Raw genomic sequence first — 70655 nt, 5'->3', positions numbered from 1 at the left:
TCTATTATGCTGGCAGCTGCAAAAGTGCTATTATCACCTCCTTTCATTTGGGCCACAAGGTTGGGATTTGAATCCATGACTTAGTGTCTGAAAGGCTCTCTGCCCTGTAATTAAGCATAAGCACCGTGGCATCCACATTTTCAGTCTCCCTTAAACTCCTCTTATATTAGGAATGAGCACCTCTTTGCTAATGCCAGACTCCTATACTCTAGCCCTCCATTTGAACCTTTCCAGAACTTTTATTTCAAAATTAAACTACGAATTAACCACAGCAGTCATGATCTCTGCCATTTCTTACTAAATCTTCCCGTTGTATTAAATGTCACTCCCTGAAACTGGTAGGGAATGTAACGACCCAAACCCAATGCAAATGTATGTGCACCAGGGATTTAAGGAGAACGTATCTGAGTATGCCTGCCGATTCTATGACACCCAGCGCAGCTTCTTGATTGACTTGGTGATGCTGTAAAAATTCACATAAAAAAGGAGGAGCATGTGTGCTTGTGTGGCCTCGCTGGAAGAGCTTCATATCAGAAGTCAAAACTCCTGGGTTCTGCTTCTCCGGCCCAGCAGGCCGTCTCTGCAGAAAGTGGTAGCGTGACCCGATTAGGTCTCGGTTTAGGCCTGAATTGTAGTAGTACTCACAGTACCCTAGTTGTGGTATTAGTCACCAACCTCCCAAACATGTTGTTTCAGTAGTTCGCGTTGGTAATATGCTTTCAGATTCTCCAAAGGTGATGAGGAGTCCTCGTCGAATACCAGGACAGGACTCCCATTGATTTCACTGGACATAGCATCCGAGCGCAAGCAAATTCTGAGTAAACTTTCTGGCTGCCTCTTGGAGTCCTTCAGTAAAGACACAGGACCGGTGTTTGGTGTTACCTTGATTATGAAGTGGAAGAAAGGAAATAACGGAGACGTTTGGAAGAGTGGTAAGGGGCTCGGCTGTGGGTTGGGTTACAGGAAGTGAGGTGCTTCTGTGCAGCGCGCTCCCAATGCACTTGGGTTTTTAGGAGAACTGATCTAGAGGGGAACATGGAAGACCAAACTACCTGTGTTACATAGGATCCTGTAGGGGCTTTTTAAAACCCCTGTCCTTCATGTCTAAGCTTTTCCTCTTTATAATAATACTGATTTTTCTCCCACACTTTATCTACTTACATAATGAAGACTTGAAGGCGGGAACTGCCTCTCATTATGGGACCTGTTCTTGTCTTCTTACTTTTATTGAGTAATATCAGGATCTGCAATAGTCTCACTGATATCTTACGGCACACAGGAATATTCAGTGTAAAAAAACAAATATCAGCATCTTATGCTACGCTTCTATATAGCTGCTACCATGCTGGGGGCTGATCCTGCTCGCGGGCGCTCACTGCTAGTGTAATGCAACTGGTGACCGTAGAATCACAGACAACGAGGGTGGGAAGGGACCTCAGGAGGTCACGTCTAGTCCAACCCCCTGCTCCAAGTAGGACTGTCCGCAACTAGATCATCCCAGCCAAGACTTTGTTGAGCTGGGTCTTAAAAAGCAACAAGGATGGAGATCCCACCACCTCTCTGGGTAACCTGTTCCACTGCAACTTGAGCCCATTGCTCCTCGTCCTGTCGTCTGCCCCCACTGAGACCAGCCCAGCTCCACCCTCTTTGCAGCCCCCCCGCAGAGAGTTGAAGACTGCTATCAAATCCCCCCTCCGTCTTCTCTTCTGCAGACAAGGGTACCATATATATACTTTCTTTGGGGTATGCCTCATAAGCCAAAGTCAGAACAATGTTACAGGGACAGCAAAGACCATTGCAGCAATAAAGTCTATGACTCCATCTCACTTTGTTCGAATGTTGTTTGTATAAAATAGAGGAGCGATTACTTGGTTCATAGTTCTGGTTTCAAACTTTTATTATTACAAGTTATTTGTGTCACGGTGCCGATCAGGGACTCTCACCGAGGGTAGCTTTGTTGTACCAGATGCTGCACGAACACAAAGCGTGGGAAGATCTCTGAAAACATGGCAATCTGGACATGACAGACTGAAAGGGATGCGACACAGGAGCAGAGTGAACCCTGTGAGGGGCTGCAAATGGGATGGTATCGCAGCCAACTGTTGGTGGCTTGTTTCTTTCCCTGATTGATTTTTCAGCTGGGTTCGGCTGAGAGAACTGGCAAATGAGAGAGGCAGATGGAGGGAGCGGCGATACGGACCAGAGGGGGATGGAGGAGGAAGAGCAAAAAGGGAAAGTGGAGGAGTAGATGCACACCGGTCCTGGCATCTCTGGGTAAAGGACCGTCCTGTCTCTCGGCACCTTCTCTATGCATTATTTGTACGCAGAGGGGGCATTGCAGTGACACCCCCCTGCATAGTTTGGGGGAGGCAGGGGAAGGCAGGAGAGGCTCCCCAGCTTTCTTCGTACCCTCCTGAGAATTGAACACAAGCTAAGTGCTTGCTCTTTGGAGCTGTTATTGGTAACCAGTGCAAAGCAGCCTCTTCATCACAAGTTAATGGACCTGGAAAGTACTAGCTGTCAACATTCAAGCCATGTTTTCTGCTCTGCTAATCGGCTGCTTGACAAGGACTTCACCTGCCAGGCCTCTCTCAAGGGAAATGGGAGTAGCTACCTGAGCCAGTATCTGCATGTTCCCCTCCCGCACCCCTTCCCAGCGTGAGGTTACTAGGTTAGATCACAACCACAGCCCATCTTCAGGATCCGCTGTAAATGGACTGAGCAGACCACAAGCAGGCAGGGTCCCCATGTGTCTCCATCAGACCCCGAGTGGCCCTGCTAAAATGTAGATCTGCTCCCAGCTCCTGCCTGGATTCGTATTAAGCCTTCTCTGCGCAGCCAACCCGTCATGGCAGAGCCAGAAAATGTTAAAGGATTTGTAAGAATCACTAAGAGACTGAAAAGGAAACCAGAAATTTTCCACGGGAGAAAACGTACCATGCAGATTCCCTTTGCATCTGGCTTCATGAGCCAGATGCAAAGGGGCACAGACATTTGACCCCAGTTGTCTTTCCTGCCTAGTGCAGGGGGGCTGGACCCCACGATCTTGCAAGGTCCCTTGCAGCCCCTGACAATCTGAGTGGTCAGGCAGAGGAGGAAATGATGCCACTGATACCAGGACTAGGAGACAGACCAATAGTGATGAGGTTTGCGTGCAACGTAAATCCAACACCTACCGCTGTCAACAAAAGGCTTTTCATAGACCACTAGAGTCATTGGGCCCAGCTTTTTGTTCAACAGCAGACCGTGGCTGTAGAGGTGAGGCACAAGGGACCCTTGGGAAGCCAAAAGAAGCATGCATGGCAAGGGTCCCATAGAAAGGTAGGTTTGCTAATCAGCTGTGAATGCAGTCCTTTCTCAATGCTCTTCTATAGGACTTCCACAAGGAGGATGGAGCGGGTGACAGGACAGAGGTTGCACACCCCTGAAGGGGGTCTGTGATCCAATTCTGCCATCTTCATGCTGGCAAAGCTCCCTGTTAGGCTGCTGAGAGTATATCTCATGTAAAGAGTTTTGCCCCCGATAGGAAAAAGAGTAAAACCTCATGCCAAAGCAGCAGTGGGGCAAGGTAAGATGCATAGGAACCATAGCCCAGTTGTCACTGGTGGTCCTTCCCATGGGTTCATTGGGTCGCTGGGGCTTAACCTGATTATTGGGCTTGCGTACAGGTAGTGCGCTATGTTTGGAGGGAATCAAGATGGCTACAGAAGACATTTCTCTGATGTGCCTTGACAGACTTTGCAGGTAAATGCACGTGCCTCTTCATTACACCTGCACTTCCAGGCTCAGGACCCAGCAAACCCTGTCAAATCACTCATGCTGGGGCTGGCTGTGGGTCTCGTTTAATCTGTCCCTGCTTTGGTCTGTGCTTGTGCCCGGCACAGCCAAGCAGCACTTAGCCCTGCTTCCTTCCCAGATGCAGAGGATGTCACGGCGCTGCGCTGCTAGATGCCCCTGCCTTCAGGGGGCTGCATGATCAGCTTGGTTTCTGGAGTGCCTGCCTGGAAGTGACTGCCCAAATTCATAGATTTTTAAAGCCAGAAGGGACCATTATGATAATCTGCTCTGATCTCCTGCATACACAGGACATAGCACTTCATCCAGCTGTTATTTATAGCTCTGTCGGGCACACAGCAGACTGCAACAGGTGAATAACAGGGTCCCAGCCCTATTAAAGGGAGGTTGATATGCATCACAGGCTCAATTGCTCTGTTCAGGTGGTGCTTTTAACGCATGGGCTGGGGCAGCTGTGCTGCCTTAGGGACACCTCTGGAGTGTCCTCAGAGCTCCCAGCCTGGCATATGAGCCGGCAGTGTGGCCTTGTTGCCAAAAAAGGCTAACGGCATCCTGGGCTGCATTGGTAGGAGCATTGCCATCTGGTCAAGGGAAGTGATCATTCCCCTCTATTCAGCACTGATGAGGCCACACCTGGTGTCCTGTGTCCAGTTTTGGGCCCCCCACTACAGAAAGGATGTGGACACATTGGGGAGAGTCCAGTGGAGGGCAACAAAAATGGTTGTGGGGCTGGGGGACATGACTTGGGAGGATAGGCTGAAGGAATTGGGATTATTTAGTCTGAAGAAGAGAAGACGGAGGGGGATTGAATAGCCTTCACCTCTCTGCAGAGGGGGTTCGAAAGAGGATGGAGCTGGATTGGTCTCAGTGGGGGCAGATGACAGGACAAGGAGCAATGGGCTCAGGTTGCAGCAAGGGAAGTTAAGGTTGGATATTAGGGAAAATTTTCTCACTAGGAAGGTAGTAAAACACTGAAACGGGTTACCAAGAGAGGTGGTGTAGTCTCCCTCCTTGGAGGTTTTTAATTCCCAGCTAGACAAAGCCTTGGCTGGACTGATTTAGTGGGGCTGGTCCTGCTTGGAGCAGGGGGTTGGACTAGGTGTGACCTCCACCCTCATTTTCTATGATTCTGTGATTTTACAATAGGTTGCATTGTGCCTTCCCTTGAGGAGTCACAGCTGGTCACCTTAAGGTGGCTCACACCAGGCCGGGTGCTTAAGGGAGCATTGCCTGCACTCGGGAGCGTACAGGGAAGGGAAATACAAGTGGCCTTTGAGCAGGGGGTATGAGAGAAGTGGTGAAAGCTGCTTGCAGCTTAGCATGGACTGCGACACCCGTGCAAAGCCCATTCACAATCCACCCCTGTTTGGGTAACTGTTCCAAGTGCAAAGGGTTGCATAAAAAAGGCCCACAAAGCCCCGAGCGTAGGCGAAGCAAGATAAAGATGCATCAGCTAAGATGTTTGGGTGCAGCCCTGAGCCCAGCCAGCCCTAGACAGAGCTGCCAGGCTGCTCTCTGCTGCTGCTATGCCAGCTCTCCCCACCGTAACATTTCTGCGTTTCCCTCCTCCTGGAACCGTTACACAAAATAAAGTTTTTGGCTACTAGATTTGAAGTTTAAACTCGATTCTCCAATGGCTTTTTCAAAGCAAGACTCAAAAACCTAACATCTGGCCTAGGTATTTCTGTAAATCCCTAACATTCAAATCAACTGAACGACATTTAATTTCCCCTGTGCCTCTCCCAATGTCAGCGTTACTTTTTTCATTTTATTTGACGGGTGCCTAACTTGCTTCCATACATAGATGCCCTTTGGCTCTCTCCTGATAGGCAGCGGTGGCGGATTCAAAGCCAGCCCACTGTAACGAGATTAGTCAAATTTGTTTCCTGTTTCTAGCCAGTTTCCCTTGCGTTCGCACAATACAGTTGGGCTTGGATTGCCAGCGCAGCAGGAAAAAGGTAATGAAAAATCTCTCTCTCCGAATATGTACAAAACTGTCTTAGCAGAAGTTGAATGTGGGGCATCCTCTGTTTTTGCAGTGTCTCTTCAGATTTAAATCCAAGTGTTTTTTTCTCCCGTGCGTATCTGTAAAATGAACTTTTCGCTCTCTGCCCTGTCCCTTGTTGCTCCAAATTCCTGAGGCAGATTTTATGCTGAATCCTTCGCGCTCAGAAACGCTGAACTCGGACAGAAGTGATTCCTCACTAGTTCAGTGAAGCTGTCATTAAGATTTCTTGCATGGCAGCAGCACAACCACAGAGACCCTTGCAGCTACATGCCACCCAGTCACGCTCCTAAGTGAAATAGCTGCGGTCCTTTTTAATCTGTTCCATCTCTCCACGTGCGGCTCATTGCATAGAGCGTGAACAAGCTGCCTGGAAATGTCATCAATCGGCTTCATCTGGCATTATCTCCTGTGCTCCCCAGGGCATTGATTTCCTCGTCTCCTTTGCCTTAAACCCACCTCGTCTATTAATGCACGACTCCTCGGTGCTGTGCACTCTGTGACGACCTGAAGCAGATCCGTTGTGCTCTCGGTGCTCAACCCTGGGAGTTTCCAGCTGCTGCGGTGGCCTTTATTGCTGCTCGCATGAAGACCTCCTGGATGCATCTCAAGTGTCCTCACCGGCCGCCTAAATAGCAGCACTCGCTCTGCCAGCTTTTGTTTCATCATGAGAAAGAGCACAGCCCTCTTCTGCTTCTGGAAGTTGGGCAAGAGTCAATCTCCTTCCTACAATGACTCAGACTGCTAGCAAAATTGGCTGCAGATTTCTGTGCACAATGATAGCAGCTTATAAAGCCGCAGCAAAACGGTGCCTGCTTTTACGGAGGAGCAGATCCCATTCTGGAGCGCTTTCGCTCACCAAAGCACTCTGGACACTTCAGACCATTGTCTTGCGATTGCTAAATCGTTGGCTGGAACGGCCCGAGACACGCCGGCTTGCAGCAGACCCACCTCGAAAAGCTCTCTGCCAGCACGTCTTTCCGAAAGCCACCTCCATGCTCCACCCACCATTTCAGCTGTTATGCCCTCTTCTGCCTTTCGTTTGCTCATAAGTTTGGGGCCTTTTTTGTGCTGCTTTCTGAATGTGGAACAGCCACTTCTGTCCATGGGCTTACCCTTGTCAAAGTGTTACCGTTGTCGGGGCTTCCCAGATCAGGCCTTCAAAGAGAAATCCTACCTTGTGCCTATTACAGGGTGGAATAAGATTGCGCCTAAACAATGGTGGTTTTTGCATGCGGTGGACAACGGTACCTCAGTCCATGCATACGCCAAATAGGTGAGACAGAATCAGTCCTGTAGTTACCATGCTCCATTTTCCCCCATTTGTGTAATAGAAATGATCCTGCCTAAAGTGAGTCTGTTGTTTGGAAAGAAAGAAGCCCAAATCAGGCTAATGTCAAAAAGACACAAAAGATCCCCGTTGGGTTAATCTTCATGAGTGCCTACTTCCAGGCATCTTGCTGTTAAAATGCAAGCAAGGGTGTTGGCCAGCAGTATCACTTCAAAAGAGCATGATCTGCCCCTCTTCCCCGCCAGGGCACGAAGGACTATTGACTAAAGGGGTATTTAATAACTGCTTCTCCAGGCTTTGCATCGAGTTTGATCCTTCAATTCGTTACCAAAATCAGTCCCTTGGGGCATCCTTCCTGACCTTGGAAGGGTCCTGCTGGAGCATCTTGTCCTAACCCTTTGCAAATGGTGCCGTTTAACCTCTTGTGCGCCAGTGCTCCTATTGCATCTCTTTACCAGCCATGTGTAAGCTCCTCTACACAAGCGCAGTTCCAGCTGAACGTCGGTAGGTGTCCTTTATCCCCAGCCAGCCCCACAGCTGTGCCAGGCACCGAACACCAGTTTTTATCAAGATGAGACCGTTCGAGCTGTCCTTTTTATAGCTCAGCTTCATCGTTCCCATGCTACCTAAACAATGATAGCTTTTACGTGCTATGGACAAGGGACCATCTATTAGCCGGAAGGCAAACTCTTTTTGCACGGATAATGCTCACGGTGTCAGCCAAGGCATTTCACTGACTTGGTGCAGATTCTGGTGTGGCCGACTTCAGCCTTTCGCTTTCTTTTTCTTTCAATTAAAATAACGTAGGTTGTTTTCAAAGCACTGCTCAGTCACGTCAAGGCAGATATGTCTCTGGGCTTTGTTCCTTAGTGCTATTCTCAAGGCAGTTCATGCTTAATAATGCTGGGCTTTATTCTCCACTGGGGCAAAGCACTGCTCGGCACAGGGCGCTGCATGTATGGAGGTGGGGGGAGATACACCAGGGAGTCTGCCACAGTTCCCTCTTTTTGTACAACCCAGCTGGCCCCAAGGGAAGGATGCTGATAAAGGACTAAGCACTATCACATGCCGTCATGACCCCTGCCTCACCTCTGTCCTCTTCCGAAATACTCTGTCTTGCAGTGGAGACCTGAACGAAAGCATGCAAGAAGTTGTCTGGCTAGAAACTACCCATTGTCCTAATGAGCAGAAGACTATCCTATTATATAACTAACCTACCCACAGCACACTTCAGAGGCAATCCCAAACACCTACCCTCCCTCCCATACACGTGGAAGAGGTAATGCCAGTTTAATAGGCCGTAGGCAATAGGGGGGCATGCACACCTATAAGGCAACTTAACTAAGTCAACTTAAGTTAAGCCACATCAGCATGTACACATGTAAAACTCCTTGACACGGCAGCAGCCATCTTGTGATACTTGGCAATATTAACAAACACAATTCAAGATAATATACCTCGGAGCTGTTTTATCTTGCGCTGCATTTAAGTTGACTCTGTACATACACCTGTACGCTCTGACCATTAAGTTGACTTTAAAAAGTTAAATCGGCTTAACTGCCAGAAGGTTAGTATATGTGTACACACTCAGGAGTCTCTCCAACAGTTAGAAAATCGACTGACTTACTTGATAACTAAACAGACGGAACATCAAGCAGAATCTAAGTGTCATCTTGGGCTAACACTTCGCAACATGACCCACATTATTATATGGCCCCATTGGGAGTCCTCAAAAGGCTGCAGGGCTAAAGTCAGTCCCCAAGTGAATGAGGACAGTGGGAGGTTTGTCTGAATGCAAATGTCACTGTTTGGCCCACTGTTGCATTTTTTTAAGTGATTTTTTGATTGATCCAATTAACCACTCAGAACCAAAATGCCATTTTCATAGTGAAACTTTTTCCAGTTTCTTCTTATTGTGATTAGCTATGGTACAGGCACTAGTTTAATAGGACTGGGAAACAGTCACAGCTGTTGAGTGGTTTATGTGAGCTGAGTTGATGAGTCTCTGAGCAGTAGGTTAGATGCAACTGGTGTCCAAGAAGTTACTCTTTCTGTAGTCTCTCTCTAGCCTCAAGCCCTGTAGCCACATTCGAAACACCTTGCTGATATTACATGCAGACAGTTAGCTTGGGCAATAGACTGAGGTCTGTATGTGGCCACCAATAGATACGGGGCCACTGGATATCCTTCACAACAACATTCATATGGTCCTAATAGTGGAAGAATGTGCTATGCAGGTAATGTACCCCATGGCTATAGAATATCTGTTTGATAAGCAACCCCCAAATTATGAAATTTTCTTGCCACTTTTATCCACCCCATGCCCCCATGAAAGTCCATTGTTAGAACTGGGTGAATGAGAGAAAACAAACATTTCACAAAAAGTGCCCTCCAAACTTTTCCTTTCATTTTTGTTATTGTATTGCAGCAGTCAACTTTTTATAAAAAATGTGAAATTTCACCCAGTTTTATCCAGGCCTCCACTAGCTGGAGAGCGAGCGAGCAATGGGGTTCTCTTGTTAATACAATGCTTGTCGTTGACTAGAGCATCTTCAGGTACATTTGACCGTGAATAAATCAGATTTTGGAGAGTACTCAAAATAGGGGTCATTCAGTCTTTGAAAATATCTCTTTGTAGCCCATTCTTTAGCTGATATTTCTTATAAATAGTCTGCTACTGCTCCAGGCAGAAATTCGAGAAAGCTGGAGTTGTCAGCTTTCATAGTTTCCTGCTTACATTTATTTTTACTTTATGTGGGTGATGTGACTCGAGAGAGGTGTGTATTCTGATCAGAAGTGCAGCTAACATGTAGGAGTTAAGAAAGAACTTGCATTTCTTGACTCTTGCATTAGCTGGTGTGTCATTTGAAGCCAACCTTTTCAAATTGACCTGTGAAATGGAAGCAGCTAGATTTTCAGAGCAAAGAGACAGCTAGCGTCTGCGAAGGTCCCAAGTCCTCAGCGACTCTGAGCATCAGGCTTCGCTCGGTGCTGACATCTGAATGCAGGTGCCTCGATTCGTGAGTCGGCCTGCCCTCTTTGCACGGTTGTTTCCTCGCCTTAAAGGGGGATCATCATTTCCTGCCTTGGCAGAGCTAAATGTTTGCAACGTGCTTTGAGCGCTTCAGATACTGGCATACACCTCAAGGCAACCGGTCTGACGTGTGCATTTTGTACCATGAGAGTTCAGGTCGTTTCCATGCTAGGAAATTTCATCGTTAAAACTTTTGTCGGTTTATTGCTGGTGACATTGTTATGTCACTAGGGCGTGTGCATGCGCCCCTTTAGCCCGCGCCATGCAGCTCGCTGCAAGAGGCTGTGTCAGCGGAAAACAGGCTGCGCTGTGCGCAGGTCCCCACCGCTCGCAGCAGCCAGCAGTGCCGCTGCTGGAGCACAGCCACGTTGGCGTGTTGCCAGCGGCTGTAAATCAGCGGAGGCCTTGGGTCATTCGGAGGGGTGATTTTCTTCAGGCGACAGACAGGCTGGGCTTTGCTTGCCTTTACATTAATTTTTTGGGCAGACGCGTGCAAACCTGTTGCAGCAGGAGTGAGTGCTGCATTGTGTCATCCATGCCTCAGGCCTGCGTGTGGAGAAATGTCGAGTGGTCAAAAGCACAGGATGGGGGTGACAAAAATCTGGACTCGTCTCCTCGCTCTGTGGGACAGGTGCAGTAAAATGGAGACAGTAATGGCTGGTTTCTCCCTCTGCGTGCCCAGACAATAAACACTGGATGTGGGCCAGCTCTTATGTGCATGTACAACACACCCCGATGGATCCCCATATCGGCTAAGCCACCCGGGGAGCACTGGGGTATATTAACCTGGGAGGGGAAGGGGTTGGCAGCATTAGCTTTCCTGCATCATCCCAGCAATGTCTGCACCAGTAATTCTCAACCAAGGGGCTCGAGACACTTCGGGGGCGTTGCAGGATGTCACACAACATGAGACACACAAACATGATTTCCAAGCTATCCCCGGTTTTCAAGCAGGAGTCCACAGTGTTAAAAGCTGACTGCTTGCGGGCTTTGACTTCTTTGCAACAACAGAATTGCTCTATTACATTTCTGTAGTCAAAAATCAAACGGAAACCAGGCCACCTTTCTGAACCTAAAGTGGTGTAGCACCGGGTGCTCAGTGCTGCCGGTTGGCTAATTAGCCGGGCAGGGTAGTTACAGGCAGGCCCCATTAGCCTGTGGATGCTGAAGCATGGCTTCAAGTTAGGCTCCTGCAGCACGGTGAGCCTGAGCACAGCACTGCCAGGCATGGCGTGTTCACACTGCAGACTCAAACACTTAACACGCATCCACTTCACGAAGTACAGCCTCCACGAGATGCTCAACATCCAGTCGAAGGGACAACGCTCAGGCTGGAAGCCAGGCGCAGGGCCGCACGGACTCGCCTCATGCAGAGGAGCTGTCGCCAGGCCTGATCCTGCAACCCCTCCATCACACACAGCGTCTTTGCTGGGACGAGCCGTGTTAAAAGCACTGGACCAGGGAGAAGGGGGTTTACTGGGCTACGATTTTGGCTCCTCTCCGCAGCTGGGGGAGCTGGCACGGGTGCGAAACACCACGGAGAGGTAACTAGCCATGTTCGTCTGAAGTCAGGATAAAAAAGGGCTGACACATGCATGGACTCAAATTTCTCTAATAAAAGATAGCACATTTACCCAAAAAACCTTGCCTGTGTCTTTAGGCCAACACGGCTACAACCTGCACCTGTGACACACGTGACCCTTATGACGCGATGGGTGAACTGCTTCATCACCCTTTAAGTCAGGGGTCAGCCGCCGGTCTCCAGGAGGGCTGGCTGCTGGACCGGCTGGCTGCTGGACCGGAAGTGACCGCGGTCCGGCAACCCGCGGACTGGAAGTGACCGGCGTGTTGCGGACTGGCAGCCAGCCCTTTGCTCATGCTGCGCTCGGTACAGTATTCAGTACGGGCGGTCCTTGGACTTACGACACAACCGGTTCCTGAAAGCCACGTCTTAAGTCGAAACGTAACTCGGAACCGGTTTTCCCATACGAAACAACGTTTTAAGTGGGGGATGGGTTCCTGATACCCTGTTCTCACCAAAAATAACCCAGAATTTTGTACTGACTCAATTATAGATGAGTACTATAGCTACATGAATGTATTTATATTGTCAATAGCAATCGTATTGATTTGGAAGGACTTCTTTGCGGTGACTTTGCTGGACTTTCTGAAAGGCTCTAGGTGCAGTTTTTGAAGGGCTCTTGGCTGCAGGCGTCTCGGGAGCCCTGGCCCCAGGTCTGTCTGGAGCCTCCACGGCTTTCTTGAAGAAAGCGCCGGGAAAAGTTTGGACAGACGCTCTCCAGGGAGACGGGCCACGCAGCCCACGCGTTCGCCGGCGCGGCGTCGCATCAAGCGCCGTCGAGTTGTCCGAAAGCGGAAGCCGGGCCTCAATTTAAAAACGTTGTTAAGTGCGAAGTGTCTAACTCGAAACGCTGGAAGCTGAGGACGGCCGGCATAAAAAAGGGTTGGCTGCCCGCCTGTCGCTGCTGCGCCGGAGTTCGCCGGCCGTGGCGAGGTCCAGCCGGTCCGGGGCACCCCGGGGCTGAAACCCCCCGCTTGCCGCACCGCCCCGGCCTCGTGCTGGGTGGAGACGCCCGGGCAGCAGTTACACCGCGCAAAAGACGCGTGATAACTCTGTCCCGGGTTGCGAACGTGTGTCCGCGCGGGACGCGCCCAATGCGGGCGGGGGGAGGGGGCAATCCCGCCCCCCCGCCTGTGGGCGGTCCGCAGCGCGCCCGGCCCCGCCCCCCAGCCGAGCCGCGCTATTAATAGCACCGCCGCGGCCATATAAAGCGGGCGCAGCGCGGGCGCCGGCAGAGGGGCGGCTCTGCTCCGCCTTGGAGGGCCTTAAAGGGGCCGCGCGCCGCGGGGTGAGTGCAGCGCGGGGCGGGGGGCCGGTGGCATTTCCACCCGTGCTAGAGCCTGGCTGGGGTGGGGCTGCCCCATGCCCCCCCAGCCGGGCGGGGGGGTCTCGGCGGCATCGTAGGGGTGGGGCTGCGGGGAGCGAGGAGCGCATCCCTCGGGGCAGGGGTTGGACCCCACCCTCGGGTACACAGCGGTGAAGGTGGCGGGCTGGGACGGTGCCCGCTGGCCCTCCGAGGGCACGGGGCGCTGCCCCGGGAAACGCTGCTCGGAGCCGGGGCGGCCCCCCAGCCCAGTCCGGGGGAGCCCCGCTGGAGGAGGCTGAGCCGCGGCCCCGGGATGTGGCGGACCTGGGTCTGGCCCGGGATTGTGTCGGGAGGGTTTAACGCGCGGCTAGCTGGCGAAGCAAAAGTCGGCAGGGGTCGTGCGATCCACTCTCTCGCCGGGCGAGGACTGGGGGTCACGCCGTGAAACCAGCGGGCAGCGGTTGGAAAAAATGAACCCGAGGAAGTTTTTTCACTCGGGGTCGTTTCCAGTGAAGGGCTGCTGAGAGTTTAGCCAGATCCCCAGAGGGTTTGGACGTATTCGTGGAAGAAAGGAGCGTCCGTAGCAATTGAGCCCGGGAGTGGGGGGCGCTGACGCGAGTCGAGTTTTTGAGACCTGCGAGGCTGGAGGCTGCAAGGGAGAGGGGAACGGTGGAAATAAACCTTGGTCGCGTCCTGCTCGCTCTTCTCTCCCAGCATCCGCTCTCTGCCCCCGCGTGACGCAGCGCACCGGGCTGGATGGGCTTACAGCCCCACTCAGTAAATGCAGTTCTTATATTTGTACGCTGCTGCTGCACCCCGGGGTGCCTTGAGATCCTTTCGAGGGTGCCACAGGATGCCAGGCAGCGTTAGGGCGGTTCGGTGCAGGAGCGTGCCTCGCAAGGTAAACCCAGAGACTTCACAGCGTTTAAAAGCCGCCCTTCCCTCCCACGGGCTTCCTGAGATCTTTGCAGCACAAGAATTGCTCTGTTTTCTTTCTGGAGTTAAAAAATCGAGGGGAAACTAAGAGCTGATGTTTTCCAGTCTGAAAAGGTTGAGACCCGTTGTCCTCAAGCCTGATAGTAAAGAGTCTGTTTCTCTGTAGCAAGACCAAACTATTAGTCCCAAGCATTGATTTCTTTTTTTTCAGCAGGTCTGGCTGTCCAGAGATCATTAACTCTAATAGCCTGTGGGTGTCCTGGGCTCTGAATTCGCAGCTTCAGTGCTGTGCGTTTCAGCTGGCATTTGGACGATGGCAGACTTTGGGAAGCTGCTTGCTTTACGGGGCCTTTCATGCAATTGCTCTAAAGCCCAGCGTGGTTTGCCAGGCTGCAAGGGAGCTGGAGAGAGAGAAAAGGTTTTGTCTTGGAGGGAGTGGAAAGTGTTCTTATCCAAGAGCTCGGCTTTATTTAATAGTACAGTTAATTGGCTTCAATTCCTGTTTGCCTTGTGACAAAAGTACAAGAAACCTGAGATGGAGCGGAAAATTCCTCTGGTCCTTTGGGTGATTTTTCCTGAGCCCTTCATGTTTGTGAGCTAGCTGTGCTGCTTTCTGTTTAGAGGTCTTAAAGCACTTCAGGGAAGATTGCAAGCCATAACAGCCGCCACACAACACATAGGGAAATCGAGGCACTGAGAAGCTAAAGTGACCAGCATACGGTGAGGCAGGAAGGGTTAGAGATGGAGCTAGACACTAAGCCAGCCCCCTGACCCCACTGGGTGCCATCAGATCATACCGTGCAATGTAGTGATCCCCACCCCCCCATAACCATCAGATCATACTGTGCAATGTAGTGATCCCCACCCCCCCATAACCAGCGGATCATACTGTGCAATGTAGTGATCCCCCCGCTGTAACCAGCAGATCATACCGTGCAATGTAGTGATCCCCACCCCCCACAACCAGCGGATCATACCGTGCAATGTAGTGATCCCCACCCCCCCATAACCATCAGATCTGTGCAATGTAGTGATCCCCCCGCTGTAACCATCAGATCATACTGTGCAATAAAACAAGCCTGTTGTATTAACGGTGGTGATTTCTCGACATATGTCTGATAGTTGCAGGAAAACTTAGTCTGTGACCTCCTCGGGGCACAGACTGCCTCCTACCTGGACACAGGGCCTGAGAGGCAAGTCTCTGGTTCAGCTCAGAAGGCCTGGCCTCGATACAAATAATATCCTAAGATCATCACTCTAGGCAAAGTCAGCTGGCCGCGATAGTCGCCTCTTTTGTTTTGTTTTGTTACTGTACCAACTCTCATTTCGAGTTAGGATTATTGCATCCTTCCATGGATACCATCCGCTAGAAAATCCCATGTCTGTCACCTGGAAAACATTCAGGCAGTATTTGCAAGGAACAACTGCTGCACCAAACCCAGGGCCTCAGTCACTTTCTCCCTTGAGATGCAGATCCTCTGGAAGATGCAAACCAGATAGAGGAAATGTAAAAGGACTCGTAAAAACAATTTGGGCCCTGCCGTTTAACCAGTAATTGTGTTTCTTCTGTTACTCGGTTCCCAAAACTGAAAGTTGTCGGCGTCCCTTTCAGTTGTGGTGTGAAGTGGGGCCTCCTTCACACCAGATATTAATAGCCCTCTTCCTGATATTACTTTAATTTTCTTCCTCCGTTCAAGTGAATCCCACCGAATACAGCGCAGAGCCTGGTGGTGCAGAAGGGGCCGAGTTCATCTCTGGTGTGAGAGATGTCACGTGAGAGAGATGCCAGTGTAGCCCAAGTATTTACAGCTGGGGTGAAGTTGGCCCAGCGTCTGTTTTCTAGAACTATGTGAAAGGCAGTTTCTATTGAAGTCTTTGTGGGTGTTTTCACAAGGTCAAGATTTCTTTTTTTTTTTTTTTTGCAGAGGAGCTGAATATTGCAGAAACAAAGCCTTCCTTTTCCAGCAGGGGTTGTTGAACAGGGGCTGAGCCTTGCAAAAGGAGGTGGGGAGAAAAACTGGATCGTTCAGCATGGAGACAAAAGGACTTTTCTCCTGTTGGCACAAAGACGCGTTGGCACATTGGGGCTGGCAGGAAGAGGGGCCTATACCTGTGCTTTTGCTGCAGTTGGCAGAGCAGCATTGGATGCAAGTGTAAATGGATGCAGGGTAATGAATCACTATGATAACTAGCAGTGTGTCGGAAAGTCCCTGCCTTTCTCTATGGCATTTAGGAACCAGAGACTGTTTCCCCTTCACTTGAGAATATGGTGCAATTTGGGAACGACGGCTAGACCTGGCGGTATCACCTCCAAAGACGAACCTCTAAACTGGCAGTTCTCAGCTGGTGTACCGCAGCATCCTGGGCTGTCTTGAGATCCTTCCTGACACAAGGTGTTAGCACTGTTAGGTGTGCAAACCTGATGCCCAAGAGACCCCCAAAGATTTCAAATAGGAATCCATAGCGTCAAAAGCATTGTGACCTGTTGTGATCTAAGTTATTTGCAACAGAAGCATTGCTATATTATTTTTCTGCAGTCAAAAAAGTGAAAATGAAGAGCCCGCATGTCCTGAGGGGGCCTCAAGGAATGGCTAAAGCCTAAAAAGATTGAGAAGCACTGCTCCAAGCTTTCAGAGCAAGTCCACTGAAGAGAGGCCAGTTCCAGGCTTGGTACGAAGCCTCAGGCTGCAATATTTGTTCTCAGGGGACTTAATTGGCCCAGCCTGATTCTTGGCCTGCTAGTGCGATTCTGTCATTCCTCCTTGCACCTCTTCTCCAGTCTGTCCCGGTACCTCGTATGCAAGGCCTCTGCCATCCTCAGGGAGGGCAGGGTGCAGGAAGGTTAATGTTGTGGATTATGACTCTGGTGCCCTGGGTCACCTTTTCCATCTGCCACCAGCTTCCTCTGGGATGTTGATGAAGTCCCTTGCTTCCTCTGGGCCTTGACCCAAGCCTAGGGTCAGGGAGGATCTAGTCAGGGATCTTCTGGTGGGGCTGGATGTGTTTAAATCAGCTGGTCCGGACGATCTCCACCCTAGAGTACTGAGGGAATTAGCTGCGGTCATTGCGGGACCCCTGGCACGGCTTTACAAGCACTCGTGGTGCTCTGGTGTGGTGCCGGAGGACTGGAAGGGCCAACGTGGTTCCCGTCTTCAAAAAGGGGAGGAAGGAGGACCCGGAAACTACAGGCCAGTTAGTCCATAGTCTTTTTGAGAGAGTTATCCTGGCGCATGTCCACGAGGGGCCAGCGGGGGAGATGATGCTCAGGGGCAACCGACACGGGTTCATTAGCGGCAGGTCCTGTCAGACCGACCTGGTGCCTCCTACGACCAGGTCACCAAATCCTTAGACACAGGGGGAGCAGTGGACATTGTCTTCCTGGACTTTTGGGAGGCCTTCGACACTGTCTCTCACCCCGTTCTCATTAAGAAACTGGGGGCTGCGGTGTCGACACCCGCACAGTCAGATGGGTCACCAACCGGCTGGAGGGCCGCACCCAGAGAGCGGTGGCAGACGGGTCATGTTTGACCTGGAGGGACGTGGGCAGTGGGGTCCCCCAGGGCTCGGTCCTCAGGCCCGCACTGTTCAACATCTTCATCAGCGACTTGGACGAGGGGGTAAAAAGCACCCTGTTCAAATTGCTGATGACACTAAGATGTGGGGGGATGTGGGCACGCTAGAAGGGAGGAATAGGCTGCAATCAGACCTGGACAGGTTACAGGGGTGGGCAGATGAGAACCAGATGGGATTCAACACCAACAAGTGCAAGGTGCTGCACCCGGGGAGGAAGAGCCAGCACCATACCTACAGGCTGGGGAACTTCCTTCTCGTCAGTGCAGAGGCAGAAAAGGATCTGGGAGGCATCGTTGACTCCAAGATGAACATGGGCCGGCAGTGTGGGGAGGCAGTCAGGAAGGCCAACCGCACTTTGGCATGCATGCACAGATGCATCTCGAGCAGGTCCAGGGGGGTGATCCTCCCCCTCTGTGCGGCACTGGTCAGGCCGCAGCTGGAGTACTGTGTCCAGTTCTGGGCGCCGCACTTCAAGAGGGATGTGGACAGCATGGAGAGGGTCCAGAGGAGGCCACTCCCATGGTCAGGGGCAGCAGGGCAGGCCCTACAAGGAGAGGCGACGGGACCTGAACCTGTTCAGCCTCCACAAGAGAAGGCGGAGGGGGGATCTTGTGGCCTGTTATAAACTAGTCAGAGGGGACCAGCAGGCATTGGGGGAGTCCCTGTTCCCCCGAGCACCGCCAGGAGTGACCAGGAATAACGGTCACAAGCTGGCAGAGGGTAGGCTTAGGCTAGACATCAGGAGGCGCGACTTCACGGTCAGGGCGGCTAGGAGCTGGAACCAGCTTCCAAGCAAAGTGGTGCTGGCCCCTGCCCTGGGGTCTTTAAGAGGAGGCTGGCTGAACACCTTGCTGAGGTCGTTTGACCCCAGTACTTTTTCCTGCCATGGCAGGGGGTCGATCTGCTCAGGTCCCTTCTGACCCTACTAACTATGAAACTATGACTTATGCTTGGTCCCAGTTTCTTCATGAATCCTGTTTCTCCCTGTAAGTGGAAGGGATTGTCTCTTGCTCTGGATATGTGCAGCCCCTAGCACAGTGATGATTCTAGCTCTATTGCAAGGCAGAGGAGCCTGCACTATAGCAGGGACTTAACTGAGACTGAGGTTGTTGGAACCCAGCCTGTAATAATGAAGTGAGGAGGGGAATAAGGGAGAAAATCAAAGGGATTCCCTTTCAAGTCTCCACGGTGGTGCTAAAAACAGCGCTGAAGTAGAGGAATGATATCCCTAAGTCACAAAGGGGTACCTCGAAAGGGACCTTTCAAAAATCAAAGACCTTCTTTGGTGTCTCAGATACCAAAAAGTTAAGGAAACGCGGATTGTGAGGAATTCAATCTAAGTAAAACCAGAAGTGGGAAGGAATCAGCCACGGGAGAGGGATAGCGGCCCCTGGGTTCAGGGGCGATGGCACTTCTCGTAACTGAGGCTATTGAGAAAGGAGAGAGATCAGAGATGATCTTGGGATGGAGAGCAGGGAACCGAACTGGTCTGCCTGCCCCGAATACCCCCATAACAGCCTGGTTGGAGAGAGCTGCAGCCGAGGGGGAAATTAAAGCAACCAGCAGCTCAGTGGATCCAGTTCTGCTCTGTTGTACTAGCGCTTGCACGGAGTCGCTCCCCTTGGATTCAGCAGCTTTTGCAGCAAGCGTGGCTGTGGGGCTCTTTCAGACCAGACAGGAGCAATCATAGGCATAACTACAGGTGATGGATGCATTGGCCTGCCTGGTTTTTAATGATTTATGGCTCCCTAATTAGCTGTTTCAGATGCCAGTGAAGTGGTCACTCAGCTGTGTGCGTCTGTGTGAGCGAGTGCTGCTGAGAGAGTCGACAGAGGCTCCGCGCGGGGATACGACCGTCGGTCTGCAGGCAGACAGCGGTGAGGTAATGATGATGGGGGCAGCATTATCCAGTGAGGTCATGCTGGAGAGGGATGGGAGCTGCATTTGCAAGGGAAGCTGGGGAAGGGGGGGGCGGTTGTTGACCCTGTTTTACAGTTTCTGAAACGGTCTGAAGCTTTATAGCTGGTCTTCAGTAAGTGCTGGTTAGCCACGTCGTGAACTGGCAGCTCTCCACTGAGAAGGCCGATTGCCCAGTGGTCACCCATGCTGCACCGCAAACTTTCTGGGTGAATTCACCAATATCCTGATACCTTTGTGGATCCGGCCCCTAGACGTACTCTGTGCCTTGGTTTCCCCCAGCTATCAAATGTGAATTACAGAATTTCCCTCTCTTTCAGGGTTTCCAAAAATAAATATACTTCAGTTGTATGAGACCCTCGGATATTGCAGTTAAGGCCGTACTAGCAAAGGAAAACCTTACCCTGATCCCGGGCAATTTAAATGTAGCTCCCGAAGAAAGTCATTTAAAGCCATATCGTCCTTTGTGCATGCGTTACGGACTCTGGGGCGCGCGCATCTTGAAGGCTTTGTGCCCTGGAGCTGTTGGTCATGTTGGGATTTGAGTGGGTGGAAGGCACCTGGGAATTGAGCTGGAGCCCTGCGTGGTGGGGCAGGAGTCACCTGGCTGCAGCTTGGCCCCTCTGCTCAGGGGGCGGCGGGGGGAGCCGAGCAGTGCCACGGTGCAGCCCTGCCGGGAAGCCGGGTGAGCTGCCAGGGCTGGGGCGGTGCCATCGGCAGGTGTGGGGCAGGAGCAGGTGGGGCTCAGCACCGTGCAGACCGCTGTAAGCTGGATGGAGGGGGGGCAGACCACCTGCACCACCTGGGTGAGCTCTGCTGCACATGCCCGCTGTCCTCCCCTCCACCCTTGCCAGCTCCCAGGACTTAGCACCCGGGCAGCACCCCCCCCACGCCCACATATCCTCTGAAAGATTTTTGTGTGTGGCCCTCGAAGCTCACCAAAACTCATTTAAGGGCCCTCCAGCTGCAATAATTGCACCCGTTCCAGAGGCTGTTATCCTGCAAGATAACCGTAGCTGCACTCCCTACCCTCCCGTCCCCTCTGTGCTGAATTGGTACTTGGCTAGGAGAGAGCCACCCTTGCGTTGTAACACTCTTGGAAGTTAGGTCCCCATTAGCTTTCGGCCAACTTCTGCCGTCCTTAATATCCGTGGGCTGCTGGGAGGCTTCCTGGCTTCCCAGTTGGGGTACTCCAGCTGCCCTCCGGCGTTATCGCTTCATACGCTCCCCCACAGAACGGGGCTTCTTGACTTCACAAGCGCGCCATTGAGAGAGCTTCCTCTGATGCATCCCTGCAGGGCGCTGGCTCTCCCCCAGCGCAGACAAAGCCTGCGCAGCAGCCGCCGCTCTGTTTGTTAGGGACAGAAACGGTCTGACTCTTCACTGACCTGCAGATTCAGGTTTTGGTCTCTGGCAGCAAAAAAATTGTTGGTGACCATTCAAGCTGGGATGAGAACCACGTTTCCAAAGCAGATCCTGTGTCTTAAGCTCTGAAAGGTCTGATTTACATTCCTCCCAAATAGTTGAGGTGTAACTTAATACAGTAGGGTAATATGGGGGGGGGGGAGCGTTCATTGTGCAAGCCTTTGTATTGCTGCAAACTCTGTGACTGCTGTATCTTTCTACAGCTCACTTTCAAATGGCCTCGTTACCCTTTAACGTGCTGCTATTCCAGGATTTCACAGCCATGGGGAGAAACACGTCCGGCAGATAACCAGGATCAGTCCATGCCGTGATAACTTGTTCCCCACCCCTTTGCTGCCCAGACTCAGAGGATGGGCAGATCCTCCCTCTCTTTATCAGGTTACCTGGAGCTTAGACGCTAACTAGATCAAGCTGAGCAGACCTTCAGCTAGTGTGAGCTGCTCTAGGTCCATTCGAGCCAAAAGAGCTGTACTAATTTACAGCAATGGGGCTGAAACTGGTGCAGAGAGGGGCAGGGCTCGGTTGGATTACGCAGCCTTGCAGCAAGGATCAGACCCATCATGTAGTTATCACTACCTCTTTATTGCTGGGTCCAATTTTGATACACCATGTGATTCCGGTTTGGGGACTCCAGCTACAGAAAGGATGTGGACGATTGGCGGGTCCAGTGGAGGGCAGTGAAAACGGTTCGGGGTTTGGGACACAGGATTTCTGAGGACAGGCCGAGGGAACTGGGCTGATTTAGTCTGCAGAAGAGAAGACTGAGGGGGGATTGAATAGCAGCTTTCACCTCCCTGCAGGATGGAGCTGGGCTGTTCTCAGTGGAGGCAGATGGCAAAAGAAGAAGCAATGGGCTCAAGCTGCAGCAAGGAAAGTTGAGGTTAGATATTAAGAAAAACTTTTTCACGAGGTGGGTAGTAAAGCACTGGAACTGGCTACCCAAAGAGACATTAGACCTGAAAACAAGCTCATGGTTTATCAAGCAGTCGTGATCCCTGCCCTACTGTACGAAGCTGAGACGCGTACAACGTCCAGGAGATACCTCAAGCTGTTGGACAAGTACCATCAACGCTGCTTGCAGAAAATCCTTCGCATCCAGTGGGAAGACAGACCCCCCCATTAGCGTCCTTTTGTAAGCAAACACTGCAAGCATTGAGACGATGATCAATCAGTTAAATTAGGGCTAATTTAAGAGGAGGGGGTGGGTGCATGCGTACAGACTTAAATATTACACTCAAGCCAACGCTACAAGACTGCTTAAGCTTGAAAACGAAGCACTCGGAAGTTAGAATATGCTCAAATTACATTACCCATGCAACCTTAATTGTGCCTCTTGTGTATGTGTATTATCATGCAAGCTTTAATTACGTGATTGCACATTAGATGCTGCATTGCTCATCAGCAGGATTTGAACTTGTGTGCTTCAAAGGTACTTCTGCCTTTATGAATTTTAAGTCCTACCAAAGTACAGTATGAACCTCTTCCCTTTGAACTTGTATATGGAAATGGCAGCATTTCCTTTGCATCGTGTTCCTGCTGAGATGCACATTGATGCCTACTTTGCCTGCGGGTTATGCAGTGGGTTTGTGAGGCAACAGGGCAATGTCAGGTTCCCGGAGCCCTGGCTCTGAGAGCAGCATCGGTGGAGTTGTTGGAGCAATGGTTAGACCAGCACGTCTAGCATATTCGCTCTGAAAGACCTGGTTTGTGTCACTGGTGTCTGGCGCACTGCAGACTTGAATCCTGTTCCCAGTCGTGCCTGAAATGACATTGTGTCATCTCGGTGAGCTTGTTGGTAAAATGGGTGGAGGATACAAGCTGCCTGGGGTAGGGAGTGTACAGGCTGCAGCCTGCTGTGAGCAAAAGGTTGAACTCAACTGAGAGTCCCTTGGGCTCAAAACCAATGCATCTTCCTGTGGGCTGCAGGGTATGTGTGGAAGTGGTGTGGGCTGGAAGACCCCTTCAGCCCCTCCCTCTCACACGTGCATATACCTGAGACTTTACCTGGTAGACAGGAATGCATGACCTGTGACGCTTGGCGGGGCTAGGGAGTTCAGCTTTTCAGGACTGAGCCCAAAATTGAGGGTTTTGGCAACTCTGACACTTTTTTCTAAGCATCTCCTTCCCTTGTTGGGTTCTGCAGCGTGTCCATGTTACCGAACACTGTAGAAAGGTGCTGATAAGATATCGTATTACTGCTATTCTATAATCGTAAGGTATTTTATTGCACATAACCTGCATATGTCGTATCTAGTCCCTTTGCAAAAGCGTGCTTTGCACCGAATGGATGTGGAAAACTTGCTGCAGGGGGTATCATTTCTTATGCTTTTAGTAGTACAGCAAACCCATTTTAATTAAGCATTTGGGATTTGAATTATTTAATAACAAAACAGTTTTTATCTAGTCGCCCATGAGTGAGGTTTCTGGCAACCAATTTTTCCCCGGATTTGAAGTCGTGAAAATGAGTTATCCTATTGTCTAGGAGGATGCACCAGGAACCTCCAGTGGACTTCTTCTGTAGGCTGCCTTGAACACGAACTGTGACTACCACTTATTTAATTACCAGCTCCCCTTGTAGACAGCCTTGAGACAAATGTTAGGAGATGAAGCGGAGGAAAGCGGTATGTTCAGACTTAGCCTGGAGGAAGGGTCTGTCCTTTCTCGTCCTGGAGGATCCTACCGCTGGGTGCAATTCTCTTGCCCACATCATGTTTTATTCAGAAAAGATGATACGTACGCCTCGGCCTCCTCGGCTGCAAAGAGTGGCTGTTCCAGGAGATGCGAGCTCGAGGAGACTTGCAAGGAAAGATGAAGTGAAGGCCTTGTAGTCTGAGTGACCTTGTAAAGAGGTTTTAAATACAAGGGTTGGGTGAAGTGGAGTCAGTGTATACGTGTGGAATATAAAACAATAAAACTGCAAATAGATGAAGGCCTAATGCGGATCTAGATTTTGAAACTGTTGGAATTTGAGATTGGGGCTGCTATATGTTACTCCAGTACAAATGCTAATAGAGCTGACGGGCACACAATATGACCACAACACAAGTTTGTTTTCCATATAGTGTGCAAATCACAGTTTGTGACCACCCCTACACACACACATATGAAAACACAGTATCTAACAGTTGTGAAAATAGACTATGCATTGCATCAAATTAGTGCACTGCAGCCCGTGGGTAAATACTGTCTAAGAACCAATGATTACAACGCTTTGTCCTTGGTATCAAATATGGGGAAAACTAGCAAGGCAGGGAGAACTGACTAAATGAACTAGTTTATCCCCTTCCTTAAGGCTGGGTATATGCTGAATTGAGAGGGTGTCTACATGTGGTAGAAGAGCATGAAGCCCACCCCGCACAAAAAAGGCTGAGGTGCAGTAGTTAAACTGAAACAAGCCATGAAAGGATGAAAATAATCCTGTCCCTGAGCAGCCCTGAATGTTTTTAAAGACAGCTGGAATCTATCGTGCTTTTAGCAGAGCATATTTTTATATCCAGAAACTTGTTGAGACCGCGTCAGGTCAAACTGTCTCCTGTTGTTATGGCTCACATGGTCAAGGTAAAATGTAGCACTACCTAAAGTCATTTCTTGTCTTGATTTTATAGTACATAAAGGCAGGTATTGGTGGTGTCCTTCAGTTGTCCTTTGGGAGTCTCTATGTTGAGTGGGGGGCCTTGCAATTCAATCCCCCCCCCCGCTCAAATCCTGATTTCACTGAATTTGGCATCAGTCTCATCGCCTTCAGTGAGACTGGGACTTGGCATCTTGTGCATTGTGCAGTTTTTTGGCTAAGACAACGATTGTCTTCATTGCAGAAAAGGTGCATGTGGCTTTTTAACTGCAGGTTAGCTGTCCTGCTTAAACCCGAATGGAAGCAAAATGGAGAGTCTTACTGTAACATGCTCAAGTCGTGCCCAGGCTCGACCTTTCCAACATGCTTTCTGGTAAAACTATCTTGCTTTATCTCCACTAGCCTTTTACAGCAGGATATCTACCAGGCATTAGTTGGCCAGTAATACAAGTGCACCTCCACTTAGCAAATGAAGTCGAAGTTTATACCATATTCTCTCACATAAAATGCATAGTTTTCCCCTAAACACTAGTTGCTGGAAATTGTAATGCACTTTATGTGTGAGAAATGGTAAGAAGTTTTGGGCAAGAGTGAAAGTAAATCAGAAACCGGTCTAAACTTGTAACAGAACAGAAGTCCTGCACACATAGTCCAGGTTCTGCCATTTTTAAACCAGTCTAAGATGGGCAGCCTATGTATCCCCTGCACTGTGCCACGCCGCGCCACCAGAGGGTGAACGCATGTCCTGTTCACTACTGATCTAAACTGCTCCACTTGCAGAAGGCAACGTAACTTAGGTTCATGAACGCCTCATGCCTCCCAAGGCTGTGGGGGCACAGCAACCACCCACAGGCGGTGAGCAGGGAGCTCATGCAAGGGGCCAAGCAGGGACCGCCCGCAGGCAGCTGCAGCAGTGTCATGGGGGGGGGGGGGGGGGGTGGCAAGCGCCAACCAGCAGTCGGCAACCACCTGCAGGTGGCAGCAGCCATCGGCGATCAACAACTGCCCACAGACGCCGTCTGCAGTGGCAGTGGCGGGGGGGCGGCGAGTAGTGACCACCCACAGGCGCTTCTGGCACCAGCAGCAGCGGCCAGTCTCAGGGGGTGTATATGTACCTGTGTGCAACCCTTATGCATCGCCAACACTTAGATTGATTTTGCCTTGGGCTTTTTAAATGTCCGTGCCTATCCACAGGGAGCAGAACAGTGCGCAGACCTGTTTTCCTAGGCCTAGCAGTTGCCATTCAGTTACTCCTAGGAAAGATTTTTCTTCTTCATTCTGCCTTTCAAACATAAGGGTGCATATTATATTCCTGGGTGTGTTGTATGAGAAAATATGGTATATTAGTCTGTGAAATATCCCATGGAGGAGAAACATTCCCTTAACCCCTTCCCCCTGCACCATGAGTACTAAAATTCATAAGAATCGAAGCAGTGAAGCTTTTTTTGGAAGAAGAGCACTAGCTTGATTGGGAAGCTCAGAAGAGCTAATGGAGGATGTGGGCAGTTCTTCTGAGAGAGTAACTTTCCATTTGACTTTAGTACTCTGATAATATCCATCCCCAACAGAAGCTGGTTGTATGTTGGGAGGAAGCCCACGGGACAGTCTTAAATGAGGGGTTCCTTCTGCTTTTGTTCTACTTACCAGTACGATGCAAAGTTACTTTCCCAGTTGCCAAGGAAGTGCAATGTTCCTTCCATTAAATGCATTGGACAGAACATCCCTGTGTGTTTCACAGATTAATAGACTGAGTAGGTAGTTGCCAGTGATGGCATCCACTTTTCTGTCTTAGGGAAGTAAATGTGGGCAGGACCAAACCAGAATGACTGTGATGTCTCAAAGTTATATTGCAATAAAGCACTAATAGGAGCACTGTTTGCAAATGGCTTGACCTTTCTATAAAAAAGATGCTTTCATGGCTAATAAGATCCAATTTTGTCCCACTGAAAATAGCATCTTTTTGTAGGGAAAGAATCGAGACTTTGAGGTTTTGTTTTCAGTGCTGTCCCCTTAGTAAACTTCATGATATTTTATGCACTTCCCCTAGGAGGGAAAAGGGTGTGGGGTTGTCTCGTATAGGAATTCAGCCAGCAAGTTCAAAAAATCTACTTATTTATGCCAACCCTGAAGATTAGACTTGACACGGTATTTCTGCCACAGGTCATCTGGGAGGGATGGGCACCTCAGAGACGAATGTTGGAAACAAAAGAAGTTGTTGTGCAGTATGCCGAGCTAATGGGAAAGCCAGAACCTGGACTTGCTTGTAGGGCAAAAGAACTCAGTTGTTTGGTGTGCAAGATGCTTTGTAGCTGTGTGAGCAGAGGATGCTGGGGGCAGGGGTGGCATTTCAGATGAAAATTAATTTAGTGAACACTGAGGCTATATGTACAGATAATCAAAAAGCCCAAGGCTGAATTGATTCAGTCTTTGCAGGTTAGTCTAAGCTGCACAGATTAAACTGAGAAACAACTGGACAGACAGTTACTTTTGATTCAGATTAAGGAAATGCAGCCACATACCTGCAGTGGCTCAGGCCAGAAGCCGGGAGGCACTAGAGAATGGCTCTCGCTGTGTGTTTGCTTCCTCTTCCTGCTGCCCGCGAGGCCTCTGGGATTTGCAGTCCAGGTTCACATCAGCAGGACTCTGCAGGGTTGCTTGTCACTTCCTCTTCCTGCTTCCAGGTGCCTCTGGGATTTGTAGTCCACAGTGGCAGCCAGCAGTAAGTTTTTAGTAGGGCAGGGCAGCTCTGTATTCAGGGGGAAGGGGAATTTAACCCTTCCTAGCCCCAAACCCCAGCCTGGGTTTTCCTGGGGGGAGCAGTCCTTGCCTCCCCACCCCCAGCCCTTCTCTGCTGGAGCAGACAGCCCAGCCCAGGGCTGGAGAGCATGCTGGGGGACTGTGATTTAACTTGAACCAGGAAGGGGCCTGGGACAGAAGTTTCATAAGCCAGTTTGACCCAAATCAGTTAAGTCTGATACTACATTCAACCAGGTGTATCTTAAACCAGCTTCAGCTATTTTGAAACTGGTTTATGCGCACTGAACTTCTGTTCTGTTACAGGTTTAAACCAGTTTCTGATGACTTAAACCAGTTTAAGTGTAACGTCTGTCCCTAGTCCCAGCGAGTCCCTGTGATGCACTTACTAAGTGGTGCTGTTTGGAAACGTGCTGCTGCTCCTGGGCTCATGCATACCCCGGGCAAAGTCTGGAGCGCAGGTGGTGTTTTGGGTGAATGTGAGAGGCTTTTATTGTATTAAGAAAAATTATGCCCAAAATAACTCGTCCAGTGAAAGGCTTCTATTAAACTCAGTCATTGCTTGTGGTAAATCTGTATTGCAGCACTGCCTGCCAAACCAGAGAGGATAATGAAAGTGTTAACCAATGTATATTAAAGTTGATGGGATGTTGGGAAGTGATTTTAAGTGATTCCACTTGCAGCACATGGGACATAAGTAACACAGAGGGTGTGGGGTCATGGCAAGTTGGAAAGATGTCTCTGGTGGAAATCCTTAACGCAGCGCTCTCCTGAAAATGTATCCAGTACACATCAGACCTAAAATGTATTTCTAAGATGCATTCATCTTTGACTCTCTTTTTCTAGTCTGTCGTGACACGTCCTTTAAACATAAAACCTCACTATCCAATGGCAAGACCCAAGCGCTAAGAAATTATAGTAAAGTGAAGCATGTCACAACGTCCCCATTCGTTGGCTTCCCGAAACAGATGCAAAACTGTCTATGCTACCCTGACCCTTAAATCTGTAAGCAGCTTCTTCCGAACATCATTCATGTTAATGCAGTAGAAACTTGGGTTGTTGCATTTTAAACTTGAGGCTTAAGGTAGTTGTGGCGATGGAGGTCTTGTTTGCATTAGCAATTGCTTCAGTGGCTGAGCATCAAGCATAGTGAGCTGGAAAGCTGAGAGCAGCGTGGGAGCTGCAACGGTCCTGGCAGAGGACAGGATGGAGCGGAGTTTGGAGGAGGAAGAAGCACCGGTTGCAAGAGAGGAGCATTTAGAGGAGGCACAAATCATCAGCCTGGTGGCACGTGGCTGAAATGCGAGCTGCAGGTGCAGCACGGCTATAAACATATAAAAATAAAAAATGAAGCAATTTAACAGGAGAGGGCTCAGTAAAATTATTTCCTAGCATGTTGTCCCTAAGAAGGCATGTGCTGTTTTGCTTAAAGTGAGACTGGAAAAAGTGTCGATGGAGGTTCTAGCCCTGAGCCAAGATTAGATGCTAGGATCCCAAAAAATTATACCAGAGTGGCATATAATAAAGAGGTTGGGCAAATGCTTAGAGCAGAAATCCTAGAGCTGGATGCTGCACCCCACCAGGAGTCGGACTCCATGACGAAGAGCCATGCACGTACCTAGGAGATGAGGCAACTTCCTTCTCCTAAAATCACCATTTGAACTAAGTTGCACAGCTCAACTTTGTATCACGTCTCACATTTGGCTGTCGTGGGTTTATAAAGCGTGGGGCTGGTTCTGTACCCTGCTCCAGGTCTCCCCGGGCTCCAGCAATGTTGGGAAGTTTAAAAAGATCTGCAGGCTACTAGGAACATCTGCCCATTTGGGAGCTGTGCGCAGTTGACATTGGTGGTCCTCTGCTTCCTTCAAGCCCCACGCACCAGGGGCTGCAAGGACAGGGAGTAGGATAGCTTTACACTGCCCTGTAGCTTGTAGGTAGCCCTGGAAGGGGCTAACGCTGCACAATAAGGAGCAAGTGGAGAGGAATTGTGCAGAAAGGAACAGAACGAAGAATTTGGGCAAAGACGTGGGAATGTGCTGGAACACACAGTTTCCCTTTGGCAATGACATTCCTGGCACGTAGGCGTGTGTTATTGAATCAGACTGTGAGAAGCTGTGCAGCAGGGAAGGAAGGTCCTGAAACTCCTCTTGCAAACGCCCCTGTCTTGCCCCATCCACCACCAAATACCTCCAAGTCCTCCCGGTTCACCCGTCCCGAATGCGATGGCATAATCCAAGCAAGGCGAATAACTCTTGCAAAGCAATAAGCATCAGACTAATAACTCTGCCCGCTTTAATAACTCTTTGCAGCTGGGAACCAGGGTGTAAAACCAGCACAGAAAAGCCACTTATAAAAGCCTGGGGTTCGCTACTAGCAGCTAGGCAGAGGTGCCGGAAGCACGTGGCTTCCAGTTGAATCCGATGGCAACATGCAAGGGAATGGCTTTTAGAGGAAGATGGAGATGAAGCACAGGCCCTTGCTAGGGTTACGCTTGTCCCAGCAGCTCCTGGCCCGCGCACCCTGTTACCTCTGTGCAGCGGCCCAGCAAAGGCCCATCAAGGAGCTGAACAAAACTAGGATTGAAGTGCAGCCAGGTTGGCATCCAGCAAGCCCTGCCCAGGGTCGTTGTGATGGGAATGTCTCTGCTGCTAGGAAAGCAGCATTGGGTAACGACAGCCCAGACGGGGCAGGTTTGGGGATCGCTCCCATAAATAACCACGGGCCTTATAAAAGGTCCCTTTGCTGTGCCCCTTGCCGATCATTGTTATTGTATGAATTCCCCAGCTCCAAGGAACAGGAATGGCCTCGAGATTGGCTCTTCCCTTTTTATAGTTAATGCCAGCCTGGTTCTCCTTCCCGTGGCATCTCCTTTGCTGGAAGGTGTAGTCGCCTTTTTTATCACTTCGTTGTTGGCTTCCCCTCGTGATCCAGAGTCCTGGTTTGGGCATTCACCGTCCCACGTATCCTAGAGTCGTACATAATTCCCATCGCCATTGCAGATGCAAGACCGGAGGAAGCAAAAGCCATGATATTCCACGAGGCAGAGATTTTGGCTCCATAGAAATGGCAAGGGGAATTTTGCCATTAGTGTGGCTGGCATCTAACCTTGCACCTCTGGGGTGCCCTTTTAAGGTTCCAAGTTGTCCGTATAGGATTGGGGGAATTTGAGGTCAACATGCAAAAGGACACCCACCACCGCACACATGCATTTGGCATAATTGCTAGCCAGCTGCTTGTACTCAGAACAACACACGTGCCTCTTTCAGTCAGGAGTTTTGGCGCTTCGTGCCACTTAAACTTCAGAAGGCTAAAATTATCCTCCGAGGCTATGACCTTTGCTTGCATTCAACTTCTTTAATCCTCGCTGGGGAATCTTCACACAGTCTCTCTTTATTTTGTATTTTTCCAGTCCTAGTTGTACCGATTGCTCCATGCAGCCTAAGGATTGGATCCAAAGTCCACGGGAAAGACTCCTGTTGACTTCGGCAGGTTTCATCAGAGCAAGGAGCTGTGCGTGTAGTCAGTGCTCGTGGACTCGAGGTGTTTTGTGCTTTCTCTCTTGGGCTGTGGTTTGGGAGGGCAAGAGGGGACTAAACTGAAGGCCGAGGATTAGGGGCGCTATGGAGTCCCACCTCTCTGGCCAGGAAATCGGCACAGCGTGCAAAGCAGTAGACATCAGATACACACGGGCAATGTCCAGTAGGGCCCATTGAGACACCACTCGCTACTCTCTTCCCTACCACCTACTTTCATCTCTTACAAAGCCGCCACCTCTGCCTCCATGAAACCCCGCTCTCCCGCTGTCAAGCCATCCCGCCTTGTCCATCGCGTGTTGGTCAGCGGGCTACTGGAGCACCTCCTTTTGGGGATGCCAGACCTGCTGCAGGGCCCTCCACCTGATTCTGGCTGTTGCTTTAGAGTCTCGTGCATGCGTTTGGAGGACTATATGGAGTAATGCATGCGTTTGGAGGACTATATGGAGTAATGTAGGGTGGCGAATTTGGGGGCTTTTATTGGCGTGTCGGTGAGCTCTGATGTGTCAGAGGGAAGCTGCCCATTTCCAGGGATTGTGCTCGCAGGAAGGGCAGCTATTGCCATTTCAAGCCGTTTCCTCCTGCGCCTACTTGTTCTCATGCTGTTATCTCTGTTTGGGCAGGGTGGGCGAGCATCTCGAGTAGCTGAGTTCTTTCTCCAGCACGTTTAGTTCGGCTTTGTGGTTTCCATGAGAACCGAGGAGAGGCATTCCTGGCTTTGCTGCTAAAAGCCTCTTTTTTTAAGAGCGGTTCAGGACTGCGACCTCTCCCAGGAGCGGAAATGAATGAGTGAGGAAAGGGATTTCCGACGTCACGTCCAAGCTCGGGAGAAGTGATGGATGGCATTGACGGTAATGGACCTATCGGTTCCTGCCAATGCTTTTGAACCCTAGCACACACGGACGTTTTCCTTCCCTCTCTGACGTGGAGTTTGGAGCTATTCCTAGTAGAGACAAACGAGAAGTCGTCTAGGTTTAAGCAAGACCTAATTTATGCAAGGAGAGGGTAGCCGTCCAGTCGGCACAGGCACATTCCTGCAAAGCAAAGCTGTGACTTAAGTGCCTGAAAATGCCAGCACCCTCCTGTAACGACCTTGGCCTGTTTGCATGCGACTTAGCACACTTTCCCTATTTTCACAGGTCACTAGTCTACGCTGAAAACCCACGGCACAGAAAGGAAATTGCTGGAGGGGGGGAAAAAGAGCTTTGGGGGGAGTTGATTTCAGTTGACGTGTCAGGATGATGACAGACACTTGCTGTCTGCATTGCACATCTACGAGGCACAGGAAACACTGTGAGCGTTCAAATCCACCGTGGCCAAGAGACTTCTTCAGCCACTTCGTATAGCTCACGACCACAGCCGGGACTCCTGCTGTCTATTATCGCTTCAGACGTTGCAGGGGGGGAACCAAACCACCCACCCAAGGCATTTTCAGTGATGTGATGTGATTTTTTTTTTTTTTTGGTATGCGTTTCAAGCTATAATTTTGTGTTTCCTGAAATAAGTACTAAGTACTCATCAAGCAGTGACTGCTTTTAACTGCCTTTTATGTGCATCTCAAGTACTTCATTACACGCCTGGGGAGTTTTTCCCTTTCTTGAACAGTAAACTTGATGGTAGGTGCATGACTAGTGCAGGGGGTGAAGGAAGGGTATTATGGTCTCTTGTCTGACCTGCCGCAAAAAGCAAGCGCGAGCTGGGGACGGCACCACCGCCAGCACCAGGCATTGAATGTTTAGCATCAGATGGGGACTGGAAAGGGCAGCTCATGTCCTCCACCGAAGCAACGGTGGGTGCCAGGAGCTGGCGGTTTGTAATTGCGTCCTGCAGGAGGGTTTTAAATCCGTCCCGCTGCTCAGTGAGACCCTCTTATTTTTAAATGCTGATTGTTTGATGGTTTTAGATCAAAAGTAGCCTGGGCTAATTCTGGTTCTGCTCCAGTCCTGGCATGATTTTTCTCCATTAGGAACCTGCGAGCATTAAATATCTATTCTGAAGCTGGAAGGGAAGAGCTTTTGGGGTTGGTTTCTTAGCGCAGGAATCGTTTCTGTCTTAACAGCTTGCAGAAGATTTGATGGTCCACCTTTTGCTCAGCATGCCCTTGTTGGGGTAGGTGGGCAGAAAGCCCCCAAAACTAGCAAATCGTAGTTCTCAGAGTTAGCTGCTAATTAGCCTGGTTAGGTAACTACATGATGGTGGTGCATGTGCACCACCTGAACAGGAAAACAGGCATCTGAACGATCTTGCAAACTGATGAGCGGGTCATTTTTGGCCGCTGTATAATTTTGATTGCTCTGACTCTCAGGAAGCAGCCACCTCCTGGAAAGTTTCTGTGCTCCATAGCTGCTTCTGGTCTTCCAGTTCACTCCTGGGTCTGATTCAAGCATGCAAAGTCCTGACTCATTTAGTCGGAGCGATGGTGACAGCCACGTCAGGGGCAGGTCCGCCCCGGTGACGGAGGCAGAACCGGAGGCGAAGGGCTGGTGGAAAGGAAGCCCAGGGGAAGTTCAGCCTTTAGGGCAAGCCCCAGGGCTGGTTGGTTTTGCGGTGTGGCGGAGAGAAGAGAAGAGCGTGTGCCGTGGGTGGAGGAAGGGTTATTAGTCAAGATTGTAGGAGAAGTTGACAGGTCTTGGCAGATGGTACTTGGTTTAACCCGGGGAGGGAGGGGAATGTATCCTTATTATAATCATTCGCGTCCTCGCTGCATGTTACAGGAGATTTCTGTGAATCCCGGCAAGCCTGCAGTAAATACATAAATACAGGAGCCCCCTTGACTGCTCAGACAGGACTGCTAGCAAAGCACAGCGAGCTATAGCTATAAATAAGCAGCTGAAATGCACTGCGGTGGCTCCGGCGATGGGTTCATTCGGCGCGGGTGCGTGTCTGCTCCAGGGGCTGAGCGGCCAGGCCGGTAGCGCACAGACCCTGCTGCAGCTTTCTCGAGGTTTCGCAACGGGATTAAGGAATTTCAATGCCACCCGTTGCTATGGAGACTGTAAATCATTGTCATGCAAGGCCTCTCCGTCGGGGTTTCTTTACCTCTAATTGCAGCAACTTCAGCAGGAAGGCGATGGGCTTGGTTCAGATCGCGGGTACAGCAAAACTCGTCCTCGGGGAGTGCCAAATTGTGGGGCGCGCACGAGAGATGATGCGGCAGGTGCCAGGACCGGTTCCTTCGGTCCTGCGAATGGCTCAGTGGGGTTACGGGGCGCCTATCGATGCAGGGGTCACAGCAGACTCGGTTAATTGAATTTACTGGAGGGTGCTAATTAGCATGGTCCAGCTGCCTCCATGTCCTGTGTATTCGTTGTTTCAAAATGCTGGTGGGGGCACTTTAATTAGAGTGGCTCCGAGAAAAGTGCTTTAGTTAAAGTGCCTCCACCCTGGAGCATGTGTATAGGTACCCGTGGTTGGTATCACCTGAGGATTTGGCCCACGTGTGCACGGGGCAGGTCTTGCAGTGGCAGCTGGGGATAGGCACAGAAACGTGTCTTGCAGCACCGTCCCGTTGGGGTTTGGCGACCCGCTATCACATGCAGTCCTGCTCCCGTCTGTCTTGCTTTCAGCTAACGTGTGGTTTAGCTCTTTGCTTATTTTAATGGGATGTTTCAGACCTCCATCTCACCCTTTCTTGCCCCGCAGTCCATAAACTGCGTTCCCAAAACCTCACCCATCTCATTCAAGGGATCCAAGCTCTTTTTAAATGAGGTCTGGCTAGCTGCTGACGGGCCTTGGACAGCATGGTAACGTGGACTCGTCAGCCCAGAAGTGGCCACGTTTGCATCTCAAGCCGTGCTGATTTTAGGTGGCCTGCATGAATCGTGCCAGCTCCACAGAAGTCAGTGCTGGCCCACAGCTTCGCACCCGCCGAGGGTATGGGTAGCTGTACTGTTGTTGTGGATCCTTTGACAACGAATGGCAGCATAAGTGTATTTTAAGACCTCTTCCTCCAAGCTGATTAGCTTATTACTGTGTGCTGCTTTATATGCAGACAGGAGAGTGAAAAATGCCTGCGTTTCATTTCTCTCAGTCAAGCTTATTGCAGGTCCTTTCTTCTTTGCAAGCCGATGTGCCTTATGGCGCTCTCTCACTTCCCGTCCAAGCCCTCGGTCCGTGCTTTGCCAAAGACGGGACTCGGTCTTACCTTTATGCACTTGGCTGAACAACAGGAACAGCTCACATGCAAATTCCCTGTGCCTGTGGGAGCATGTTACTGGCTTCCTAGTCCAAAATGCTTTCTTCTGAGAGCTCGCCCTACTTCAGTTGTAAGCTCTTCCAAGCACCGGGGAGGTGGGGGCAGCGGGGTTAGACCCCGCGGAGCACCGTGCTGTAGTCTCCGCTGGATGGTCATCACTCCTTCCACACTATGAACAACTTTGTAATGATTTATTTGTCTTTAGACTGGCTGAATCTTCTTGTTAATGGGACAGATTGAGCCGTGAGTGCGTGTGCACGGTCCCAGGGTAGTTGGAAGACAACTGCTGCCCGTTGCACAGCCGAATGGAGGGTCAGGTTGTCTTTGTGCGTCCACAACATGGAACGAGCCCACGTCCACATGGCCACACGCGGGCCTTTGCTCTGGGCCAGCCCACCACGTGTTTGGTCGGAGGCTGCAACCGCAGAAGGGATGTGCTGTGAAAACCGTTTGATCTAAGCAGCACGTGGAGCGCGGCGCTTGGTTTCCAGCAGGGCGCGTGCCCGTTCAGAAGGCTTTGACTTCCCTACGGTCAAATTCTGGTTAATTCGTGCGACTCATCTCTAACTCTCTCTCTTGCTTTTCAGGGCCCACTATGCCTTTTTCGTACTCTCTGAGCTGATGCCGTTTTAAAAGGCTTGCAATGGATGTTTGCTTGAAGCAAGCTGGTTTTTATAAAATGTGAATTTGCAGTTCAGTTGTCCAGAGGTAGGTGTAGGCTCAAGCTTCGTAGACATCCCGCTTAAGCTGGACTGGAAACAAACTGCTCACTATCTGTGTAGCTGGTTTTTGTGTTGTTTTACGTGCACACAGGCTGTAGTCGCAGTTTACGCAATGGGCTAATTATTATTATAGAAATTGGGTACATGTTTCACGGGAGTCGAGCTTGGGGCATCTGAGACCAGTGAAAGGGCTGAGTGCTAAAACCCTGCTGAAAATGTAACTTGTTTCCCAAGCAGTAGCTTGGAGGTCAGCAGCTTAAATTGATCAGAGTATGTTGTTTCACATCACTCTCCTACCAGATGCATAACAATTAAACATTCATAAAAAAAAATAAAGAACTTTTTTTTTTTTTTTGGCAAAAATCTTGTTGGTCTAATAAGAGAGATCATCTCAACTATGAGTCCTGATTGCCTTTTCCTCTAGACCAATACAGCTGCAACCTGGATACCTGATGCAATTAAGTGTCCATAAAGCCCATCCAGAAATATTGCCCAGTTTTTTATAGTGCAAATAAAGATGGGATGAATTACTGGCCATACTGAAATCCATTGAAGTCTTGCCAGTTTTTCTCCGTGGGTCCAGGGTTTCCCCAAGGTCTCTACCCGTAGGAAGGGCTTTGATGACTGAAATTAGATTGCAATGATACAAAGGAAAGAAGAGTTTGGCCTCATAATGTGCCAAAACAAGCAGTCTTATCCACTTTATGAGCTGCCTCCAAATCATCAGCAAAGCACATCACTCCTTGACATGATGCCCTTGTGCTTCGAGCACTGGCCTGACATTTAGGAGGTGGGAAGCCGGGCTGGAGGAGTCTCTCCAGTTCTCTTTGAAAAGCAGAGCCGTGTCTTTAAATGGAAAATATTTAATTGCTTATAACACTGGCAGCGGCTCCAACATTTCTTTTTCCTCTGAGAATGTCAACTCTATTCTCAGCTCAGATGAGACAGACCCACTTGTCTCTTTACTTTGCAGTCCTTATAGTTTCCAGTGAGCCCATTTCTATGGCAACACTGTCATGTTTCTCCATTATTATTATTTTTTTTTTTTTATGCACAAATTGCTTTAAAAAGAGAAAGGAGAAAAATGCAGATTGGGTGAACTCGATTCCAGAATAGGAGAGGTTTCCACTGCCTGATTTCAGAGGCGGTTCAGGGCAGGATCTGAATTTATTTCCTATGAAGACAAGTATTTTCTACCTTAAATGTTATTGGGGCAGGGGAGGGGAAAGGGATGGGGGAATGCCCTTTTTGAAAATCTCCATTCAGCTCTTAGCACTTGGGAAGGACACATCCGCCCACATGGTCCCAGTCAACAGTTCAGTGTTAACAGGATGATCAGAGGCAAGAAATGACAACTGGAAGGCATCGGCACATGTTCCCTTGTGTCCACCGAAAATACACGTCCCAGCACGGTGAATCATTTTTGCTTCCCTCGGAGCATAAGGGGAGGGGGCAGACCAAAAGGCACGTGCACACACATGCATGTGCGTGCACACATGCAGGGCTGTTTTGTTGGGCTCGCTCACCAGATTTAAACACCAAGGGGAAAAATCTGTCCTGGCCAAACTAAAAGGCAAACGTTTCAGGGCTTATGGGGGAAAGGGGGAATTCTTTTCTTTCTGAGTTTTACGTTTTGTTTTCAGCCTGTTAAACTCTTTGGAAACGAAAAAGGGAAATGTCTGGTTTTGATCTCATCAAAATTTTTGGCTTTTCGGAACGGGAAAATGTTATTCTGAAAAGGTGGAGGTGAAATGTCTTTCGCCCCTTCCCGTGCACAACTATATACTATGCCAGGTTGAACCTAACACGGCAAACGGAGACGTTGCTTTGTGGGGAGAGAGTCTGAGGGGATGTGCATTTTTCCTGCAAATTACCTATGAAAAGCCAAGTTGGCCCAGCTCTGTTGGGCAGTTTCTTTCTCCCTGTGCTTCCACTGCATTGTTTGAGGGCACGACCAAAAGGACCCGTCCAGGAAGGGTGTTCAGATGGAAACCACACCGAACTTGTGTCAAGTGGAAACCCAGTTGATGTATTTCCTGGGACCGATGGCCTTGTGCCCTGTGCTCTGCATCACCCTGCTGAAAGTCCTGAGTTTAGCATTTGCAGGCAGTTGCATGCTGTTTCCTTTTGTAGTCAGCAGGGGATTATCGGGCTGCTTCGTGCTCGCTCATATAGGACATAAAATATTTTTCTTGGACAGATCAGATTGCAAGGAAGGGTCAGACCCTGCTGTCTTAGCTCGCTGCTCATTGGGCCAAAGATACAACAGGAATTTTAAGTGAACAAAAAGCTCAGATTTTGGTTGTGCCAACACAGCTCTGAGTAGCGGGCAAGGCAAAGTCTTCCCTCTCTAGCGGGAAGCTCTGGACAGCCTTGTACCAGAGCCGTGTCTGGTCCCTCACCTCCCCCATCCAAGAAAAACAGAAGGTCTTGAGCCTGGTTAGATGCACTTTCATCTGTGGCTGGGCAGATGAGTGCCAGCTGGAAGTATAGTGCCCAAAGTGCCCGTCTAGCCCCTAGAAAGTCCCTGGTCCTTTCCCTCCTGGCATGCGACCGCTCCCTTGACAGTGCTCGCACGTGGTCATCTTCATGGATGCTCTTGAACACCAGGGCAATGGGAAGAGCGTGCTTTCCCTTTGCCCATTGATCCTGTTGCTGTGGGCTGTAGAAATACCCAGCCCTCATCAGGCAAACACTTTCTAGCAATAAATTCAGGGGGGTATTTTGGAAAGCAAAATCAGTGCCCAGAGGCAGACACTATGGTGGGGACAGCCAGCTGCAGTCCTTGCTCATGCCAGGGCTGTACATGGCCGTATGATTCGATGGTTATCCCCCTCCAACCCCTCCGGCTTCTCCAGAATTTCAGCTTTCAGATTTAAAATAAATGATGGGTCTTTAGCTGCTGAGGGTACAAAGGAGACAACAAAAGGAGCTGTTTGCTCCCAGCAGAATAGCTGCCACCATGCAACGTATGAACTGCCCTCTTCTTTTTCCCTGGAGGCTTAACTCCGGTTCCCAGCCAGGGAGATTTAAGTGTCACTATATAAAAGTTTTATCTTTCACATAGGAAAAGAGGGAGTCACAGCTTTGCAGTGAGTGACGTCTCATTTTAGCTATCCAGGCTGTAGCCAGATTGGTCTAGAGGTCAAAAGGAAATCACTTCTGCCAGAAGTTTTAATTTTTTTTTTCCTCATTTTAGCAGCACGTGTGGGTGGGTCCCAGTTTGAGTGGAGTGTCGTGACCTGGCCCTGTCCTGCTGTCTGAGTGGACACCAGTCTGGTGTGAGAAGCGAAGGTCCTGCGCCTCAAATGTGCATATACATTGTCCGCCTGATTTTTGTTGGCGGTTGCTGCAAATGCACGTGCAGACAGCACGGCCGATGTTTGGCGTGCAGTGATTCGATTTGCATGCTAAGCTGAGGTCATGCCGACATCAGTGCATGTACCATTTCAACACTGTCATTTTTTTTTTTTAAAGACTCAGTCCCCAGGTGTCTGACTCGAGTCTTCGGGAGATCTGTTACCATTCTTGGGAATGGAAAGCACCACTCCTGACTCTCTCTGCTGCCGTTAACCACAAAACAACCTTCCTGCCAGCGTTATGAAACACAGCTGTGATTCTCCGTCCCTGGAAGAGCTTGCACGGAAGCAGCCGGGCTTTCTAATGGGAGAGGAGAAACCTAGAAAAAGTGCTCCTGTACGCCAGCTGGACCAGGAGCAGGACTCGAACCCATGGCATCTTCCCGTGCACCCTTTGAACGTTTGCTCGGATTCAGCCCCAAATTGGGGCTGGTCGATATATGCTGTATGTAAAATAGCTGAGGATATTAGAGCTTGCTAGCTGGCATGCAGCACAAGCTGAGAGTGACTGCAAATCGCTTGCAACTTGGCAGCCGTTTGATCTGTGGGAATTATTATTTGGCTTTTTCTCGTTCCTGTTTGGAGGGATGTCCACGTCACAAAATTCTCCCACCCATTTGGCTCGAACAGGCAGTCCCTGTCGCAAGAGGATAAATGAGATGAGTGGTAGAGATGGGGCCGCTCGTATTCCTTTAGGAGTGACCCGTCTAGGTCAAGGCTGGGAAGGGGCAGGGTAGAGGGTTGGTTTGCCGCTCTGCTCTGTTGACCCTGTGCCTAAAAGCAGGTGTTTGTCTTTGATCACAGTACTTAGGGTCGGAAGGGACCTAAACAGATCATCAGGTCCGACCCCCAATTTTCAGTCTGTTCCTGTACTCTGGCTCTGAGCCACTGTCAATCGAGCCAGTGCTGAAACCGAAATAAGAGTCCAGATTATGCGTGGCTCCTTGGTCAGCAGGGAGACTAAATAGGTTTCAAGCTCCCCTCTCTGCCAATCCACGGGGGATATGAACTGGTATAGGTCCCTCGCACTAAATTTTAGCTCCGACTGTAACTGTTCGCGCTTCTTTTCTCCGCAGGTCACGGGTTCAGTTCCTGGAAAAATGGACCAGGTCACTGGTTCAGTTCTGGCAAAATAGGCATCACCCAAGGGTTGCCCAACCAGTTTGCACCATTGCCTGCTCATAATAGCACTTTCCCACGCTTTGGAGAGCCCAGATTGCACACTCCCGCTGCAAAATGACAGCTCCCCCTCCCCTGGAGAACCCCAGCCCTGAGGCCTGTACCGGATCAAGGTAGAGAAACCTGCTTTTGACTGTTTTAGCGTGGTCTGAGTCAACCTCTGTTTCTCCTTCAGGTCCAGCCAGCTGGGACCATGGCTACGAGCGCCGTTCCAAGCGACAACCTCCCCACATACAAGCTAGTGGTGGTCGGAGACGGTGGCGTGGGAAAGAGCGCTCTCACCATTCAGTTTTTCCAGAAGATTTTTGTGCCAGACTATGATCCAACCATTGAGGATTCCTACCTGAAACACACAGAAATAGACGGACAGTGGGCTATTCTGGACGGTGAGCGAACTACTTCCACTCTGATTAATCGTTCTCCAGTTGTTCGGGAGGAATCCAAGGGCAGCTCTGGCCTGAAACTTTCCGTATCTTGTTGTGCTTTTATGGATTTTCAGCTTTACTGTTGCTGATGTGTGGTTTTGGCACAAATCATTGTATGCACTGTTTGTGCACACTAAGCAATAGGCCTCTTGTAAAGTTGAAACTGTGGCTTGCATTGTGCCACGATAGTCTGCTGTATCAATGGCTCATTGTCCAGCTGGAAGGATGCATCGAGTGGGGTTCCTCAGGGGTCTGTCTAGAGTCTGCTCCTAGTTAATATTTTTATTAATGACTAGAGAGATGGAGCAAGGTCCTTGTCTTATGTTGCAGATCACCCTATGCTGAGTGAGACTGCACGCTCTTTGGAGGACAGGATTCAAATGTAAAGCAATCTTGGTAAACTGGAGAAGTTGGTCTGAAATAAGTAGAGTGGTGTTCGCAGGAGGGAGTTCAGTAAGGAAAAGTGCAAAGGGAGTGCACTTAGGTGACAGCTATCCACTGGATAGAAATGAGAGCGGGGCAGGTAGGAGCACTGCAAAGAAAAAGATCTGGGGGTTATAGTGGATGACAAACCGATCCCAGTCAACACAGTACTGGGATGTATAAAGGACAGCGTCGTACGTAAGACATCTGAAGTAATTCTTCCCCTCCAGTCAGTACTGGTCTCAGCCTGGAGTAGTGTTCGGTTTGGGATGCTATACTTCAAGAAAAAGGTAGTCCAATTGGCAAGAGCCTAGAGGAGAGCAAAAAACAAATACTCTGAGAACTAGAAAAAATGACCATCTATGAGGAAAGATTGAGGGCAGACATAATAGTCTTTAACTATGTAAAGGGTTGCTGCAAAGAGGACGGCTATAAACTGTTTTCCCTGCATGTAGGACAAGAAGTTATGGGCTTCAGTTTTAGCCGGGGAGATTTGGGTTAGGCACTAACTGTAGGGATAGCTAAGCATTGGAATAAATTACACAGGGAAGCTGGGCAACTTGTCGCTGGAGGTTTTTAAGGACAAGTTACATAAGCATCTGTCAGGGTTGGCTTAGGTAAAGTTGATTCTGCCTGGGGGCACTGCGGGGAAAGCACTTGATGACTCTCACGGTCGTTTCCAGCTCTTTATTTCAGTGATTCTTGCATTATAAGAAGGACCTGTTTGTCATGTAGAAAGCTGCTAGGGCACATGCTCTTCGTTTTATGGCCCTGTTTACATGCCACCTTGTCTCTGGCTCCATCTGTGCTTCTTCCTTTTGAGCAGGGTTGAGTTCTCCTCATCGTGATGCCCTGGTGAGCCGCCTTCCTCGCCCTGCTGCTCTCCCATTGATAGAAATCCTCATCAGTCGTTGTTCTGAAGACTTGATGAACCTCCCCATCCCAAGTAACTGGCATCTTGTCCCAGTACACGAGGGGGCCTAAAATATTAACACAGGCGGCAATAACCACACGTGCCATTTGGAGTCATCTGTAGGCATCCAAATTGAGCAGAATTACTGTGCTGATTATGAAGCATCCATTGCGATTAAATAGCATTGTAGTTAATTGTGTAGCCTGGAAGAGGCCCTGCCTAAGTAGCGCGCGCTGCTATAACAGTGCATGTGTATCTGAACGAAGACTGAACTCAGAATGAAATGCTTGCTCCGGGAGACATCCTCTCATCACTGAAGGAGCATGTTGCCACTCACATAAGAGGAGGGAGTTTCTGTGACTGGTTCGACACCCTTTTAACATACTGGTGAAACACCCGTCTCTGAAGCGCCGGTTGCATTTGAGGCGTACACACTTCCTTTTATGACTTTTTGTGGGGGGAAGTTCAAACCAGAAAAATGAACTCGTTAAAAAATGTAGATTATCGGTTGAAGGAGACAGGGACTAGAACCTCGTCGGAAGAGTTTACTGTCCACATTCAAAAAGTTGACCTTTTCTTGTGGTTGTGTAGCATAGAAAGTCTCGGCGCGTGTATTTGACGAGGTAATTGACATGTGATGTGCATGCTCCAGTAAGAACAGCCAGCGCATGCCGATCCTAGGATATCGGAAGTTAAGGAAACCATTCTCCCGACTTAAAAAAAACAGCAAGAAAAATGTTCTTTAAAACATTAGCATGCCCTCCACCAAAACTCATCGAAACACCCACAGACTCCCCAGCTCTCGCATCGAGCCACTCTCCATGCGGGCACCCAGTCCTCGCAAACAAGCCCGCTCCAACCCTGCCTTGTTGATTGTCACCGTGCCCAAGAAACCCTGGCATTGTGTAGGAACGAAGTTGAACATTGGTATATGCGTGTGCTTTTTTCTTTTTAATTACAGAAAAGAAGGAATGTGAAAACGTCAGTGTGGGGTCTTCAGAAGGGGCGGTTGTGTGTATAACGTATCGTTTTAATCTTCAAAGACTTCCGTTCTTTTTCCCCAGTTAGACATAAATTCATTTATTGAGAACTCGGCTGCATTCCTGGGAGCATTTTAAAGGCTTAAAATTTAGTGAAGAAATAAGTCCCTGAAGCATATTAAACCTACTTTAAGTCCTCAATCCTGCAAATACGTGTGTGTTTAGTTGTTGATCATTTTTATGCAAAGTTAAGCACGCGAATGAGTGCAGAATCAGGCCTAAATATACATACATAAATACATATTTAGCAGCATTAAAGCAAGGCCAGCTTTTAACAGCTATAATGTTTTCACTTCGGCTTTGCTACAGAGAGAAACCAAACCCTGCTGTAAGTGGCAGCATGTCACTGTCTGACCTGGTCCCTGCATCCAGAAATGAGTGACCTTTGCCTTCTGTGGGCTGCCATAATAGCAGCTGTTGCATATTATACTGAAACTTGTATTATATGTTAGTCAAACTTGATTGTTTTCACTGAACGTGGGGAGTTGGGGGTGTTTTGGCGAAGAACTTTTCTTTTTTCTTCAGTTTTCAATACATGGAATTTTTTTCCTCTCAAATTTCTGTTTTAATCAAAAAGCGATACATAATAAATAAATGAACCTAACTCTAGGCAGTGCATATTTCAATGCCCCCTGAGTTGGATTCACCTGTATCCGGGAATGGCATTCTGGGTTTCGAGTTCCCCTGACCCTTGTGATCCTGCTGCCATGAAGGTAGCATTGCAACAGCCTCTCTCCTTGGCTCTTCTCCCCTCCCTGCCTCCTTCCTGCCATGCATAAGCTATTGGATCATTAGCCTAGTTAGTGAGAAAGAAAAGGACCCTCTTATTTGGAGCAGCATGTGGCCCTTGCCATCTGCCTGGGGGAAACAAATGCATAAAGACTGCCTTTTTCACATTTCCTTTGCCACTGTTCTTTAAGGGCTTGAAGTAAAACCCATTGAGTCAATGGGTATGTTTCCATTAACTTCTCTAGGCTTTGGATCAGGTCCCAATATTGCAGAACAACACATCCTCAGACAGCTGCTCTTGGGGTAGCTACATGCTGGAGCATGAGTGATTAAAGCAATAAAGTCAGGGACAGGCGTGACGGAAGTGAAGGGATGCATTATGACGATAAACTTCAGCCTCGCCAGATTTCCTTGAATGCTTCGTGGGTGGGTAGAGCCTTTGCCAAGCGGCATTTCATCCAGAGCTTTGGCAATAAGGAAGAATTTCTTCACTGTCCGAGCCCCCAAGGTCTGGAGCAGTCTGCCAGCGGAGGTGGTTCAAGCACCTACACTGAACACCTTCAAGAGCAAATTGGATGCTTATCTTGCTGGGATCCTATGACCCCAGCTGACCTCCTGCCCTTTGGGCAGGGGGCTGGACTCGATGATCTCCCGAGGTCCCTTCCAGCCCTGATGTCTATGAAATCTATGAAAGAAGAAGGGGGCTGCTGCAAAGGACATGATTGCCAAGTGAAGACCTAAAATGAGCAGGCTCCATGAATCTCTTGTGATGCCGAAGGAAAAGGAAGCTGGAATGGATTGGCATTGAACACGCTCTTCCTCTTGCTTTCTTTCCCAACAGGCTGCTGACAGCGTAGCTCCATGCAAAGCCTCTGCAGCAGATATTGCCCATAATAATGTTCCAGCATTGCATTTAAAATTTTACTAACGGGTAAGTTAGTATTAAAAGATTATTAGTGTATTAAAACTTTGGCTCCTCTTGAAGCAAAACCTGATCCCACCCTCATTTTATAACAGAATAACTAGTAACGTGATGAGGCCTATTGGAGTTGTGTAATTTTTTCCCCCCTGCCTTCCCTTCTCTTACTTGAACTCTGTTCAGATTCATCCGCTTTTATTTCAGCCTTTTGGCCTTGGAGTCGAACACGAGTTCCCATGCATCTGTCATGAATTTGCTTTCCAACACCAGTCAGGTCTTCTTACTCAGTTTACCTAATTGCTAAAGTTCATTATCGCCCTTTCTTCACAGAGCTGTGTGTGAGATGCATTGCTTAAGCTTTTAAAGCAGGTCGTAGGTGGGAAAGTACTGTACAAGTGAAAAAATAACCATTAATGGTCCTAATCGATCCAGCTTGTAGGGCTGTTGCTGCAGCGTTCAGGAGCACGTGTCTAGAGAATACAATTGGGAGCCTTATGAAATAAGGGAAGCTCATATAAAAGCAAGTACTAACCGTGAATTATAGGATGCTGTTTCCCAGGGGAGGTTTTATGAGAGCTGCTTCCATTTTCTCTGCACTCAGCTATTTTCATTATTTCCTGCTGTCCCCATGGAGGTCAGAGTGGCTGTACTCTGCTGGCTTAAATGCATTCAGACACCTACAACGTATACACGCATGTTGCAGGTCAGAATTAAACGGATGCCAGAGTTAATCTAATTTGGCTAGCTTTAGCCTTAATTTGAGTTTCAGTCATCAGTCTTACACACCTCTTCTTTTGAGAGAGATGAATCAGTGGTTGGCAAAGGATTTCTTTTGCTAATGTGACTGTTAAATGCCAAGATGGAATGATTATTCTGGACAGGAAGCCTAAGTGTATTGCTCTAGCCAGGCACAAATTCCTACTGGCTCAAAACCCACCCACAGGGAGAGGGGATGCAGGTTGGGAGATCAAGAAACAAAACGTCTCTTAAAATAGGCCACACTGAGGTAATTATCCCATTACTGAACTTGGCACGTTTGACCTGCTCCATCCTTTGCATGCATCCTTCGCTGGTGAGCATCAGCGCAGCGGAGGCGTAACAACGGGACTGGCCACGCGTGGCAGCTGCCACACATGGGGGCAGCAGCAACTTCTGTGCCACCCGTTTGGCTTTTTCCGTGCCCGGGATGACCGTCTCAGTCACCGTGCCGTAGTCACGCTACTGCCATAGCTGCATTGACTTCCCGGGAACTATGCCAGTTTACGCCTGCTGAGGCTGTAACGCGGCAAACCTCAATGCGAGGGCTCTCTCGTTGGGGTGTCTGCTTTTTCACTAGGATTTAAGGACACTTGGGAATTTTCTGGCCAGAAAGCAAAGGGTGCCACGGTGCCCTGGGGTGTTATGAGATCCTTTTAAGGCCGCCACGGGGTGCCGTGCAATGTTAGCACCGTTAGGTGTGCAGGCACCTACACAGGACTCCCAAAATAAACCCAGAGGTTTCAAATACTCCTTAAAAACATCCTGCCCTGCTGTGGTCTTTTTTTGCAACAGAAGAATTGCTCTACTGTCTTTCCATAGACCAAGGGAAGACGAGGATCAGGATGCCTTGAGTCTAATGAGGAGCTCTTTGTGTCTAATGAGGGGTGCCTTGACTCTTAAAAAAGGTTGAGGACCACTTCTAAACCTTGTACCCGGTGTAAAATCCCAGACAAGCGGGTAGGAGATGCTAGGGACTGTAGCCTCCACAGGTTGTGTGAAGAGGCTGCTGTGCCTGAGAACTGGGGTTACACGCTCGTGTATCTCTTCCCAAGGAGCCACATAAGCTCACATTCGGTCTTAGTTTCTTCAGAGAATTGAAAGTCTCCGTTACGCAGAGGCCAGCGGCGCCTTGTGTACTGCTTTGTGCAGCCACTGAGTTTAAGTGCCTCCGATCTTAGCCCTCCTGCTCCTGAAGCTGGTTTGGTTTTTTTCCTTGAAGATCTCACAGTTTCCCTAATAATCTCGAATTTACTGCCTTAGGGAAAAAGAGAACTAATTCAGCAACCCCTATTGAGGTCAATGGCGAGACTCCCATAGACTCCAGTGAGTTTTGGATCAGGCCTTTTGTAATCCCTGTTATCTCTGTCCATCCCGGGGCTTTCACTCCTGAAATAACGGGGGTTATTCTCCCCCAGCACATATACACACCCGCGGTCTCTCTCTTTCCCCCCTCCCCATCTTCTGACTTGGTTTGCTTTTCTCGCTGGGAAGCGGGGTGCTGGGGCTGGTCCTGAGGTGCCTCATTTTTGGACTGTCTGCGTTTTCACCGGGCGTTAAGGAGCCCCAGGGATTTTCTAGCCAGAGGCACGGGGATCGCAGGTCCCCACCGATTCCTTCAGACTGGAGTGGTGAGAGCTGTGCAGTTTCTCTCTCCCCCAAATCCATTGCATTAAATGAAATACATTTCATGTGAAGCTCCTGCTGCTGTTTTTCTGGTGTGCGTGGTGGTTTCTCTTTAATTACTTGGATTTTGCAATCTTCTAAGAGGATTTCTTTCCCTTTTTTTGCCAGGAAAATGTTGATGTTGCAACATGGAAAACACAAGACTTTGAATTCTTGCCCTTCGGAGAAAAGACGCTTTAAAGACTCGGATGTCTCTCTCCGTTGAAGCAGAGGCTGCTCTCTGGAGGGCTCCTCTTTCTGTCTTTATTTTTCCTCCCTAAAGAAAGGGCAAGAATTGAAGCACTTGCGCTTTCCATGTTACAACATCTGTGTATTTAGTTAGGGCCCAGTTCAGGGGCACACAAAGCCCTAGTGTTTAATGTTGCATGGTTTCCTCTTGCAAGAGGACTATCACATGATGGGATGGGAGCAGTGCAGAGCTGACTAGGCCAGAAGCATATCCATCGCGAAACCTTGGGACAATGCACTAGTCTGTCCTAGAAATGGCCCCAAGCTGTGGAGGGTCAGATCCAGACCTGAGCCCTCCCAGAGCTGGGGGGAGCTTGATCTTATTATCCTCTGTGCCAGATCCACGTTTTACCAAAGAGGGACTATTGGGTAATTCTGAAGATGAAAGATAATGTCCATTCGGCGTGCAGTGTAGCACCTCCCTAGATAGGATGGCATGCAAGCTGTTTCCAAAATGTTCATCCATACTATCAGACTAATGAGTCAAATGCTGACCAGTTAAGCGTGGTAGGTTGAATATTTCCTTCCATGACTTGCTGAGCTAATTTTCTCCTGGTGCAGCCCCACTGAAGTCGGTGGAGTCCAGCAAGGAAGAACGTGGGTCTGTCTTGCACATCGTGTCACCAAGGTGAAACTAGCACCCCACGAACCTGTCACAGGTCTGCCAGCTGATTTTGGCCCAGAAGAGCTGCATGCCATACAAGCTTAGAGTTGGAAACGACCCATTTGTTCACCTCGACCTTCAGCTGGTAAAGGCTGCTGGGCAACTTGACTCACAGAAGGAGCGTCATTGTGGGCAGTGTGGTTATATAAGCTAATAAAGCTAAGTGTGTGTGTACGGGTGTGTGGGACAAAACAAGAACGCTGCTCTATCCTGCGGCTGACGTGCAATATCTCTGCATCCTGGTGCTCTTACCATGTCTACTGAATGACTTCTCCCGTAATCGATGTTGCCGTAGGGTGAGCTGTTCTTGCCATTCACCCCGAAGCTTTCCTTAATGTATCCCCTGTAGCCATTGGCGATGTGCAGGGGGTGCATGCGAGCACACGTGCACCCCCTAAGATCAGCCATGCCCCCCGGGAGCGCCAGCCGCGAAACCGGAAGTGCAATTCCAGTTTTGCCGCTGGTTCGGCGATCGGCCGCTGGGAGACACCCCCGGTTGGTGATCGGCCGCTGGGGGACCCCCCACCCCGTCGGTGACCTGGTGTCCTCCCAGAGTCGGGAGGCACCAGTCGCCCATGCCTTTAGCCAAACCTGTGAAGGCTAGACCAGGTTTCTCTTATTGCACAGTCTATTAATTAGATTTCAGTTCTTGGAAGAATGAGGTGGGTGCAGCTCACTTTCCTGTGTTCGGTACTGGGATCGCAAGGTCGTAACGAATGTGGAAAAGTCTTAACAGCAGAATTCTTAAATAATGGAAAAAGAAACATGGCAGCGATCTAACTTATTTCTGCCCAGGCGGGCACCCAGCTTCCCCACATCTCTGACGTGAAAAGGAGACAAAGGCAGTTAAGAGTTCAATGGGAATTGAGTATCTAAATCCCTTAAACCCCCTTGAAAGTTTCAGCTCGAGACAACTGTCGCCTGGTCCCTTTACTTAGAGAAGATTTCTATTGAGTTCAGTGGGGATTCTTGGTTAAATAACGATAATTGATGTAAGTAACATAAATCGTAGCACTGAAACCTTTTTTTCTAAGACGGGTGTCTTGTTAACCGGCTGAACAACATCCTCATACCTCGAAAATTTGTTCCCAAAAATAAGTGTCACATTTCTACATTGTTTTAGTTCCCAAAATGTGTTTTTGTACAGGCATACCTCGTTTTATTGCGCTTCGCTTTATTGCGCTTCGCAGATAATTGCGTTTTTTACAAATTGAAGGTTTGTGGCAATCCTGTGTCGAGCAAGTCTATCAGCGCCATTTTTCCATCGGTTAGCATTTTGTAGCAATAAAGTATTTTTTAATTAAAGTATGGACTTTTTTTTTAGACATAATGCTATTGCACACTTAATAGACTACAGTATAGTGTAAACATAACTTTTATATGCACTGGGAAACCAAAAAATTCGTGTGACTCGCTTTATTGCGATATTCTTATTGCGGTGGTCTGGAACCGAACCCACAATATCTCCGAGGTATGCCTGTACACACACACACACACACTTTATATATATATATATCTCACATACATACATACATACATATGTATATACAATACATAAATGTGTATATATATATATATTTTTTAACAGTAATTTCATTTTTCATCTCAATAGCTCCCCGCAGGATGGCGTTTCGCATAAGAGAACCTGAAGGAAAAATAAATGAAGGGAAATGAGCTCTCTTGTTTTGTTAATCTCGGGGTGGGGGAGGGAGGTTAATTTTGGTAAGGAGACTTTATTTTTAACTGGACAGTGCCTCTCATTTAAAATACAGTTAGGATTCCCTCTCCGCGCAGCCCCAGTCTTCGTACGGTCCTCTACCAGGGCATCTAAACATCTCTCAGTCTTTACTGTAGTTACCCTCACAACATCTCTCAGCTGTAGGAAAGTGCTGTTTGTTACCTCCGATTTCTGCTGGGAACCAAGGCTGGCACTGCTTTATTTACCGCCTTCTGACAAGCTTTTGATAGACTGGATTGGAGTCCCTGGGTCGGTTCTCCAGGAAGTTGGGCTTTTAGTGAGTAGTTGCCTGCAGCGTCCGTATCTCAGAGTCGGTTCCCTGCGGTTAGGACTTTTCCTGGCTTCTCTTTCGTGGTGGCGCTCGGTCTATGCCTGGCTGGATTGGGATCCAGCCGTCGTGCGCTTTTCTCCGGCCATAGGTACAAGGGTGCTAAGCCATACTCAGTACTGGGGTGAAAGAGATGTTCCTGATTTCTAAAAGGCTTCCACCGTAAGAAAAATGCTGTCTACCTACCTCCCTGCTGAGCGGAGGGGGCATGGCCACGCGCCAGCCCGGGGCTAGCGTGCTGGGGTTGGGGCTTAAATCCCCTCCCAGACCCACACGGGGCCCCAGCCCGGGTCTGTGGGGCCGGAGGAGGGCAGTGCCTGCCAGGCCCCTGCCAGCCCTTCAGGGAGGGGGGGCAGCCACTACCAGACTGAGGAGTTGGGGCAGGGGGGAAGCTACTGGCATTGAATTCATAAAAGCTTGAACACGAATAGTCCTTTCTCTGAAGCAAGCGTGTACTGAACGCAGCACTTGGCAACCTCAAGCACAAGACATAGCAACCAAAAACCATTACCTAAGCTAAGATGTGGCCCGCTACAACACAGCGAGAGCGCACACGGCTTAATGTCAATTAATTGCAATGTCATAAATCAAAAAGACACGTCCTTGCTTAGGCATTTCAGTCTCCCACCTTGTACAGCTTCTGCTTTGTGAAGTAAATGTCGTTCACTGCATCATCCTGCCCCACTAGCTCAAGCTGTCTGTGCCCGGCTCCTCTTCCTTTAGCTCAAACCTGTGCTGATTGTGCCAGGTCTTTGCCAACACCTCCCACCTCTCGGTCTGGTCCTGCAGGGCTTGGCTCTGTGCTCACAGGTGGCAGGATCCCAGCCTGGATCCCCAGCCTCTTCCCACTCCCCCATTGCCTGGGAGAGCTGAGGGGAATCTCACCCCCTCCGCCTCCCCTTATCGACTGCTTACTGGGGAGGGCTGTTCTGCCAGAGGTGGGAAGGGGTGCAGTCTTCTCCTTAAGAAGGGTCCTATCTTGTCCCTTCCTCCACTAGGTCTCTTGATAGGAAAACCCATTCTGCTAGGTAGGTAGGTCACTAATTGAACAACAAGCAAAACTGTTAGCCCCATACTGCAGTCTTGATGGTTTGGGGATTAACATTTTAACAAGGTGTTAGTTACCCTTGCTGTGCAGGCAGTGGTTTGACATGCAGCTGTTAAAGAACCAGCAAGGGGGGGCCTTGACAGGGGCTGCTGTGCCCGGGCCAGGCAAACCCTGGCGGTCCCAAGGGGAGAGTGGAGGGAGGGAGGGAGGTGGGGAAACCCCCTTCCCTGTCCCCTTTGCCTCCAAGGGCCATGCCGCCCGGTGTCTGGCCATGTCCCCGACCCTGCTCCGGCTAGAGAGGAGCGGTAGGCCCAGCCCTGCTCTGAAGCAGACAGCACAGCACAGCCCCAGGTTGCAAAGCATGCTGGGATGCTGGGGGACTCTGATTTAACTTAAACCAGGAAGGGGTCTAGGACAGAAGTTCTGTGACCCAGTTTGACCCGAATAAGTCTGATACTTCATTCTGCCAGGTTTATCTTAAACCAGTTTGGACCATTTTGAAACTGGTTTCTGTGCACTGAACTTACGTTCTGTTAAAGGTTAAACCAGTTGCTGATCACTTAAACCAGTCTATGTGTATCTTCTTTCCGTAGCCCACTAGATTGAGGAGTCATTTAATAACCAGCATATTCTCCCCAGGAAGCTACTTTTCCACTGTAATCAAATCACCGCTCAATCTTCTTTTTGACGAGCTAAACAGATTGAACTCTTGGAGTCTCGCACTAGTCGGCATTTTCTTCAGACCTGTAATCAATGTTGTGGCTCCTTTCTGCAGTCTCTCCAGTTTTTTAATGTTTCTTTTCAATGTAGATGTCAAAACTGTTTACGGTACCGGTCCCAGCACAGCTGTAAACAGAGGTAACATTGTCTCTCTACTCCTACTCACTAATCCCCTGCTTTTACTTCCAATGCTCACAGCCCTTTGTGCCACAACATCCCACTGGCAGCTCATGCCGGTTTGTTCATCCCCCCTGACCTGCTAAGTCCTTTCCAGCATTTAGTCCATCAATGTTTGTAGGTGTAGCCTACACCATGCTACACCTGTGCCAAGATGTCTGACTTTGCATTGGGCAGCATCCAAATGCATTTTATTGAAATGGGCCCAACTTACCAATGGCTCTGCTCCCACCTTCCCGTCATGGGGCAATTCCAGCTGGAATTTCAAATCAGGTGGAAATTAACCCCGGGGGACTCTTCCTCACCGATTTCATATTCCTTAACTTTGTGCAAACAGCCTCTCCTAGATGAGCCTGTTTTCATAAAGTGTGGCCGTGCCCGCTACGGCCCTATGACTGCAGTGCTCCCTCACCTTTCCACGAACACTGTGACCAAAATCCCTTTAAATAGAAGCTGCTGACCCAACAGTTCCCTGCATGCTTTCCTTACGGCACGATGGCAAATGCCCAAGTAAGATAGGAGTGGCAGGAGCTGAGCCCCATGATGTCAGAGTCTGGCATGCTGCGTGGCCCCTAAGGGAGCAGGAGCTAATGCTCATCTAACGAGGGCAGAGAGAGTGCTAACGGGGGTGCGCAGAGGGGTTCGTGATGCAGGAAGGGGGAGCTAGGCCTTCTGCATATCTCAGGAAAGGGCAATGCAAGCAGCTCTCTAACGAAATGAGTCTGCAGAAAAGGCAGCGTGCAGCAGAAGAGAGTGGAGGGGGTGAGGGGAATCTGCAGGCATGCACACGTGTGCGCCCACATCCCTGCGTGGAAGTGCTTGTACTGCAATGCATGCACTACACGGGCGAATGAAAGCTTAGCAAGCACCACGGCAGGGAAGGTATTCCTGGGAGGAAGCAGAGGATGAGGCAGGCGGCAGCAGGTGAGATGTAGATGGAGGCACCAGCTAGCAATACATGGGGCTGAGACCATTGGTTTTTGAAAATACACAGGAATGGGACAGGCATAGTCAGAAAGCCGGGCGCCAGGTCCCATGAGTGCTGGCTACTCATTGACTAGTCCGTGGCAGTATTGTGTAGCCCCGGGGCGCTCTCGGAGAGTCCAGGAGAGCAAAGGGGACGTGCCCAGTCAGGCTGGGACAGGTTGCTGCGGCGAGGTGAAGTTTTAAAGGGTCTCCCACCATGGCAAAGTGCTCTCCAGCTGGGCTCGTGCTGGGACTTAGTGACTCACGGGGTCAATCAGCAGGGGTGAAAGTGGAGACTGCTGCTATGTGCAGTATGTTCGGCATGTCGGGGCGGCTGCCTGCCCACGCCAGCTCAGCAGGTAGCAGCAGATGGAAAGCGACTCTGCGGTGCTTCATCCTTGCCTGCGTTGAAACCACGCCAGCCCCAGTGCCTGATGCAAACAAGGAGCATCTCGTTAGGGTTACGGCCCTGCACAGATGAGAAAAACCAAGTCACACCCTTCTGGCCCTTCTGTACTGCAAGGCATCGTATTTGCTGCCGACGTTTCTTGTTTGCCCTGCCTTTCCTGTGGCTCAGACGTGAGCAGCAAAGACTGTTAAAATGCCCAGGCAACCTGAGCAGGAAACTGTTTTCTTACCCTGCAAAATTCTTCGGGATTTTGCAGATCTTCCGCACCGGACGGAAACCGAGACCTTTCAAAGCCTTTCTTGCAAAAAATGTAAGACTGAGACCTAGCAGCCCAGAAGAGTGAAAACGCTTCCTTGAGACGAAGGAAAGTCAGGGTCAGCTTCCTCCTCTATCAGACTGATCTCCTAGGCCAGGGGTTGGTCACCTTGCACGAGCAGTGGCCTGCCGCTAGCAGCTGGCCGCTACCGATGCCCTCCACCGCCAGTAGCAACCGATCTCCTCCTCCTCCGCAGTGCCCAGGCCACGCACTGCCGCCTCCACCATCTGTGCCATGCTCTACCAATTCCTATCCCCCCGGCAGTGAGCGGGGAGGAGCAAATTTGGCAGCAAGGATAAGGAGAAGCTGCAGTAGGAGGTGAGAGGGCCGTGGCACAGGGCATTGCAGAGGGGATCAGTGCACAGGGAAGAGAAGAGGTACGCCGCCTGTGAGCCATCGGTTGCCGACCCCAATCCCAAACTGCACATATTTTATGTAATCATTACATATTCCTTAGGTCTCGGAGACTGAATATAGCCCATGGGAAAGGAGGCTATCCTGGGAAGTGGGAGACCCGGAGTTTAAATGCATGCTCTGAATCAAGCGTTCGAACCAGGGGCTCCCTGGGGAGTGCTTCAGCTTAAACTGCAAGATCGGAGTTGGATATTAGGAAGAACTTCGTGATGACGAGGATTGCTAAGCACTGGCGGAGATTATCCAGGGATGTGGTAGAAGCATTGGAAGTTTTTAAATGAGAGTGAAACAGGCACTCGGCTGGCATGGTTTAGACCGGGACTAGACCTCCGGAGGTCCCTTCCAGCCGGGTAGTTCATTGGGCTATTTGCTGTTCTGGAGCGGGAATCTTTCTCACGTTGTGTCAAGAAATTGCATCCTGGACCTAAGAACTCCTTCTGATTTAAAGGTTTGGGGAAAACACTGCCTTTTCGAGAAAACATATGTTTCACTAGAAAACTTCCAGCTTCTGTAGTGTTTAGTTGGTCCTTCCTTACCCAGCCTTTAGTATGCAAACAGCCAGCATTTTGCATCATATTGTTCCCCTTTTTTGTTGTTTATTTGAAGAATCCTGTGTTAGCGGCTGCATTTCAGCTTCTTCTCATGCGCTGCGACCTGAAAAGCCGCTGTTTTGAGACTCCCCACACCCTCTGGAAATAGGCCTGGGTCAAAGGAATTGCCTGTGGGGTTATGCCCAAGGCCAAGCTACCCACCCAGTACTTTGTTTCCACCAATGTTCAGACTCAGAGGAAAGTATAAGTACCCTGCGGTGGGATAATCTGCCCCTACACAAGTGCCTTCCTGATTTCTACTTGTGATTAAGGACATGCTTGGGATGCCCTTTTTATCCATATCATTGCCCAAGTCTTGTTACATGCTTGGTCTCAGCATCTTCCTCTGCCCCTCCTTCCCTGTACATCTTCCACTCTTGTTCCTCCCCGTGTATGGGTGTATTTGGCAAGCTAAGCCAGAGACACAGTGGCTGTAATGTAGCGTTACTCCAGGCAGCTTTTGTACCCAAGCCGATTCAGCTAGACCAGCTATTCATACGGTCTAACGTCCTGCGCTTCTCAGCCAGATCCTAACTTGGGTGGACTGCCCTGTCCAACTGCAGCGTAGGCTTGTCGATAAGGCTGGCGTTTTAAGATAAAACCTTAAGGACTTCCAGTGTTTTAGTAGGAGATGGGTGATGCAGAAATGCTGTGATAAAGCACAGGATTAAGATTCTGTCTTAAGCGTTCTCCTAGTCCTGCAGTTTTAGGACGTATCAGTCATATGGGATAGATCCATAATCCCAAGCAAGGAGCTTAACGCTCTGTCCTGAGTGGAAATACTTCCAGAGGCCTTTCATGGTGCTGTAGGATACTTTCCTCATCCAACCTGACACCTGTATACCTTTATCTTCTGACCCAGAATGACCATTCGTGTTAGGCATCTTCACTTAGTATTTATCTACTGTACTTATACAGACTTAAGGGGGTTTTTTCCTGGAGCCTGTATTTATATATGCTTGGGGGGGGGGGGGCTGTATTTTGGCTGGGATGATCTATTTGAGGCTGGTCCTGCTTTGAGCAGGGGGTTGGACTAGAAGTGACCTCCTGAGGTCCCTTCCACCTTCATTTATTTTCTATGATTCGATTAGCCAAAATCCCAGCCAAGCGGGGTGACGACAACTGAATGAATTAAGGACGCAGGAAAGATGAGACTGTGCTGTTGGTGTCTTCATAGACGTGGAGTCACAGCCATTGCTGGCCAGTCAGTCTGGGTTTCTGTGATGTGTGAGATTGGTAAGTGGTGTCACGGGTGGGGACAGGACATAAGGGCACCTGCAGAGGCATGGGAAGAGGGCAGGCCATGCCTTAGACACGGAGGTCATTTAAAACCTCTCTTTCTTTTTTAGCCACCCGGGTGTTTGGAGAACAGCATATTTATACTGAGGGGTGACCTTGAGGCTTTCCTGTCTTGGTTTGGAGGCAAAAAATGGTGAAAAAAATACCTTGGCTTTGAGGAAGCTCCTGAGATTTGGTTTATGGAGCGACCCAGTTGTCTGAACTAGTGTCTGCTTAGCCTTCTGGTCATGGTCTTTTTCCGACGTGAGAGACAAAAGCTGCTGGGGAAGGTCACAGATTAAAATACGGTTTAGACATAATTGGTCAGAGGAGCAAATTGCTGAGCTCTCTCTCCTGCTTCTGGCAACGACTGGCGCTTGATGCTTTGAAGGAAAGTAGACCTCACTTCCTCCCAGGCCGAATGAAAGAGGTGGGCAGAGGGAAAGGGATGTTGCAGTCAAGCTTGGGTATTTACTTCTTGCTCTCGTATCTCATGCATCCGGTGCCAGTTGCTAACAGAACGACGAGCAACCTCCTTTTTATCTTCTCTCTCGATTTTAGTGCTAGACACCGCCGGGCAAGAGGAGTTCAGCGCCATGCGGGAGCAGTACATGCGGACAGGAGACGGGTTTCTGATAGTGTATTCAGTCACGGACAAAGCCAGCTTTGAACATGTGGACCGGTTCCACCAGCTCATCCTCAGGGTCAAAGACAGGTGAGTGCTTCAGAAGGAAGAGGTCCCTTCATTGAAATCCTTGCAGCTTTGGAGGCAATAGAGAATACAGCAGGACTTGGGAGATCTGGGTTCAGTCCCTTTCTTTGCTACTAGTCTGCTCTAGACCATGAACAAGTCATTTTCACTCCCCCGCGCCTCGGTTACCAGGTCCATAAAATGGGAATAGATGTTTACCCTCCTTCGTAAAGCAGTGTGAGATCTGCAAGTAGAAAGCTCTTAAGCAGAGCCAAGTGTGAACATTAGCATCATCAGGTGAGAAGTTGCTTTTGTTGTATGGAAGCTGTTAGGGACCATCCCCAGCTGGAACATCTTCCCCTAAGTAGCATGTAAAAAAATGTAAGATGAAATCATGTGGTGGTAATTAGTTTGGCTTTTGACTAGAGCAGAGAAGCAGCATCTGGACTGCACACGGTACACAGTGCGGAGAGCTGCACTGAAGCCCCGGTGCAATGTCGCCGTGTCTAGTATTGCTTCTCCAGTTTTGGGTGAGTACTCACCTTGGTACTAGAGAGAGGAAACAGGCCTAGGAGGAACCTGCCGCCCTGATGCACGTTACGTTTATTGCGCGAGGAGGAGGTTCATTGCACCATTTCGACATGCTACACAGGCAAAGTGTGCATCACTCAATAAAAATGGCCAAGCAGCCACAATTATCTGACTTGAAAAATGTAGAACATTTTTAAAGCTGGTTTCTATCAAGCTTTAATCTGAACATGTGGCATGTCACTGTAGGGCAGGCGGATGTTAGTCCAGTTTTCACTATCCAGCAGTCTCCCTGCCCCTCACTGCTGACTTGCCACGTCCCTAGTTGTTCTAGGCTTGTGCCCCTCCCAAACAAACCTGGAAGGTCTCGAGTCTTGTGGCAATATGAGACTGTAAGCAAATATCAAAACCCGCTAAAATCAGGGAGTGGATTTTTATTAATATTAATGAACTCTGAAACCACGGATCGTATTTCACTTGTGACCGAAGCCCCAAGTCAGTGAAAGCTCACCAGAGGGGAAATGCTGATTCTTCACTGCAGTGTATTTGCTGTCAGTGATCTGTAATCTGCAGTGTATGTTTTTAGTGCGCTTACTTTTCCGTGGCTGGGAACGAATAGTCGGTGGAAGACTGCAGGGGATCGTTTCATAGTTGTTTGGGGCTGGAAGGGACCTTACAGATCATCGGGTCCAACCCCCCTGCACTTGGGCAGGAAAGACAGCTGGGATCAGATGACCCCAGCAGCAAGATGGATGTCAAGGCACTTTTTGAAGATGGTTTTCCCTTATGTCTAGCCTGAAGCAGTCTTCAGTCAGTTTGTGCCCATTATTTCTTGTCCTCCCCCGGGGGACCGTGGTGAACAGGTGCTCCCCCAAGCCCTGATGCACGCCCCCGAAGTACTTATAGGCTGCCACCGAGTCCCCTCTGAGTCTTCTCTTCTCCAGGCTGAAGTCCCAAGTCTTTCAGCCTCTCCTCGCACGACCTGGTCTCTAGGCCTCTAATCATGCGCGTGGCCCTCCTTTGGACTCTCTCGAGTTTCTCTATTTCCTTGCTGAAGTGCGGCGCCCAGGACCGGATGCAGATCTCCAGCTGCGGTCTCGCCAAGGCCGAGTAGAGTGGGAGGATGACATCCTTAGCCCTGCTCGAGATGCCTCGGTAGATGCATGCCAGTGTTTGATGAGCTCTGCCAGCCACGGCATTGCATCAGGGGCTCACGTTCATTTTGTTGTCTGTCACGAGCCCCAGGTCTCGTTCGGTTGTGGTGCTGGCAAGTGTAGCACTGCCGAGCCTGGAAGTGTGTTGTGGATTATTTCTCCTATAATTAAGTCCTGTAATCTGTGTGAAGAAAAATGATAAAGCAATGCTGAAGCTTTAGCCTTGTAGTAAGCCAAGATGTAGCAAAAAATCAGAGGAAGTTCCTAAGGTTTTATCTGTTGATAATTTTGCTGTGCCCCATCCCTCTGCACACGTGAATGTCTCTCCCAGAAGTTTTAAAATACTTTATTTTTTTCCATTCAGAAAGGTTTCTAATCATTTGATTCATCAAGAGAAGCTGCCAGAGGATTGAGTCCTCATTGCTGACTTCCTTTCAGTTCTGAGTAGCGTCCTTGAAGGAAGGGTGGGCTTTATCATGTGATGTGCACTGCCGAGTGGCCTTTCTGTGAAAGTGTCAACACCAAAAGGGGAAACAAAGTGAACGGCACCCTTTGCATCTAGGTGTATGTATACGTCAGTCGTTTTAACTTGCCTTCGACCTACAGAAGTGACATTCTCTGAGTATCTGTCGTATGCTCTTCGCTGGGCGTGTCTGCACGTGCGCTTTAATGCGCAGTAGATTATTTTACTGCACATTAAAGCCTCACATAAAAACCGTGACATTGTGCGAATATCTACAGTAAAATAGTCTCCTGTGCATTAAGTGTTGCTAAAAAAGCATGCTGCTGCACGTCGGGCATTTATACACGTCCCTTTTTGTCCCGTGACATGCCAGAGATCCACAAATTTAGAGGTACTAAATTTAATGTGCATTAGAAAAGGTGCATAAATGTACGTGTAGACGTGCCCAGTGTCAATTTAGCTTCAGCCCAAAGTTAAACCCTTGTAAATTAACAGCAAGAAGCATTATGTAACCTGACGTGAACAGGCACGAGTTTTATCTCATTCAGTTCAGTGAAGTTAGGTCTTTTTGCACTGAACTGTTTTTTTCTCTCCCAGTCAGCGCTGTAAACCCAAACACCATATGTAGCCGATAAAAACCAGGAAGTGTTACAGTGAAAATATTCCATTTTTCCAGCTTAATTTGATTGAAATACAGAAAGCAAGCACTGTAAAAGGAAGCAAAGTAAATATAGTTTGTCTAAAAAGTGAAATAATTGAAATAGGCCAAAACACTAAGAGCAGCAAGGATAAAAGAGTTACTCTTGGCACTGAATTCATTGCTAAATATGAAGTCGTTTTAATCTACATTTCCACCAGGGTAACAGGCCGAAATGTGTTTGCCGAATGTGTTTGCATTTTGACAGTGACCCCTTAGGCATTTAGTTTTGGAAATTTGAAATCCAAACTTCTTTGGTTGCCTCTTTGGCACAGTTGTTTATGACACGGTGCTTTTTCTTCCTTACATTTAATTACTGTAAAGTCTTCAGCTGCGGTTGCCCTTGTCCACCTAGTAATCATACAGCTCCAGGGAACAATGTCCCCACAGAGCTTTAGTACGGCTGTAATCACGGGAAATGACAGTCTGTCTAATTGCAACCGATTTCTACCACCAGCCCGCACGCCAGGGGAGGTAGGGCAGTCCAGCAAAGCAAGCACTTTTTGCAGGGTGGTCACAAAATCAAGATGCTCAGGTGTTCAGACTAAATCCAGATCACATTAACATGATTCATTCGAGGAGCAAACTTAAAACTGAAAGAGCGGTGTACAGTGCATCTTTACCCTGGGCAGCGGAGACGTATGCCATGGACGTTCAGATACGCCAAGTAACGCAGTCAACGGCGTTCTCCACAAGTAAGCAGGGCTGGCAACTTGTCCTGACAAACATTGTGGCTCTGTCCAAGTCCAAAAATATCAAATTGATTTTAAAGGTTTTCTTTTAATTAAAAAAAAAAAAGTCAAAGGAAACCATGGTATGCTGTATTTTATTATTTCCAAGGGAAATTTATAAAGAGTCCCTTTATCTTCTGCGTTTGTTTTTGCAATAACATAGTTTTAAAACTATTTAATATTAATCCACATTTTCAAAATGATTTAAATCCCCCCCATACCCCATCCCACTGGGCTTCCATCAAGGTAGGTGGGCACGAATCCAAGGCAGAAAGCTTCCAGTAACAGACCGCAAATACAAGGGGCAGGTTGGGAGGAGCTTCCCAGACGCACGCCGAGGTCCACGGTGGGTTCCTTGGACATCAGTGGAGTGATGCTGTTTTAGCCAACTCGGGATGGGGCCCACTCTTTTTGTCCTGTATGCTATAGACATGATCCACCAAGAGCCTTGTAAGGAAGCGTCTCTGTTTTCAGTCAAGTTCTGTAAAGTATTTTCAAGTGCAGGAAACTTTCAGCATTATTTTTAGTTCCCAAAGATACCGGGTCTGGTTCTTACTCCACCCAGTCCTGAGTAAGGAGTAGCCTAAAGAGCCTTTCAGCATCCTAGCAGTAGATAAAACCAGTTTGTTGTCAGCCACCAAAACAGTCTCCTTTTGTTTCTTTGTTCACTCCAAGTACTGCTACCATATAGACGTGGCATTTCCCCTCACTTCTTTGTTTATGAGCGAGGCTTCGAAACTTCGGACTTGTGAAGCCTATGAGAAGTCTTAACCCAAACGGTTATAAATCATACCATTTTTGTTTGCTCAAAATGTCTTTGGATGCTGACACTCCTTCCCTTCCATGTATACAGACTGGCCTTGAAGTATCTAAACTGACGGGGATCTTGGATCGCAGCTCATCTAATTTGGTTATAATAAAATAGCAATCTTTGACTTCCAAGCACAGCCGCTACTTGCAGTGGGTGAGGATGCACACACATGCATGTACACCTTGCCTGGAATAGCTGGGGAAATTTTATCACCTAGATAATGTACAAACACACATCCAAGTTCTGTTTTGGGATAATGCTCCATTGTTTGTTGCTGCCTAAAAGTGTGCCACTAAAAACCTACATGTTGTATCTGTCAAGATGAAAATGCTCTGAAGCACCTGCATTTGCAAATGAACCTTACATTGAACATTTTTTTGCTTTTAAAATCTCCTAATAATGTTTTTTTTTTCCACCCCCAGAGAATCATTTCCAATGATTTTGGTGGCCAACAAAGTTGATTTAATGCATTTACGAAAAATCACCAGGGAACAAGGAAGAGAAATGGCAACCAAACATAATGTAAGTCGAGGAGGAGGTCTGTGTTTCCGTGTTGTTTTGGCATTTGAGCTGCTTTTTAAGTTTCATTATGCACATTCGGAATGGGATTCATTCCCTATTGGAGTTTAATTAGCTCACTTCTCTGATAGTGAAGCATTTGCACAATTACATTTTCAGATAAAATGCAAATTAGTAGGTGCAGAGCTAACTCTCCATACATCCCTGAAACAGTGCCATTCCTGTGCTGCAGCAGGGCTAGGAAGATCACAGTTGTGTTGTCTGAGTTGTTTGGAGATGGCTGGGTCATGAGCATTCAAAGTAGGTGTCATGTTTGATCATGACACCATGATCCACCAAATGTGAGGATTTGGGAAGAGGCACATTATTCATGCAGAAGTGAGAAGGTAGACAAAGGAACTGGTGGATACAAAGAACTAGATTCTGCTTTTTGGAGGTGGAAGGGCAGGAAGCCAGTCTGCCTACACAACGGTCCAACACGCAGCTCTTTGTGCAGTGCACGGCTTCGGTGATTTAGAAGGTGTGTGTGCACAAATGTAGACTCTGCACTTGTAGGGTCATTAGCCAGTTTTACTACGCTGGATGAAGAAGCACGCACGCATGCACACGCGCACACGCCTCCATCATCGGAGCAGAAGTTTTTAAAGTCGGAAAGGAAATGATTGAAATCACTCTTCTGTGGCCTTAGTACAATGGAGCATGCAAGGAATTTCTGGCTAGTGTTAAGTCTTTCAGCAACTTCCAGCAAACGTCTGGTAGGCATATAACATAGCTTGTCTTTATTTGTATGGCCTTCCTGTCTGCAGGTACAACTTGCTGACAAAGAACATTTATCCTCACATGCTCCGTAGCCTCCCAGATCTGGAACTTTGTCCGACCAGTTGTTGTGCATGCTGCCTCTTACTTAAAGTCAGGTGTCTTTTGTAAGCACTCAGTGCCCCTTCTGCAAGAATAAAAGTGTTGACACTGATATCCCGGCTGCATTTCACAGACCTGCATTTCTCTGTATTGATGTTATCCTCACTTTTTGCCTGGCTGAGCCCTGCTGTGCCCTGGTAAGCAGCTACTATATGACACCTTTGGTTTCAGCAGTGAATGGAGTGATCTTTCTGTGCAGAGTGAAAGCATTGCTCCCGTGAAGCCAGTGGCAAAACTCCCATTAACTTGAATGGGGCTGGGATGTTACCGGTAGCGATTAGATCAGTTCAAGTTAATGACGGGCTGCGAGAGATCACAAATGAATGGTGCCATACTGTGAATTCCAGGTTAGAAAATGTCCTTTTTTTAACGGGGCCCTACCTAAGAGACGGCCCAAAAGTGGATATTCAGTACAATCTATTATAGCTGTTTGTTCTAACACGGCCTCTGTTATGCATCCAATTTTTCCAGGCCTTTGCATTGTAATTTAAGATGGATTTTGCTGTAAACATGTAAGCTTTGACTTACATTTCTTGCACGGGGCTTTTGTCTTTCAGATTCCATACATAGAGACGAGTGCCAAGGACCCGCCTCTAAATGTGGACAAGGCCTTCCATGATCTCGTTAGAGTAATAAGGTGAGCGGTAAAACACTGTCTATTAGTATTCATCAGCGTGAGGTTCACAAGTCCTAACACACAGAGCCAAAAAGCCCCTTCTTTTGTGTTCCTTAGTAGGGTTTCTTGGTCCATATCTGCACACAAGACAGGTTTGTGTGTTTATGTGTTAAACCTTCGTTCCTATTGCTGGGCAGTTGCAAAAACCAATTATTCACTTAAAAAAATAATGCAAAGCTAATGAACTCGTCTATGATCTGTCCAACCACCGCTACAGTGACCAGCATCTAAAAAGACAGCAGCATTTTACATACAGTATGGGCCCAGTCCTCAGCTAACGTAAAGCAGCATAACTCCCGGGCAGTCCATGGTATTACACCGATTGCACCAGATAAGAGTCTGCCCCTTCGGAGCGTTCCTGATAACCACTTAAGGTTGCTAAGGAACAAAAAATGCAGAAATCTGAAAATAAACCACATGCCCACTTTGTCGTCTTCTCGCACAACCTCAGATGCAGCCACGCTGTTCGTATCCCCTAGCCAGTAACCCTACACCACTGTCATCACCAGGGGCCACAGTGGTTTTTGAGAGTTGCTTGCATTTTAACTTTTCCTGTAACATTTGGAAATGGCTGATTTCCGTAACTCCACTACAGGCTTCACCCAGGTCCAGGCTTCAATCCCCAAAATATAGCTCTTAAAATATTCTTGGTTTATCCTGCCATGTTACTTTTTGTGCGTGTATCTCGTATCACTTTTGATAGGGAGGCTGGCCAAAGGACCTAGGCAGTGTGCGGAATAAAGCTTTTACTAGAGCCAGGCAGAAAATTGTTTTCCCATCCTGCAGAACAGTTCGGGGTTTGGCTCCTTTTTCTGTTCCACATCAGGATAAAACCAGGAACTTCAGGAGATTTTCATGCATATCAAGAGCAAGGCCCAGTGCAGAGCAGCCTGTGGCCCAGTGTCTGCGGCTCGCACCTGGAATATATAAGACGCAGGGATTTGAGTAGATTTAGCCATTTGCTCTTCTGAGCCTTTACCCTTCCTACTCTCTGCTTTTGAGCACGAGGTCCACCCTGGAGCTGACAAACCTTTCTCCCCATGCAATACTTATCAAATCCTCCGCATTTCCACAGAGGGTTTGTTGTTGTTGATTGGGTGTTTTTCTGATTTAAAAAAACCCTTTTGTCTAAAAATTCGTGAGCAACTCATACAGTTACACCAATTGCCTATTCAAAGTAGTGCTGCTACAGCCTCATGCACATCTGTCTGATGTAGCCCAGCAGATTCTCACTCCAAACGTCCTGAATAAGGTGAACAGTCATTGCTTTCAGTTGATCTCAGTTGCAGGATTTGGCCATATACCTAACAAATAAAATCCTGCGTTGCTGAAATGAAGCCATCTTAATGAAATGCAGGTATGTATTTTTAGCAGCACACACATACAGCCTACGTGCCAGCTTTTAAATTCAGGAAGTGAATAACACGACTAAAACTCCCAGGGAGAATTTCCAGTTCATGGGGTTATTTGCTTAAGAAAAAGACACATTTTGAGAAAAATGCAACAGGGTCTTGCAGAATCATGAGTGCTCAAGGCCTCCGTTTTCATCTGTAGTCCGTAAGATGCCGTGACTTGCAGCAGCCCACACTGGCTGAGCAGTTTTGTGCAAGGACGGTTAGACCTATTGTATTATGCAGAATAGTCGTAAAGCTCTGCCTGCCGCCGTGCTTCTGCTTGTTGGCTTCCTGATTTGGGGCCTGTGCATGGAGATAGCACTGTTTAGATTTCCACAATGCTGCAACTCCAGTTGCAACATCTGGCTGTCCTCTGGTTGACAGACACTGAAAGGATTGGCTGGGGATTTTCTTGCATCGGTAGGCGACTTTGCCCTTCTTTTCTGCCCACAAAGTAGATGCATTTTGCGTCTTTTTATGTGAGGGGTGACATCAGGCCACGGATTTTCTACCTCGGAGAGTTGTGTTGTTTCTCGTCTTGCTACAGGTTTCCTCTGCTATGTATGGCACGTTGCTCGAACGTCTGGGTGAAACCCAGGCCTAACTGATATCAGTAAGAATTTTGCTGTTGCCTTTCAACTTTGGCTTGTAGTTTCCTAATCTGAAAAATGGACCCAGACAACATTTTCCCTCCCACCACAGATAATGTTCCTGAAAAGATTTGGCACGACATTTAATGACCTGACATTTGAATGCCATTTTTCACTTGGTCAGTGCCTCATGTTGTTGCAAATGGACATCTCTTCTACTAATGCTACCAGCTGAAAGTAGAGGAAAGTTTTCTCTTTTTCTCGGCAGTGAAACAGTCATTTATTCACAATTGGTCTCTGCTAGCTCTTATCTGAACGCAGCTCCTAGTCAGCATCCGTCTAAAGCAGATGGCGCTACCCACTCAAACCAAATCAGTTTTGAGATGGGCAGAAGCCACGGGTGGGTGGAAAATTACTGGCAAGTTAAAGTGCAGGTTGGAACCATCCCAAGTTATTTCCAGTCTGTTCCATGTTTTCCCATTCGTGCTCTTGGATTTAGCATTTATTACATTGAGCTCTTTTCCTATGTGCTTTTACTCTGAAAAATACTGATGCAGAGAAACCTCCGAGGGTTTGATGTGTTGTCCAGGAGTCACTCCCATCAAATATGTATAGTATGCACATTACACTCTGTGTGTGTATTTAATATAGTGTGTGTGCTTGTATTTATATATGTGTATATATATATGTGCATGTATATGTGTGTGTGTGTGTATACATCTATGTGTGTGTATGTATATATACATATGTGTGTGTGTGTGTGTATACAGGTGTACACACACACACACAACTACATCATATTTAGTAAGTCCCATTGTATCTAGAAGCCTTACAGTCCTGGCTGACTACTTTCCTTCCTTTACACGAACAGCAGTAATAAGGTTTCCACCAACCAAACGAGACGTTCCCTGACACCCGACGCAAAAGCCAACAAGATTGTACAGAGAATATTTGCATTCATGAAGTCAGAAAAGTGAAAAGGTGCCCTATGACTTAGCTGGTCTATCACCCTCAGCTAAACTTGCTAAACTGTGCTTTGAGAGAGAGCTTAAAAGGCAATTGCGGGTGACCCACCACCAGAAAGATGATAAAATCATCTGTGAATTGCTGCAGCATCTTCCGCGAGTTCTGTTCGGGTGCTTTAAATGATATTGTGCCGATTGACTAGCCAGTGATATCATCCCCTGGATTGCTTTACAAAGAGCAACAAAGATGATGGAGGTATGGATCAGCTGCTGTACCACAAGAAACTAAAAATCTCTAGGCCCCTTCAGTTCAGAAAGAAGGGTGACAGGGTCTGTATAAGAGAGGTCTATAAAATCATAAAGGGTGTGGATAAAGTCAACAGGCAACTGGTATTCCCCAACCCCAAATATAGGCACCTAGGAGCAGCCAGTGAAATGAGTAGGGGGCAGGTTTAAAAAAACAAGAGGAAATTTTTTTTTATGCAATGCCCCGTTAACTTAGGCAGCTTGCTGCCACAAGAAGCAGACAGTATCGCCAGGCTCGAAAGGGATTAGACAGATTCGTGGAGGACAAGTGCATTGAGAGCTGTTAAACAGGAGAGTCATGGATGTGTCCTCTGACCTCCCAAAACCCATGGCGGTGCATAGCGGGGAGGATGCACCGCACCGGATACGCTTCAAAGCATCTGCTACCCCCCGCGGCCAGAGGCAGGCCACTCGGCTAGATGGACCCCTGGTGCGATCCAGTGTGGCACTTCTTATGTTCAGGTGCTCAGAGGTGCAGGGCTGGCTTTTAACAGACCGTCCTGCCTTGCAGGTTGGGACCAAGTTGCACGCTTATGGTTTCTGGTGCAACCGCCAGCCTTGTTATGCGGGGAGTTTTCCTACAGTGGCTGCAGGCAGCCTTAGAAAGCAACCTGGCAAATGGATCGGGAAGATGGTAGTAGCCCCTGTGCTCCAGGCTGTGGACGGCTGTAACCCTTCACTAGCGCTCTCCCATTATAAAAGCATGGCCAGGCATGCAGGATCTAGCTCTAGGGATCATTGGGGTTCCTTGCTGCATGCCTCTCCGGACGGCGCTGCTTGCTGCCATCTCGCAGCAGCGCGCTCACCCTTTTTTTTTCCTTTCGAGCAAGCATCTGGCTTGTAGCCTGGTTCCTATTAACACTTTCCAAATGCAAGATTTTTGCCTGGTGACTTGTCTAAAGAGTTAACAGTCTGGAAGGGCTGTGCTAGACACGTGTCTCAAGCCACTATCTCTGCAGCGCCTGGTGAGGGTGAAGGGGAGAAGTCAAGGACAGATCCTGTATATTTAGCCATGGCGTGTTGCCAATCCCAAGCATTCAACAGTCCTGACTCAGGCCTCAAATATGTATGAGATTTGACTTGTAAGAAACGATGGGATTTAGTATTTTTCCCTTCTAGTTTAATGAGCAATTCTGGTCTATGTTTTTATGCTGCTCTGTGTGCGAGCATGAGGGTGAGACGCACGGAGGGATTGGGGGGTGGGGTTCAAAGCTCCACGTTTCACTCGTTGCAGCCCCCCAGGAGCTGAGGCTTTAAGAAAAACACCAGATAGCAGGAGGCTGGTTACCTGATCGTGAGCACTAGCAATGCTGGCTGCATCCCACGCCTGGTGCGGCTGCCTTCCCCTAAGCATTGCATGCTCAGCCTGTAACATGCGGAGAGGAGACAGTTTTTAAAGCATAGAGCGATTACAGAGACAGCGTCTGAACCGGCGCGGCCTGCCCAGGAACACACAGCTGGTCTAGGCAATGAAACCCTCTAGCTCCTCCACCAGTGCTGAACTACAAAACTTGTCTTTCTTGCCCCGTTTCCTCTGCCAGTCTAGATCAGCTTTTCAGCTGGTGCCAACTGGTGCAGCTCTGGGGAGGTCATTACTGCGTGGGGAGGAACATGTGCATCCGGGTGTCTGCAAAGGTCTGCTGAGCTATGTCCACCAAGGCTCTGAGGCATTATTGAGCCGGCTAAGGGATGTGACTAGGAACAGCGTGTGTTGTCCTTAGCAAGGGACTGGTGCACAGCAAACCAGACACTGCTCAGGCAATGCGGAGGGGCTGAGCAGAGGGAGGAGACGGAGAGCTGCCGTGGCTGACAGTAATGAAGGGACCTCAGCTCTGTGATCCTGATGCCTGAGATTTCTTGTTGCCTGCAGTGTCTTCCAGAGGATGGCCCAGGGCATTTTCACCAACCCCCCCGCTGATTTGCCTGGAAAGTTTGATTCATCCCTGCAACCAGCTGTGCAGGACAGAGCCCATTTGAGCAACATATTGCAAAGGCGGTGGGCGGGGGGGTGGGCTCTGCTCGCAGCCCTTCGGCTGGAGTGAAATCCCAGCCAGAAGTAAATCTTCCAAGAGGGTTTAATTCTCCTAAACCCTTTTTTTCTGCAGCCTCTCGCAGTCCCCAGTGCCCAAGCAAGCGGCTGCCGTAGAGGATGAAACGTGTCGCTCTGTCCCCGGGGCCTGCAGGCAGGGCAAGGGGTGGGATTTAAGTCACGAGACCTGGGAAGATATCGCCCCCTCCACATGCAAATGCTGACTGCTGGTAGAGCACCCTCGTTGTGCAGGCATCCTGCCTTGGATGGGTGTGTGCAGTGGTAGGCCATCAGATGGGGGCCGGGTGAGCGACTCGCACCCCCGGTGGCCACGGAAATCTCAAAAACGTGGCTTTGCAAGGCAGTGCCGTGGCAGCACGACCCTGGCGGCCTGCCCTTAGAAAAAGCACCAGCCCTCCCTGTGTCTAGCAGCTGCCACAGCCCGCCTCCTCCCACCCGGTCACAGCTGGGAGCTATTCTTCACTCGCTCCTAACTTCATTAACTTCGGGTCGTCCCGTCTAAGGAGGCAGCTGGCAGGGCCAGGGTGAATTATGGCTGTGGCGGTATTGCACGAAGGCCTCTGAGGTGCAAGGGACCCGTCAGGTAGGTACACAGGCTTCGTGTCTGACTCAACGCGCGAGTCGTTGGGGAAACCGCGGCCCGAAGCCCCACGCGAGCCTGCGAGAGAAGGTGCGTTTAACAAGGTGTCATCCTAGATCGGCCTGAAGCCCAGGTCGTTCCTGACCTGCAGTCTCTTTCCGATGCACCCATTTTCCCTCCGCCTCTGCGTAGCGGCTGTATGGATGGGCTGCCCTTCAGGCCACTGCTGCTGTCCCCGCTTCTTTCTTTCTGCTCCTTGCCTCCTGCTGGAAAGGAGAAGAGGGAAGACCCACGTTACAGCAGCCAGCGCCGTTTCACTCCTGAGACCCCCAGCCCCGGGCGCCGTTTCACTGCCTTTTTTTTTTCTCTCCCTTTTCTGTGCTCCAAACAGGCAGCAGATCCCAGAGAAAAGCCAGAGGAAGAAGAAAAAAACCAAATGGCGAGGAGACAGAGCGACAGGCTCCCACAGAGCGCAGTGTGCCATTTTGTGATGGGGCGAAGGGGGCTCTGGGTGTCCCCCGCGCGCCCCGAGGTGAACTAAAAAGCACTAGCGAAGACGCGCTGTCCTGCCTAACTGCACCGTACTGCTTCTAATGGAGGAACTTGACGGGGGGATCGGACTTGCAGCTTGACCGGCAGCCGGACCGCTCGGGCCTGGCCCGGGTTGCAAGCGGCACCGAGTGCACTGCAAGCACGAGGAGGAGGAGGAGGGGGCAGCAAGGACCTGGACTCGCAAACCTCCCCAACCCCCAGCTCCTTCCAGAGGCCTCCGTGATGTTTATTTAAATAGGAAAAAAAAAAAAAAGTGTTGGTTTTATCTGCAAACGTTTCTCCATGTGACCCATTTCGACCCGGCCGGGAAAGCCCCCCTGTTAGGTACAGTCAGTTGTGTGTGTGTGTGTGTGTGTGTGTGTGTGTGTGGGAGGGAGGGAGGGAGGGAAGGGAAGCGGGGGTTGTTTGCTCAGTAAGCGCTGGGCTGGAAAGAAACACCGCTGGGGTTAGTTTCTTTTGCACTGAACTCTCTTCGTGGCGGTGCCACAACGCAACTTCATAGGAAAGTGCAGAGATTTGGAGCAGGCAAATGAATTCCAGCTGCTCTCGGCACTCCAGACATTGTGTCAGACCCTGGAGAGCGGCCAGCTCGCCGACCAGAAACTCCAGCTGAGACGAGACGGTTCGGGGGTGATTTTTTTTACCCTCCGCCGGGCGGTTTTGTTTCTCTGTTTTATATTTTGGGGGCATGTCGGACTCACACAGACGTTTTGTTAAGCTGGAAGTATTTAAATTAAAGTCATTTACAAATGGAAAGAAACGGGATGGGTTTTTGTGCGCGCTTTGGGGTGGTGGTGGTTGGTTTTTCCCCCCGGGACCAAGCCGTATTGATTTATTATTTAGGCAAGGGGATGTTTAGGTGCTGGATTTGCTTCCTCAAGCACTTATAATGTGGGGCCTGCATTGCTAGCACCCCTTCCCGTTCCCTTCAAAAGCAATAAGCAGGGCAGGAAGCGTAGTCGGTTAGCTTCTCGCCCCCAAGACCAAGCCATATTGATTTATTATTTAGGCAAGGGGATGTTTAGGTGCTGGATTTGCTTCTTCGAGCACTTATAAAAATGTGGGGCCTCGCTTCCAAAAAAGCCG

The 70655-nt window shown here is 49.1% G+C and overlaps 1 protein-coding gene across 6 annotated transcripts; it reads left to right on the top strand.

Annotated features, from left to right (window-relative positions):
* The first annotated feature begins 12859 nt into the window (after positions 1-12859).
* On the top strand, positions 12860-69931 carry MRAS (muscle RAS oncogene homolog). Of its 6 annotated transcripts, XM_090046056.1 has the most exons (8): positions 12909-12995; positions 15875-16117; positions 19279-19404; positions 40353-40563; positions 56506-56659; positions 61442-61541; positions 63014-63093; positions 69409-69931. In XM_090046056.1, exons 3-8 carry the CDS (start codon positions 19288-19290, stop codon positions 69506-69508), a joined length of 762 nt encoding a protein of 253 aa, XP_089902182.1. In that variant the 5' UTR covers positions 12909-12995; positions 15875-16117; positions 19279-19287; the 3' UTR covers positions 69509-69931. The 6 variants fall into 6 exon arrangements, with proteins under 6 accessions (XP_089902186.1, XP_089902184.1, XP_089902182.1 ...); XM_090046058.1 differs by lacking the exon at positions 15875-16117 and having other exon boundaries at positions 12884-12995; XM_090046061.1 differs by lacking the exon at positions 19279-19404.
* The last annotated feature ends 724 nt before the right edge of the window (positions 69932-70655 follow it).

This window comes from Crocodylus siamensis, chromosome 4 (genome assembly GCF_052110815.1).
Source record: "Crocodylus siamensis isolate JL-2025a chromosome 4, ASM5211081v1, whole genome shotgun sequence".
Taxonomy (NCBI): Eukaryota; Metazoa; Chordata; order Crocodylia; family Crocodylidae; genus Crocodylus; species Crocodylus siamensis.
The sequence above is the reverse complement of the archived record's forward strand: the minus strand, read 5'-3'. Positions and strand labels throughout refer to the sequence as shown.

What these genes read in the sequence shown, in the direction of transcription:
- MRAS (XM_090046058.1), top strand. Translation starts at nt 19,288, where the DNA reads ATGCCAGTGAAGTGGTCACTCAGCTGTGTGCGTCTGTGTGAGCGAGTG. An exon ending in TGCAGGCAGACAGCGGTGAG is followed by an intron (nt 19,405 to 40,352) that starts GTAATGATGATG and finishes TTTCTCCTTCAG; the next exon opens with GTCCAGCCAGCTGGGACCAT. An exon ending in GATCTCGTTAGAGTAATAAG is followed by an intron (nt 63,094 to 69,408) that starts GTGAGCGGTAAA and finishes TGCTCCAAACAG; the next exon opens with GCAGCAGATCCCAGAGAAAA.